Genomic DNA, 54,830 nt, shown 5'->3' with positions numbered 1-54,830 from the left:
GTATGTCGATTCAGGGACTAATCGGTCTGTTTTTCAGAGCCATGGTTTGCCTTTGTAAGTCAAATGAGGTATGCAGTGGTCACCAATGTACGATTTGTGTTGTTTAGTTGCCTTCCCTCTGTTGTGTTGTTGTGAAAAAAAAAAAAAAGGATGCTTTTTGGACTAACTGTCTACACGTACCTCTTACAGCTGTTTCCGTCTCTCATCAGTTGACTGACAGAATTGCTCATTACACCCAGCTCTCAGGTATCATGCAACCAAACACATGAACAAAGTAGTTTATGTTTAGACTCTATACATAAATCTAGTTTGAGATGACGGGAAAGCATTTGTTACGCGTGTCCCTTTTGTAACGTGCACAACCGGCGTTCACATGCGAAACACGTCACACAAACACACACACCAGCAGTACGCGACAGTCGGTCACTACACACTCTTACACTACAGTTTAGATGAGCTGTTCAAATACACAGCGATCTCCTTGTTCACAAGCACCCATCCATTTTCTTCTTTGAAGAGTGCACATTAGGCTGTAAGGGATATGTGTATAATGTATGATGTGATATGAATCCTGACCCTGTTGTCAGTTTGTGAATTAAACAAACTTGCTACTACTTCACAGTGTCGGAGACTTGTGTGTTTTTTTGGGTCGCCCCTCACTGATTTTTTTTTTTTTTTCTCCCGCAGCATCATGAACTCGACACTTTAAAGGTCCCATATTATGCGTTTTCTGGTTTCATATGCTCTTCAGTGTGTTTTCCGGGTGTCTTGTGCATGACTAGGCACATCCATGTGCACAAATTCAAAGTCTGCGTGTACGCGTCTTCTCCTGTATCACATCAAAGTTTCCAGCTATGAATTCCTATAGAGCTGTGTTTGCATTCAATCACTGGCCGCTTCTTGTCAACAGGCAAGGCAGGCAACAGCTTGAGGCCCCTGACTAGTAGGAGGGCCCCAGAGGGCTGGCAAACGTTTGACCAAAGCAGCAACCCAAAATGTGCAAACTTTGAATTGACAGTAGGAAACCTCCCTAAGGGAGCCCCATCTGAACGCATCCACTATCACTGCATTGCTGAGTGCTGGTCGAAGGGCCCCTGAAATAACTTTTGCTTAAAGGGCCCCAACAAACCCTAGAATCACCACTGATTCGGAATTGACCTAATTGGGTTGTGCCGATAGCCTGGTGGTTATGTCACAAGCACCATGTACAGAGGTTTTAATCCTTGTTTGAGTGGCTGCGAATTCGAACCTGACCTCAGCCCTTTGCTCCATGCCCCCCCCCCCCCCCCCCCGCCACACACACACACACACACACACACACACACACACTTCTTTACTCCCCGCATTTCCTGTCTCCCTTCACCTGTCCCATCCAATAAAAGGCAAAAAAAGCCCCCAAAAAATTTATTTAAAAAAAAAAAAAAAGATTGATCTAATTATTTCCATTCCAGCCTTCAGTCGTTCAATGGGCCCGATGATGTGTCCCTTCACACTCATCCGGATGATTGCTTCATATGCTGCTGAACTCTGTGAGTCACGAAAGCATGGCTCCTTTCTTTTATAGCACCTGATCAAATGAGATGACGAAACTGAAACACAGTGGGGTTGGATATCTCTTGTCAGGCATTGCTAATAGATAGATGAAAGCCTGTCCCATACAATTAGTCATGTTGTCCAGTACAAGAGCAGGAGCTGTCTGACACTGTTCATCAAAAATGAAAGCGGAGTAAAACCTTCTACTGTATCCATGTTTATATTTGCAATTGAAATACTGACCAATCTTCAAATACAACAGAATTAATTAAATTTAGGAGTCCGTAACAGTCTTCCTTTGTTTTGTTTTTTTACTGTTCAGATTAAAGATGGATTGGTTATCTAATAAATACTGAAAGGCACATTTTGTGTCTGTTGTACAGAGCCTTTCTAGCTGTTTGTCCCTGTTTCTGTCTCTGTCAAATAACTTTCTGCCTGGAGGTTGAAATCGTTGATCCAAGAATGTGAATAAATCCTTCTGCAACTTGAAAATGAATGTCTTCTCTTTCTCTTCTCCTTGGTATTTTTCCTGTGGGCACTTTTCTACCTGGGCATGTTAACAAATGAACCACACCCTCTGTATAACACTCCTGTTACTTGCCTTTTCATGCAGACGACTGAAGTTTGTGTAGTTGTAAATGTTACATTACACAAAGTCAAACTATTTCCATGCTCTGCAGAAAGAGAATTAAACCAGTGACTATCTGTGCGACAAATAGATTCAAGGGACAAGCTGTTCGTAAATACAATTACCTGACATTCAAGTTGTGTTAAAGGTTGTTTTAGAAAGTCAATGTCACCACTGTATTTCAATCGAATAAAAACTGCCTCTGCCGTTACTGTCCCTCCTTTGTGTAGCATCTTCTCTGACCTTTAAAACAATATATTATTTTTCAAATCTATCTTTTTGGCCTTTTAGTGCAGATGAGTCGGATTCAGTTGAGGCGCCTGCCTGTGTCTTTTATAGAGCTGTAGATTAAATTCATTTGTCATCTGCTGACTGCTGCCTTCAGCTGAAAAGTCACAAACTGTAAACAAAAAGCCTGCCTTTAACAAATACTAATAATCCAATTAGAAATACGTCCCATCTTTGTGATTACATTTTAAAGCAAGTAACTGTACAGTGGGTAATCAACAGAGGGCGCTGTTGCATTATTTCCCATACACCTTAGTAGGGCTTCTTTTAGTATGCTGTTGAACCTAATGGATGATTTTTTTTTTTTTAAATCCCCCCCCCCCTCCTCAGTGTTAGGTGTATATATATTTGTTATGTTATATTATATGTTTATTTGATTATTATAATGTATCAACAAGTATGGAGCACTTTCGTTTAGGTTTTACATGGTGGCATGTGTCTTAACATTGTTTTGTACGTTTGGACGGTTGAAATTGTAACACTAATAATGCATTATATTTTCCTATTTGATTCTGTCAAATACTAAAATATAATGCATTCATGTGGATGGCCTGAAGTTAGTGGAGTAACTTTTAGCTGATGCAGTGTGTCAAAGAGCCATTTTTGGTCCATCCTTAATTGTTCTTTATCATCCCTAATTATCACCCTAATCCTTTTATCATTCTAATATTTTGCTATCAAGTTAGGATTTTGTGAAGTTGCAGAAGATGGGAAGAGGGACCAGTAAAGTATATAGAAGTAGCCTTGGACCAAACCCTTTACAAGGATTCAGGAATATTGTGAAAGAATCTTTTGAAGCGCTTCTTCTTTCAGTTTAATTTCGCCCTTACACGTTACCTCAGGGTGGGATGGGGAGGGGGTTCCGGGTTGCATCATGCCTGGGAACTTTGCTCCAATGAGGGGCCCGCTTTGTGCTCCGTGCACGAGAGGCAGACAGAGAGATAGAGGGAGACAGAGAGAGAGAGAGAGAGGGTTGCAGCGTTGCAAACACACTGCAAGCAACATCACCTGCGGAGAGAAACGCCGCTTGTTACGCTGGATATCCCTCGTGGCTTGGGGGGCCAAAACCCATCTACGTTGTTGTGTGCTAAATCCTTACCCCCGTCTCTAGGTGGATTTTAGGGCGAAAAAGGAGGCAACTCTAATGTGTCCCTGTTTGAGGACGGGACCTTTTTGAAGCTCAAAGCAACAACAATGGACCTCGTTTCATTTGGGAACTCACTCCTGGAGCCGAGCTGTACACTCTCATGGGATTGTAGCGTTCATAAGCCGGACAACCTTTGTCTGTTTAGTTGTTAAACAGTGTGAAGTGTCTCGTGGGAAAGGTGCTCGTCGGTCGGTTTGAGGAGCACGTGATGCCCGCGAGGAACAGGTACAACCTGGTGGACGATTTGGCGGACTCGAGGATTCCGCTGCACAACGAGGAGGCGTACCAGCATGGGATTTCTTTCCAAGCCAAGGTGAAACAAACATTTCTGCTTCTTCCTGCTGCCTTTATTTATTTATTTTTATTTTTTTTACCGCAAAACCAGTTGGGAGTTGCATGGTGTTGTTTTGGAGCTGAGTGGCAGGTGCACCTGGACTCTTTCAGCTGGAGTCTGACTGAAGTTTGAAAACATGGCAGCTTCACACTGTTTGTTTTTATATTCCTCCAAGTCCTCAACAAAACCCTAGTAATTCATAGTCTGAAGTGCTCAAATGAACAGAGGTCCTACACAACCTCTGAACATCAATGCACTTTTCCATTTCCTAAAAAAGCCTATGCATGCAAAACGTTAATATTTCATAAGAAAACGTTACTTAGCAATATTGTTTGCTTAATTTGTCTGAACCAAATGCTATTCCTAATGACTATTAGTATTTAAACATGTTGAGATAAAATAGACGGACTGTAAAGCCTCTTAATTACACAGCTGCACATTTGGGTGAACAAAGAACCACAGAGAACTGAATGGAAATGCAAAACAAGTCATGAGGACAATCTTTGAAACACCTTCGGTTCTTTTAAAGAAAAGCAATAGTAACCATTATACAAAAAATAATATAGTATAAGATTAAAACAACATTAAAATATTCACAAAACAAGCAACCCATCATGGAGAATCTTTCCTTTCCATTATCTTTCCTTTCCTTCCACGATGTGCCCTTGTGCACCTGTTGTTGCACAATGCTACTTCGGTTGAGCGAGTATATTCTCCTGGGAGAAGTAAGGCAAAGCTTTCAGGCAGGCTGCCCTGAAGGCAAACACCACGGCTTACCTGTCCCAGCATTGTATTCACAGCAGTAGCATCATGAGCAGCAGAGGAGGTTAAAGAGAAGTGTAAAAGGAGAAGAAAAGAAGCAAGCAAGAGGCCCAAACTCATCAAATCTTAAAGTGATTTGTATTCCAAAACTGTATAGGGCTGCAAAACTTCCATAACATACATAACTCAATACTGGAATTAAAAGAAATTTGAATCACTTGTCTACCAAAATAGGACTAAGTAATTTTCTCTTCATTTTGGACTTTTTAAGAAACAAAAAAGAACCGATAGACTCAGTATAGTGGATGATGCCCATAGACTGTATATGGACGTAGTCGTCATCATCTTGGAAATGCAGTCTCGACTTTTGGTAAGCCTACTGTCAGGCAAAAAGCTTGAGCTGAGGCAGGCTTAAGCCTTCTAACGAACAGCTACAGTGTGCTTGCCTGCATGCTGTCAGATCAGCCATGCCTCTTAAAACTCTTACTACCTATAAAAAAAAGATTTTTTTTTTTTTTGGTACCAGGCTCTAAATTTCTGCTATGAAAATAGACATTTATTATGGGATATGAATGGGACCTCCAGGTCTTTTGGAAAGCCAGTACAAAGTGGACACTCAATGAACTGCAGTCGTTTGCACTTCTGCATTGACTTCATTATTCAGCACCAGAAGGTAGCTTCTTTGTTGATGTGAAAGTACCTTTAACCTTCACTGCACTAGCTGCTGAAAGTCTGCTTAGAATTAAAACGGACAATGATTCATGATTTGATTTATAACCTAAATAATTGTTCTCTCGAAGAGTTTGTATTCTCAATCACTAGATTTTTAGTCTTCTTCAACACAGCTTAATGTTAGGTTTTAAATGACGGCCCCAATTTGTGTAGAATGGACAATACAGCTGGATACACTTCACAGTGCAGCTGCATGTGTTACTACCATGGGAACCTGTCAACCAGGAAAGAAATATAGTTATGCATTTCTGCCTTTTTGGGTAACTATGGTCACTTCCAGCTCTAAAATATTGAATGGCGGCCCACGCTGCAAACTCAATGTTTCAAAACAGACATCCACAAAGCAGTTAATGGTGTCATGATGGCTACACCCACTTCTTTAACGCAGTTTATGACTTGGTCCTTACCTTTGAGTCTATTAATGTTTTACTGGGTTTATTACTTGTAATGATTGAAAATGTGTTATTCGTGTGGGATTTTGTGTTGTAACATTTGTATGTGTGATTGTTTATCACAGTATGTGGGGAGTCTTGACGTGCCCAGACCCAACAGCCGAATGGAGATAGTGGCAGCCATGAGGAGAATCAGGGTAAGGAGAAAACCTGAGTGCTTGTCATGTAGACGGGATGTACACAAACACAAGTCTTTCGCAATGCTGTGGCGATCGTTCCGCGAGGGAGGGAGCTTCAAAAGGCTGCGTTCAGACTGAAAAGTGTATCACTCACAGAACACGATGACGTTTGTACAGATGGAGATTGATGCCTTCACGGTCTGGAAAACAGAATGTGACTTTTTGTAAAGAAACAAAGGGATGAATTTTTGATAAAAGTAGAAGGGATTTGGATAATTGGGATTTGTTGCAGAGTATTAATTCTCCATTCTTTACTGTTTGTGGAAGTGTAAGGACACAGTGAGCTTATATGCTTGTTTGAGAGCCTCATCAGTGCCTTTCATTAAAGTCCAACTTTCAGTAATTATATTTTCTTGAGCTCTCTTATTAAAAATGCAACGAGTTTACCTTTCCCCCCTCTTTTAGTCTTCTTTTCTTCTCTCTCTTCATTATTATTCACACCATCATATCATAGTCAGTCAAAAAAAAAAAAGCTCTATCAGTGGTGTTACTGTGGGGATCATGTAATCATTCTCCCCTCTCGTTGTCCCCAGAAGGTTAGCATTTCCATCAAGAAGCTAACACAGAGCTGTGTGAGACTGGGGCTGGGGCGGTTCTGTAATTTTAGTGTGACTCACTAGACGAGCTCGGTTCAGACACGACAAGGCTCTTAAGTCTGACTGAGTAAACATGCCGAAAAAGAAATGTGAGATTTCATTTTCAGGGCTACTAAAAAACCATAATGTGCATTTTAGCCACTGAAAAATGCATAAGTTCTGAGATAAAAGATTCAAGCTTTTTTTCTTTTGGGGAGTCATTCTATTTCAAGACATTGTTTTGTCTCACCGAGAGTAAAAGATTGGGTTTGTAGGTGGCTGCTTTGTTATGTTTAGTGTGAAGCTGTTTGTAAAAAAAACAACTGCTGCTAGACGGAGACATTTATAAGAATACCAAATGTTGATCCATGGAACAGAGGAAAAATCAAGAGTTTTTCGAGTGTGTGTTGGTGCGGTGTGCACAATTTACTCGCAGAAAATCAATCGAGTTGTAAACTTAATATCACATCGATGCGTTTGAAGCTGAAGCAGAACTTGAAACAGCAGGTGCAGGAATAAGAGAATGATGGTTTTAAATGCTTAATAAAAAAGAGAATGCATCGAAAAGATTTCTGAAACCTTTTTGTTTTTACACCAAGTCAGATCAGAAGTGTTTACCTGCACATTTTTTTAAATATAGGTCCCATTAAAAATGCACACATCGCATCACGTGTGATTATTTATATCATAGTGTTTGCTCAGATTTGGAGGCATACAAGTTGCGTTTGTGTCTGTAAATAGAGTTTCCCCCTGAGAGCCAAAGAAAGCCCTGAATGTTCAGTATGTATAATAGATGAGTTGGTATATTTAGGTTGTAACTCTCAGCCTATTGTATAGACTGTATTTGCTTCTGAATGGTAAATGAGGAAAGCAGAGTGCTACTTTCTAGAGTCCCCTGTGACAGATGTAAACAGGAGAGTTCGCCTGATAGGAAAGACCAGTCTATAAAAAAACACACAACCTCTCTTTCATCAATATGCCATGTGTATTTAATGTTATCTCCACTGACTGAGTATAGAGTGAGGCCACTATTTATAGGCTTGTCTTATTACTGTTGACTGACCGATGGATGACTCGGGCTTAGTTTTTACAGCGTCATGTCTTCTTTGCAGATGAAGCTTTCAAGTGACAATGCATGCGTTGTTTTTCTGAGCTTGAGACTCTGCATGCACAAGAGGCAACCCAAAACGAACAGATAACTTATCCTCATGATCACATCGAGGACCTCCAGGGTTGGAAAAAACCCCCCAACATTTTAAAAGCAGTTTAGAAAATATCTAGCTTCAGTCAGGAAATTGTTTTTTAGAAAAAAAATCAACATAGACCTAGGTTTTTAAAAAAAGTGTCTCCAAGGTTACTTCATTTGCTACTTATAATTTATTTCTTACAGTATGCTATTTTTTTGTTTAATGCTCTGGGCTTGGATGCACCTTTTTTGCCTAATTTTTGTTCTTTTACTTTTGAGGAAAAAAATAGAATTTCTTTTTTCAGACTGCTTTTTTATTTTATTTTTTAAAGTAGTTCCATATTTGTCAAAAAATGGCATTGAGACTTTTAAAGCAAATACTTAGTGAGTATGCAAGTTCCCAAATCTGTAAATAGGGGAAAAAAAGTTACGTTAATTCATTAGAACTGCTTGAATGGTAGCTTTAACAAGAAACACTGTTTGCCCTGTTCAGATAGTTTTTTTTCTGTAAGACACCTGATGAACAGTGCTCTGCAGCCGTCTCATCAGTCGCTCCCTAATCATACATAACTCTTACCCTTCAAAAAAACAACAACTGATGAGTCAAAAAAAATCCCCTCGTACAGTGTCCACATAAAATGTGACCGAAACCAAAAAAGTATTTTAAAGCTCATTGTGGTTTTTTTTAAAGTAGCCATTGGTTAATTAGATTTGTCTGTCCTTTGCTGCATAAGTTTACAAAAGCCAGCCAACATGTCATTGGGCTAGACTCTCTCTCACTGTGCGAAAATAAATATACAAATAAGTATTTTGGAGTACAGATGCCCATGTTTACGACTTCCTGCCAAGCAGTAATATTGCAAGGCCTTCATGACACTCTCCTCTTCACCACAGACACGCACTTTCTCTCATTCAAAACTCCCCAACCTTTTAGTTGAAGGACTGCAAAGAAACTCTGTAGTTCTGTGTGATTTCAAGAGAGTGAGGAATGAAGAGATGGCAGCGAGAGAAAGACTCGAGAGGAAGTCCTGGCATGGGAAAGGGTTGCACGGAGGCTGGCAGAGGCGTTAGTCGTTTCATCTCCCTCGGTTAATCTCTTTAGTCTCAGTTGATGTGAGGAAACAGGAGCAAACATGAGAGGAGAGAGAGAGAGGGACGGCAGACGACCCAGCCTGATCATCTCTGAGCAAACAGTGAGGCTGAGGGAGCAGAGAGGCCGTGTGCTCCCCTTGGAACAAGACCTCCACGGTTTGACAAACACACACACACACCTGCCGCTCCTGCAGCGAGAAAGTGAAAGGACCCAATTTAGTACCCTGTGGATCTATTCAGCGTTTTGTTTTTGTTAAACCTTCTTCCTTTATGGCTGACTGCTCCTACTGTGCTGCTGTGTAAGAATTTGTTTCATTCAGTTTGACCAGTGGTATAGAAACCACCCCCAGTGCGTTCACACACGCTTTTTGCTCTGTATAACTGTGTGCCAGCGTGTTCGTGTCTGAGAGCTCTCCGCTGCTCCAGAATAGCAAGACCCTTTGAGATGTCCACATTTCTGCATTCGATTAATGAAGCTGAAAGACAAAAACTGTAGCGCGGCATCCCACATGGAGAGGGTTGGTGTTGTTGTCTGCGGGGACATGTGTAGACACTGGAAATTACTCGCACTATTTACAGACGGGCTGCTGTGTCTCTTAAAAAAGACACACACACACCCTTGTCCCACCCCTCACTCTCCTTTAAAATAGACTGCCTCTCAATAGAGCCCATCTCTGCCCATCTACTCAGTGTGGACGGGAATAGATTTTTTTTTTTTCTGAGGGCAGGCTATGCATGCTTCCCTTTTGAATTTTGATCGGCTCTAATGGGATTTTAAGCCTCCCTCACATGTCCGTCAGGATGCAGCCTGCTTCTTCTGCCAGACTGCCAAGAGTCTTGCTCAGAAATGACATGGCGCCCCCCCTTTCTCTCTGTGTATTCGTCCCCATGTCTGTCATGAGCATCTCATGAGAAGATCTCTTGTTTTCCGTGTGCGAGGGAAGCAAGTGTTATGAAATTATTTATTTGTTTCCTTGTACCTTAATTTGAGTCAGGGTCAGATGAGTCCTTGTCAGTCCTCTGAGAGCACGCTGAGCTGTCTTGTCTCAGTCAAGAGCAGATGTTAGGCTGACAACATGTCGTGGGTAAAATACCTTTTAGAGAGTGAAATAAAAATGTTTACTCTTTACTTGGTGTCCTTAAGTGTCTTTAGACCTTCCTCAAACTGTGGATAAAAAACTGAAGCAATGAGAGCAGCATAAGGTGAATAATTCTTTATTGCAGGGTAAGGCTGTGCTCAAATAATCAATTTGGCAATTTATCGCCATGTGCTTCTTACAAATACATGTATTGATGCAGATGTTACAGAATTGATGTGGCTTCAAAGCTGTGATGATAGTTTTGAAAGACAATTGATCTAGGGTGCTGTTGACATTATCTCCATTGACACAGCTCTGAGATAATGAGAAATATTTCATTTTCAATATTTATTTGTTTGTTGTCTGCATAAGTTTTACCACACAGAGAAAAATGCTCTGTTTCAAATTTTCGCAGTTTGTGACATCACAAGTTGGATTCTAGTAAGAAAAACTTTTGCACAGGTCCACCATGTGTATTGTCTCTCAGAGGAGTGATGTCTACCAGGTAACTTGGGGGGGGGGTTCTCATTGTATATAAAAGAGACACACACAAAAATCTGAGAGAGCAGGTTTCTACAGGGTCACAAACCTCCTCTGCTGCTTTATTCATGTTACATTTTGGACCAAAGCACAGCACAGATGTTTTATTTAGAGCACAGAGGACTGTGTGAAAAGGTTGAGAAAGGGGTATAATATGTCCCCTTTAAGGAGTATGTTTTTTTGTTTATCAATATTTCTGTAGTAATTTAAAAAATGAAATATATTTTCCAATAATATCATAATTCCAGGCAAATATTGCAATAGCCTTGCTGTGTAGTTTTCCATCAAACTTAGTTGCCACAGAGCGTCCTTTTGTGGCCCGTCGTATCGGAACCTGAACGGCCCCACAAATATTGGCAAAGCCTCTTCTGGATGTCTAGTTGTTCAACAAAAGGGCCAGATTGCAATTTTACAACTCATTAAGCAAAGCTCAGCCAACATTGTTTCAAGGTACTCGCCCTTGTTAATAACCGTCTTATGTTTCTTCTCTATGTTCATCATGTGACCACCTGTCAATAACTTACAATATTGTGGCAGTACTCAACTCACTCTGCAGCGAAACAGAGACATTTGTCATCCATCCCGGTCAGTTCATTCTTCATGGTCAGACATTGGCAGACAGCCACAACTAATGCTTCACCATGCCCCAAGGCTGCAGAACAAACAAAACGTGCACAGATTAGTGTTAACATCCTGTATGACTGGGTATGATTGTGAATCACATAATGAGACATTTCAGTCCAAATTATCAGTTGAAAAGAGTAAGACGTAAACACAGACGTTCAAAGAGGATCTAACAACATGAGGCTGATGAAAAGTGAACTGCAGTCAGGATCCATCACAAACAAATCTTTAGAATTGGAGATACAGTTTTGCCTAAAAAAACCCCCCAAAAAACCCACATGTCACAGGAAACTAGGAGAGAAATGAGAGCACAGCTTAACTCCAGGGGGTTACAGATCTATAGCAGAGCGGGGGCATATGAATCTGTGTTGTTTGTGTGCACACTCATTTGTATATGAGGGATATGCTGCATTTAGGGAAGCATGACACATATTAAGGGTCATTGTATTCACTTTGTAGCCTATTCATGCTAGCTTAACAGCAGATGTACAATAGCATAGTAAGTGACCTATATGTGAACTGGATTAGATGTGATGTCAGCTTTCAAAGGGGGCAGCCAGCCTTTGTTTACACCACCCCCCCACACACACACACACCCCACACACCCAAAAAATAAGAACTGGTGGCCTATTCTTGTTTATGAACAGTCATTTGAAAATGAGTCACAATATGTCATCACTTGTGTACTTCTCCATGATCTGTGCTGTTTAGAAAGTGTCATAGTGCAATTATTCACCCAGGCAACTTCCAAAAAGATCAGGCAGAAGGATCATGTTGAAAAAAAGTGACGCTTCCGAGGCTTGTTGGCAACCCAGCCAGGATCATGCTAGCTCTGGTGTGTCAAAATAGCGCCATAAACTTCTCTTTGGTTTTCTCAACATTGTGCTGTTTAGCAGACATGGTATTTAGTTTGTTTCCGTGTTACATCCTTTAATGTATTAAACAGTTCTGTTGAAGAGAAGGAGCAGCTGTCTTAGCTAACAAGCTACTGTAGCTAGCTACCGACGAACTGACACTTGGACAGCTTTGTTGCTAAACAGGACAATGAACTTAAAGATGCAACTTATGCACCTTTTTTTTTTTTTTTAAATCAGTTCAATAAAACATTTGTTTACACAGATACGTTTGTAACAGTTTAATTGCAAATATTTGACTCTTCAACCACGTTCTGCTTTTTTCAACTTTTGGATTCCCAAGCCCAAAGTTTCAACTACAGCTGATAGATGAGCTTGTTTACAACTCTTTTGAAATGGTTTCAGTCATTTTTAAAGGAATAAATGACACGACACTTGCTGATTCAAGCTTCTTTCATGACTTACATTGATCACACTACTTCACTAATCACAAACTGTGATAAGCATTTTTGCTCTATTCAGACTTAAAACTGCTGTGAATGGGTTTTGTGCTGCTTATGAAAAGGTCTGAAATAGATACTGATGCCTCTTTAAAAGCTTCAAATGCAAACCAGACAATCAGCAGCCATTTAGACAATTTCTATTGAGTTGTTTTAAATGTCAGTAACCACTGCCACAGGGTAGGTGTAAAAAAAACTTTTATTTACATTTGTTTAAAGCAATGATCCACCATGGGGGATATGTGTGCCTGTTAAAAGACAGCAGGGGGAGATTTTTCATCAGAACAATTACTGTATGTTGGACAAACCAGCATTTACCAATTTGTCCACAGTGAATGCCAAAACAGCAAACAAAAAAGTTTCAATTAACTGAATTAATCAAAAACATAATCAGGCCCTATATTATTTTGAATAGAATAACATGTTTAAGTTCATTTTAAATCTGATGCGTCATAGTGACAGGCCCAAGAAACATCCCATTTCTAAACTCTTCATTCAGAGATTGGAAATGATTTTTACAGTTTAAAGGTACATTCACTCATGTCATTTTTATGTGCACTTTAGTTAATATCAGGTTATGTAAGCTGCATCGTTTTTTTTTTTGCTCAACCTTTTTTTTTTGCGCACACTTGTGTGCTGTTGAATAAATATACAGCAGGGACAGCAGGTCTTTGCTCACATGGGTGGACAGGCAGGTGGTGAGTGCTCCCTGCCTCCACTACCAGCATCATGTCGCACACACAAACACACAGGCTTCTGCTTTCATTTCCCGCCCTGAAGCTATGCCATGTCTTTCAGCACTACAATTAGTCAAGCTTTATATTCTGTGATCCTCTCTACCCACGCTCTCCCAAAACAAGCACTGAGCTAAGAAAAAGACATCACTAAAGCCATGAACTCAGTCCTGCTGCTTTGCCCGAAGGCACATTTCCTGCATATTGAGTTTCTGACCATTGCTCTCTGCGGCCTCAGACCACAGAGATAGTTGTGGGTTTATATCCTGTCTTTATTTCATACATGTGTGTGTGTCATTTGAAGAACTTCCAGATTAAAAACATGATCTATGAATAAAAAACAGATACATACCTGTAGGACTCACTATTTGTGACCAAAAACAGGCAGAAAATAACATAAAATCTAGATGGAAGAGATGGTATTTTACATCAGGTCAACTGTATAAGAGCATTTTTTATTTATTAAGCCTTTTCAGGGGTACAGCAATATGTCAGCAAGTTAAAGCTTATCATATACCGTAAATTCCGGACTACAAGCCGCTACTTTTTTCTCACACTTCGAGCACTGCGGCTTCTACTCCGGTGCGGCTAATGCATGGATTTTTTATGGGGGACAATGAGCTTCTGCCGCAAAAACATTTCACTTCGTCACGTCGGATCTTAATATCAGTCATTTTGCGCTTCATGCACGCACCCTCATGATGGAAAACACACGGAGAAATACATATGATGCAGCTTTCAAGTTAAAGGCGATCGACCTGGCTGTCAAAGAAGCTAACAGAGCTGCTGCACGTTAAGATGACACTGACAGCGACAACAGAGACTGAGGAAGTGAGTCATGAAGTCATTCTGAGGCAGTGAATGGATGGACCTTTTCTTGTGAAATATATTACGGTCATCTTTTTCATCAGCCGTGTTACAGACACCGTCGGCTAGGCTTCGTATTGTAACGTTCATGTTGTAAAGTCAGTAGTTGATAATGTGTTCATAATTCCGATTATGTGGAGAGTCAGTGAATGCACCAGCGAGAACGTGTTGAGTGGCTGTATGAGAGAACGCTGGGGGAGAGAGTTGGATTGTTGCGGCAAGTTATGGTTTTGTTCTCCGCTGTAAACGGCGTGGTCACGGCCGACAGTGATCGGGTTATTAAAAGTTATTATTTGAACGCTCTCGTCGTCCTTTAACGTCCGTACGGACGCTACAGTATTTGCGGATGTTACCGGTAGCCTACGTCTGTGTAAATAGCTCTTGTTATAGCGTGGACACCTGCGGCTTATAATCAAGTGCGGCTTATATATGTACAAATACATTTATTTACTTATTTTTAGCCGGTGCGGCTTATATCCAGGTGCGCTCAATAGTACGGAATTTACGGTAGTTTTATTTTTGAGTACAGGTCCAAACTCGTAGTCAGAAACTCATCAGGTCTGAAACCCTCGCTGTTACTGTTGGCCCCTTTTAAAGCTTCCTGTCCTCAATCCCAAGCACAAACAAAGCTAAAGTCAACAGACCAGGGGCTGGACGTGTGGGCGATAGGGTGGGTACTGTTAGTACTGTGTGTTTGTGGGTGTATCCTGGTGTCCATTTGTGGATTTCCAAAGAATACAATATGAAAGGTGGAAGGCAAGAAAAGTCCTTTTTATGTGTAAAATGATGGGACAGAGGAATAGGAGCCTTTGCAATATGTTGCAATGGGGGGAGAAAAAAAAAACGTATGTACCCATTTTGGAACAAGTTCTGAATGTAGCTACTTTTAAATCTGTTAAGAGTCAAGCCTACCAGATTTTGAGATGTTTCTTCAGCCAATCAAAATCAACTTCAATTTATGACATGAAAAGCCTGAAATGAACCTACTACACAATGATGTATTTATCTAAACTATAGGAGATTACTGTGCACCGAAACAGACAATAACTTCCTTATTCATATGTCACATCAACTGGGAAGCTGAAAGGTGTTTTTGTATTTGTTAGTTATGAAATCACAATATTTGTCCATATTTAGCCATAAACTCTTTCCCATATTATGTTAAAAGTTGTGTCAGGAGCTTCCGTGCCTGCAGGAGCTCTTTCTTAGCATGAGTAAGCAGATAAACTAGGCCTATTGTGTTATGGTATCATTGTTGGATAATGATTGAGAAAAGTGCTGCAGGCTTTTGAGCTGGCAAATAGGCTGCCCTACTTCTAAATGATATTCGGAGTTGTGTCTGTGTGTGTGTGTGTGTGTGTGTGTGCGTGCGCGCTTGGTGATTGTGTATAGGTGTGTGCGTGCACATTCATCTCACTCTCATCTTGTTCCAGCGTGCTACATGAAAAAGTCTCGCTTGTTTCAAGGTCTCCTCCCTGCACTCCGACTCTCTTTTTGTCTCACCACCTTCATGTCTCGTTCCTTGTAGCGACATCTGCACCGCGTTCCTCTGCTCTTGTCTGTGTGTTCGTTTAAACACGCAGGAGGAAGACGGGGTTTAAAAAGCTCTGTCAAGTTGACGTTAAACCGTTACTCACTTTCCTGCTGTCAACATCAGACATTTTTAGCTGCAACGTTTCCTGAGTTTTTGGTACGGTCTAATAGCTTTTTTAATGAAGGAGCATCATGCTTTTCAAATCAAGACACGCTAAAGTTATTGTGAAAGCGTGGATTCCGATTTACTGGAAGGGTCATGTGACAAAAAGGGAATTGCGTATGAAGGTTTTCAAACAAAATCTTTGGTTGCAATGTGAGTTTGGCACGTTTATGTTTGCCAAACAGAAATATGGGGAACACATCCACAATGCTGCATGATATGAGGAAAAACTATGCGGTTTGTGGTTACATTGTTCATTATTGCACCAAAATATGAAGCATGATAAATATACAAACATCAAGGAATGCAACCTCGCTTTAATACACAGTTTATTGGTCTATCTGTGGGTTGTCATAAATAATATCTGTGCTGGCAACTTGCCCCCCTCCTAACTATATAATGAAATAATACGGGGTTTTTTTCTCCACCACTAAATTGATCAAACCAATCTGATGGTCACTGCGCTTATTGTAAGATTGAGCTTCTCATTCTGTTAAAGAATACCCATATCCTGAATGTATTGTGTTTCACTTTATTTCTTTGTTTCAAAGAGATCCAGATGCTATGCATGCTGTGACTTTTGTGGCTTGTGAGAGTAGAAAGTGCTGAATATTTGGCTGTGTTTAGGCCGCTGTTTGCTAATCGTAGCATTTTAGCATGGTGTCTCACCAGATTCGAAGCGTCTTCCAGCAGTGCTACTTGATGAAAGACTTTAGCAAAATAAATCTATGGAGAACTATAAATCACTGGCAAGCAACGGGAGCTTACTCTCAGGAGAGGTAAAAGGTCAAACCTGAGTCTCAGATGGAAGACACTGAGTGCAGCAAGCTGAGAACCAGTAAAAAAAAAAATGCCCCAGCGAACCACTTGATAAAGTAAACATCAGGTTATTGACCTGTTCAGGGTTCTTTTATATTGATCCAGAGCTCCTAAACTGATTCAATTGTATCTATATCGTTAAGATGGGTCTCTGATTCAGATTGTGGAATCTTTACACCCGTAGAGTTTAGAGGATTCTTGTTGTCTTGGGTCTCTAGGATTATGTTTTCCACTATAGACCATTGGAAAATCAACAGTCGAGCCCTGGTAAACTCTAATTGGATAAATGATGTGTGCAAACTGCTGCTGCTCATCTTAAAGACCCAGGACTGCCATCCACACACCCACTAACAAGATCATGTATTCTCCATCGTCCAGATGACAAGGCAAATGTGACTGTCACTCAGATTACCAACAACTGATTCCTATGGAGGACCATATCCCCGCCTGTCACACTGTGTCCCTTCATTAATGCTTGTCATTTAGCCAGTTAAGGTTTTCTGATAAATGTTTTGGTTATTAATAAAACTGGAAGGAATTGTGCTGTGTGATTTACAATTTGGACTGTTTATATAACACCCGGCTCTACAGAGAAAGTTTGGGAAACAGTTTTTGCTGCAATCATTGTTATCGCCACATACATCAACCCATCAGGGCAGAAAAGCTGAATGAGTAATGAGAGCGGAGACAACCCATAAGCCGTCTAATCATATGCACTGGAGGCATTAGCATATTTTCGGAACAGAATCTCAATTTCCCAAACTCTGCTTTTTTTTTTTTTTTCAAGCTATCTTCAGCGCTCTTTGAATTATTTCATCCCAATTGGATGTCATCTTTTTTTTTTCTCTTTGTTTCATGTTCTGATTCAGCCTGAACATTTCTCAGATCTCTCTCTTATCTCTCTGTCAGATTGTCTCTCTTACAACTACACCATAACACCTACTGCTAAACGCTGGATTTTCCCTTCTTAAAAAACAGGAGTTGGACACCTATGTAAGAAACAAACGGCCTGGCATTTTACATTTTTGATCCATCATTTTTAATCAGACAGAAACGTATCAACCATTGCTGAACTGATTGCCATGAAAGATTCTCAATATTCACTTATTGATGTGAAATTTGATTTTGACATTCAAGTCCCCCTTAGGTAGCTTGGTAACCAGTAAAGTCATGTTTTGTTTCATTTGGCAGATGCATCTGCTCCGCTTACTGTTCGGACGAATTTCTATCTCGCCTGATTGGTTGAGCCAGTCACTAACTTTTATCCAATAGTGTCGTATCCTTTAACTGTATCACATTATCTGTTGCTCAGATAAGTTGTAGTCTATAAAGGCATTTTGGTGTTAACCTTATTAATTTCAGATATTGAAAAACACTTCATGCATGACAATGTCCACTTCAGGTTTATTTCTAATAAATATAAGTATTTGTTTACCATCCAAGTGGCATGCAAATGTATTACTTATGGCTAAAAAACAATGGAATGGTATAACATGTCCAATGACCTCAGCAGTGGTTTGTGTTCGGCAATGGTTAGCATGCTACACAGCGAGCTTAAACTGGCAGCCATGGCTCAACGACATGCTGAACAACATGGTGCAGTCTCTTAAGGGAAGTTGTCGATTGATTGTCTTGGTTCTGGGTAATATATCCCAAAGACAATACGGTGATCATTTGGTTATCACGTCATATACCAAACACTGCTCGTCCCCACTAAGTCCTTTGACTCTTCACAAAGGGAAATTCAGTGCTTTTGATTATTTGATTGCCTCTAGTCTATTAAAGTGCACTCCTCAGTGTGACTCGCAGAGCCTCAGTAAGAGGGCCACTAGACTCTGACACGCTTCTTTGATATTTTGAACCACGATTTAAACGACTGTCTTTTGGTGTAATGTATATTTACCTTGACACATGGTAGGAAGCCGTAAGCCAGGAGGGGGGGATAGTGCAGACAGCAGCTAATAGAGTGAAAATGACCATCATCAATCAGTGCCATGTGGTGACACACTTTGCCCGACCCACTGCTGTAAGAGGAGCTGTCTCAGTCCTCTCAGACAGGGATTTAAGCTACTCATGACTGAGCTTTATGAAAGCTCACACACACACTCTTGAAGCTTCTTCTGGGGAGCTTTTTGGCCGTGTTTGCATGTGAGGCACAGATGGTGCCTCTGATTCACACCCCATGTTTACCCCCTTAAACAGGGTTAACGTGCTTAATCAGGCAGTTTCATTTGGCCTTAAACCTCTCATTGTCTTACTAAATAGTTCATCACCTACTTTATTATTTATCAGCCTGTTTTTCTTTTATTGTGGATATTCTTCATATCAGTTTAAGGCTACTCTGTGTTCTGTCATCGCACATTTATGTTTCCCATTTTCACTTAATTTACTAAATAGCTGGATTAAGACCTGTTTTTTTCATTTGTACGACTCACGTTAAATTTGGGGTCGTATTTCAGGCTGATTGCAGTGTACACGCATACACGTGAAAACCTTGTTCCCTAGATTCAAAGAAGCTTTTTGCAGGACAGTCTACATTCCTGGATATTCCCAAGGTAAGTTATGGTTAACGGATATATAAACAGAGAAAAAGATCTTTAATATTAAGATGGGTCTCTGATTCAGATTGTGGAATCTTTACACCCGTAGAGTTTAGAGGATTCTTGTTGTCTTGGGTCTCTAGGATTATGTTTTCCACAATAGACCATTGGGGAATCAACAGTCGAGCCCTGGTAAACTCTAATTGGATAAATGATGTGTGCAAACTGCTGCTGCTCATCTTAAAGACCCAGGACTGCCATCCACACACCCACTAACAAGATCATGTATTCTCCATCGTCCAGATGACAAGGCAAATGTGACTGTCACTCAGATTACCAACAACTGATTCCTATGGAGGACCATATCCCCGCCTGTCACACTGTGTCCCTTCATTAATGCTTGTCTTTTAGCCAGTTAAGGTTCCTAAAGACATCATTTTGTTTATTGATAAAACTGGAATTGAATGTAAAACTAAATGTCTGACCACTGAAATATGTGTTATCCGATTCCTTCATTTATTGCCAGAATAATCCGAAGATTACTGCTGTAGCCATTCTCTTGATATCATTGAATTCCCCTGAGAAAATGACTGAAACAAGCGTTGAAAGAAGTCACCAAATAGGTCTCTGCTTATTAACTTGTTAATTAATTGGTGTCTTTCCAGCTATTAAGTACTTTTACATGTTCAATGATTTATTAAAGAACTACTGAAACATGTTTTTACCCAAACCTTCCTTCAGTGCAGAGCCTCTGCTGCTCAATATAACAGCACAAACTATGTTTTTACATTGAATGCATATCGGTTCTTGTTGCCCCCCCCCTCCTCACTGGGTGCTGGGATTTTAAGGCCTGTGATCTGACAGCGTTCGTCCGGGTAATCCTATTACTTCGGCTGCTGCTTTGCCAGACTACTGCATCGGACAGAGTCGCACTCAGCATCTCTGTATCACAATCGTTCCTGTGCCGTTTACTGCAGGATGCTCTGTTAGCCCAGATCTTAACCAATAACCTGCCTGTATGTCTGTGAATTGACCGTTTTGTTTCACCTGTTAGAAAATACCAGAACACTCGAGATATTCTAACAGAAGCCAAAAAGACTTCTTTTATATCCTCGGTTGGAATCCAAAATAATACACCGTCAGCCGCGCATGTGGAGCCAGGGAAGCACTTTAGGAAATGACCTGAAACTATTTACAAGCTCCAAAGAGAATTTGCATGTTTGACTGCAGCAGGCTGAGAGTGTACATTTCCTGTCTTTTATTATGACAGCGTAAGTTGTTCATGTCAAGAAGTATCGTCGTTTGTACTATGAGACGATGTTTATTATGTTTGGCGACTGAATCTCAAAAGTCCAGCAGAGATAAGAGACAACGCCATTTTTTATCACAGCACACAAGATAAAATCACAAACTCCAAACTCCAATTCCAAATTAATTTTCACAGATCTACAAACCCTTAATCAATTGTTGAACATTTTTATCTGATTAATTACATTTTTTTAAATCAAAGATTCCCTTTAAAGTCTCCACTTTAAAAAATAAGATGAACGTTTATTTAACAAATTAAGAATTGGTAGAACTATTCCAACTTCTTCTTTGACTTTGAAAAAAACCCCTGCAACTATAGACATCCATTAATCTCTTGTTTTATAAGTTAAATTACAAAACCTCCACTACTCTGCTAAAAGTCAATTCCAAACCTACACTCTCATCTACACTGATTGTGCAGGATAGTTCGAGGCTATATCACCGTCTCACTGGTTCTGAGACTCGTGGTACAACGTCTTCTTATAGAGCGGATAAAACCTTCGAAATGTAAACGGCAAAATCAACATGTCCACCTGCTCGCTGGGAGCAATCTCGACAACTACCTGCTGAATTGGCACACTGGGTCACAGGACATCATGCAAGGACGTATGTGTGAAAGAGTTGCAGTGGAGCTACTCGTCTCTCAGATTTGCATTTCAAGGGGAATCTGCCACAGTCTCTTAATGCAGTGACTTGAAGGAGGATTAGGATGTGTCACTGTGTAGAGTCTGCAGGTGTAGCTCTGATTTACCTCCATTTTTTAAGACTTTTAGACATTTCTTTTTAAACTGTGAGTTACATCACTGGAGTTCTGTAACGTATGTGATCATAGCTGTAAGAACATGGTGGAGCATGAATTCTAGTTTAGCATTCTCCCTGTGTGAACATGTATGATGTGGTAAGTGTGTATCCTTGTGCACCCTCTGCCTGTATCTCATTGAGAAAGTGTGCTTGGCATGCTCAGGTTGTTCTCTTCGTATTTCCTCCCCGTCTCATGTGACTAACCCTGAGTAGCTACCGTCAGCGCTCTGGGACTGGCTGTCCTCTCACTGTGCCTGTCAGCGAGTCACTCAGCCGTGGGTCCATTCTCACTGCAAGGGCGCCAACACTCGCGGAGTGTCTGTCTGGGCCCACACTGGGGCTTAGCTGTTTCCTCTGACAAGCCCCCTTTGAGTGGACTTGATTCCTCTCCAAAGGTGCGGGTTGGCTCAGCACATATCAAGTGTAATGTCTTCACCCGTGGCGAATTTTCTCGATGACCTTGAAGGCATAATGGTTATGAATCAGTTTTAGCACATCTGTTCAGGGGCTCTGCTTCATTCCTTCAGACCATTACTAACACAGTTATGGAGGACTGATCAGCTTTGTCTGTCAGGCACTATAAACACAATCGCAGAGTAATGAAAGTCATCTATCTTTAAAGTCACAGCTGCAGCTTCCAGATGGATCTGGTACATGGCCACTGCCAGCTGTGGATGCTTAACTGTGATCCAAGATTTGATCTGGAAAAAAAACAGTGGTTCCAATACTGATACTAGTACGACAAATGCTGCTGATAGTGCATAAAATGTGATAAGTAATTACGCAATTTAATAAAATTAATTATTGGCCTCCAAAAACCTTCTCATTTCTCATTCTCTGACTGAGAGTGCATCTTAAATGTGCACATCCCTTGGACTGATAAAGCATCTTGGCATTTTACTGTTTAATAAAAAGTAAATGTATTCCAGAAACTAAAACCTGTTTAATGCAAAAGTTTTCCTGAAGACAATTGGACACTAGCTTGCTTCTGATCGCAGTCAGGGGTATCACAGTGTTGCAGTTTTTGAATAACATTGTTAGATCCCACCACCGACTTTCAAAACAATGGACTATTTTTGTGTTAATCTATTACAAACCCCAATTAAAAAATAAGAAGAGATGGGGGGAAGTTCAAGGGGAATGAATAATTGTGAAAAAACACACTCAACTGAATAAAGCCCTTAAATCATTACTCAAGTGAGAAAGAAATGTTTCACTATAAAATAAGTTATTATGCACCCTAAGTTCCAATTTTGAATGAAACATGAAACTCTATTGCACTGTCATGCAGGGGCCTCTCTTTAACAGCCCTTTAGGCGAGCTGTTTCCTGTTAGCGCCCTTTCTCCCACAGGAGCAGACCGCTGCTGCTCAGTGGAGGCTGCCAACACGCTGGCGTCCAATCCATAATATCTGCACTCAGGCGAAAAACTACTCACGCAGGCACAGACGGGCACCAGCAGGCATCTCAATGCAAGCAGAAACACGTCATTTTTTAATTATATCTACCCGTCTTCTTCTTGTATCTTGTTCTTCCTTTCATTATTTTTACACATAACAACACTGCTGCCTGCACAAACACAAACTCTCCTCCCTCTCTGATGTAGGCCAAGGTCATCGTCTGCAGCGACTCTTGAGGTGATTGGCCCCCTTATCACACTCCTGCTGACTAATGATGTGGTGTGCCAGTTCACTCCAGAGGTTCGGCCTCTTCTTCAGCGTCATGGGAGTCACTCCGTCCTCCCTGTTTTGCCGCGAGGCTCAGAGGCCTGTCTGAAAACACCTCACAGGAAGAGGGACAAGCTGGGCAACAGTAATTAAAGCTATGTTAAATTAACAGGATATCGTGCAGAGCTGCTGCTTCACTGCCAAAACTTATTTCCTCCAAAAAAAAGAGTTGAGTTAAAATAAAATCAAAGTGCTCATTTAACTTCTCACTGTTTCCAGCTACTTGGATTTCTAAGAATTGTTTTTGATGTTAAAGGCCATGCTGTCAGGCAGCTGTTGTGTTTCCCAGCTCAGTTGTGCTCCCAACAGTCTCGTCTTTGTGTACCAAATTGTGAAAAAGCAGGGAAATTCCTTGGGAGACCCCAAATCCTGAGAATTGTAATGAAGGGGTTGCTAAGTTACCATCTATAGAGGCTATTGTGTACCCCTGTATGGATTCAGTGGTACTACAGGGAGCATCAACAACCCACAATGCACCCCACATTCCACTGCTTTTCACAATGAAGGAGGGAAGTGAGGGGGGATTGCCCAAATTTTCCTATTCCACGATATGGCTGACAAAACCTGTATTTGCTCATTTCTTTACTCTAAAACTTTGTATCAACAGAGAGAGGGAATACATTATGTTCCAATGTTGGCTTTAATGTAACTAAAAAACCTCAACAGAAGGATTTTCATTAAGATGTTGGAGGCCTTTTGGAGCCTTGAAGGAGGTTAATTTACAACATCTGCAGCAGAGTTACTTCTTAATAATGTCTGGGAGCTAAGTTCCCAACAGGAAAGAGGCCATCAACATCATAACACTAGAGTTTACTCTTGTGTATCCTGTCCTCCGGGACGTCCTCTACAGTTAGTGTTCGACTTAAGCCTCCTTATCCCTCATGCTTTGTGGGCAAGGATAGATTCTGATCTGTATCTCAGGATCTGTTTGGGAAAATCAATATCAGTCTCATCTGGGCTTAGCATAAAAAACTAGCCGCAAGAAGAAGAAGCTTGTCTGGTTTTGTCCAGATAAAAACTTTTAAAATCTCACGTTTCCACGTCAAACCTCAACTTCATATTTTCAAGCTCTGTTCATTGTACAGACGCAATAATAATAGGTACGCCATTGTGATTGGTTAGTTTTAAAGGTTCAGGTCGGTATTTGTGGTATCATTGGACAGAGCTACAGGATGCTAAGAGCTTCCACTTCTTTTTAGTCCCAATGCTACACTAAGCTAACTGTCTTCTAGCATTGATAATGTATTGTATTTCTTTATGCACACTCATCAAAACAGTATTTGGAGTGCAGTGTAGTTACAGTCATGACACAGCTATGAGACTACACTGCACTACTAGATTTACAAAATGTTCATTAAAGTGAAATAAGCTTTACTCAAGAGCTGAAGTAAAGCTCCTGTGAGAAGTTTGATTTTGCTAATCCTGATCTCTCTATTTGACTTCCAATGCAAACCAGCCAATCAGAGAGAATAATAAGACTTGAAGATGTTACTAAATGTAAAACAACATGGGCCAATCAAATTGCAAAAAAAAGAAGGGGTAGTTGTTAGTTAGCAAAGTATGAACATGAATATGAAATTGATAAAGTGGCGAGAACAAAAGTAAAAGCTTTTCATCCTCTGTGGAACATGAATTTCATGTGTCCAGTAGTTTAACTTTGATATCACTGAAATGTCGACCTTAATGAAGTGAAAAAAGGAGAAAGTCAGTTTAAGTCATCCACTGATAACCATGACTAACTATGAGGAAATGATATTGGGTCTATTTAACATAAAGGTTGAACAGATTTATAGGCTGTGACTTTAGGTTCTTAATGACTTTAGAGTATAAAGGAGTTAAAGCGAGCTTTGGTCACAGTTTGTTACACTGATTGCTCTGAAAATGTCTCGCTGTGTCCTCTGCCTCGGGTTTCTCTGATAGTATTAATACGAGTGAAAGGCCTAGTGTCTCTTCTGATTTGAACTTTTAAAACATTTGGTCTGTTTTGAAGCAGCAGAATTGATTAATCTTGGTATAGCTGAGCTTTCCCTTTTTCATTTCATGCACATAGTAACAGCCATCACTATTCTATGTGACACTTTTATAATAGATTGCAGAGGACCTCTGACTGAAATTTGTTCTGCTGTCTGGAAAGACTGACGAGTCTGTCAGCTGTAATTCAAACATCCCGACTGAGAAAGATTTGAAATAAACACCCTCACTCTGAATCCGGAGTGTAACTGTAGCACTGCAACACTCAGACTGATGCTTCATTTTAAAGTGTAAAGAGACATCTTTGAGAAGTACACGTTAGCCACATGTAACGCGTCTGAAAGACTTTGAACCTGACACGTTGACACTCTGTGGAATCTGAATCAGGAGCTTTAAATTGTTTCTCTGCTGGTTAACGGGAAAACCAAACCAAGTGCATTAAAAGCTTAAATATTTCAAGCCACTTAGCACTAAAGCAAGGAAAATATAAAAATTTCATACTTTAAATGAAGTTGTAAAATCCCATTTTTACTACACCAGAATGCCATTATTCATAAACTGTGAATAATAGAAGAGCAGTGTGTTATTTCCTTCCACACAGATATGTTTGAGGACATAGGAAGGTGTTTGAGATAAGAAGGTACGTGTTAGGGCATGTTGTCCTGCTCTCCAAAACGTACTCATTTTTGGAATCTTCAGTTAGCTAACGTTGTTAGCTTGCCAGCTAACATTCTCTCAATATTGAGATAAGAGTTTATAGTCTTCCTGAACTGTATGGATATGGACATTGATTGGTTTATGGGCTTCTTTTTCTTTCTTTTTTTACGCCTTCATCTTGCATTCTGGGAACTGCCGTAAGGTTTTTTTCTATAGCTAGAAGAAGTGGCATGTTGGCAAGCAAGCAGAGCTTTAGTTTTGTGAGGGTTAACTAAAGCTATATTGTTAGCTAGCTGATAGACTGCTGGTTATCACAAGGATTTCCAACAAGTTAAGATTTCACTTGTCAGGGTAGCTGACTGGAGTTTTTTTCCCCCAGTTATATCCAAAAAGCTTCAAGTGCTTGTGGAGTGTAGTTTCAATCCTTCTGCCTGCTCACACCGAGCTCTGGTAGAAGAAGAGCTAGAGGCGCTCAACATCTTCACTTCATGGAAAAGCCAACAACAATCCTGACTTCCATGTGTTGTCCGTCACTAATACATTTACGCAACAAGGAGCGTGGTGAAATATGGTGTAGCAGGCAGATAAGGACATCACAACTTAGGGCTGAAACATTTAAACTACAAATGTTCTCGCTGAGCTGGAGCTCAGTCTTCTTGGCTGATCATCCAAAACTGCCTTTGTCCTTATTATTATTATGATTAAGTTTAACCTATGTTTAATCTTAACTGGTATGTTGAATAACATCTAACAGATAACTAAGTTGTCAAAAATGTTTGATACTTGTTTGGTACTTTTGGTACCCCCGGTTTTAAAAAGATACAATCGTTGTAATTTTTATTATCTCAAGTATGGAAAAGGTTTTAAAGTAACTAAACCTATTTTGTAAGAGATGTGCCTGTAAATGAATTAATCCGTCAAGAAATTGCAGCCAAACTCCTTCAGACTATCTTAAATGCAGAAATACTTTGTCAATGGTTTTCTGGTTTTGTGGCTTTGGTTCAAAATCAAGTTTGATACCCTTTGATTTAAGGGTAAGAGAGCTTTCATGAAAGGGGAAATTAGTTACAGAAACCAGAGCTCTTTTCTTAACCAGCTAAATTAACATGTTTAATTGATCTGTCGAGCTTGGAGCGCTGCATTTAGTTTCTATTTTCTTGGCCTTTTTGCTTTGGTTTGCCTAAGAGCTGCATGTTTGGCAGCTTTGTGCCCTGAATTCATGATTCCTTTCCTCCTTAATTAGTATTTCCTGAATTGCCTTTTGTCTTTTTTGGCCCCAGAGCAGATAATGTTTTCACAACATCAGTGAATTTTGCACAAGGTCCATAAGTCTACTGATCGAGATAAATGGAGTTCAGTAGCTGGGTTTTGGTTCCTTGTTTGGACACTTTCCTTTCATCTCATTCTACTTCACTTTGCAGCCCGAGCATTTCCCCATTCCTCTCTGTCTGTCTCCGTGGTGTGTTTCCTGCACTCGCTCTCTAAACCTATTCTCCATTTAATCAGCTCTCTCAGGACTCGGTTCCGTATAATTAGAGGCTGAATCTTTAATCACCATGGATCCGGGGCAAGGCAGAGCAGGACATTTCAAACAGACACAAGCAGACAATTAGCATGAGAGAAGGTATGGGAAACATGGAAGCCAGTGTGACAAAGTATTGCGTCATTGACGTCATGACATTACTGTCAGTCTTTGCAGACATTCACAGACGAGGACGACACATCCGAGCTGCAAAAGAGCCCAAATATTTTAGAAACGTGTTGAACAATGCTCGGCTGATTAATGGAAGACTGGTGATGAGGGTTTTGTTGCTGCAATAAAAGGTCACAGTTTGCAGGAGGTCCTTACATAAACAGCTGTCTCCTCAGCTCCTCTCCCTCTGTCTCCTCCTATCTGCTCACCTTCTTCTTTTTATATCTTTGTCTTCTTACTCTTGCCTTAGTTGCCTCCATACCAGAATTTATTTCATTATTTTCTTTTTTTTAAAACCACATGCTCCCTTGTCTTTCCTCTGTAAGTGCCCATGGCAGTTGACTTTTGCCATATCATGTTATTTTGGTGGAATGTTTTAAACAGCATCATGGATATTTATCGTTGTTAGAAATCCTGGTTTTAGATTGTCAGTCATCTGTCTCAAAAGTGCATTTAATGGACTGTTTTTAGGTCAGCAAATGAGAAGATGGATACCCATCTCTCTTCTCTATGTTAACTGTAAAGCTACAGTGAGGAGACTGTTAGCTTTGCATAAAGACTGCTTGGAGGAGGAAATAGTTAGCCTTGCTGTCAGAAATAATAACGGGTGATCTTAAAAAGGATCAAACGTCTAGACTTCTTCACCAAGGCAGCTTTTGCCCTCTGTTGCTAGTACTAATGCTAAGCTAACTGCCTCCTTCAATTTTTTAATCAACAGGTATATAAGAATGGTATTAATCCTCTCATCTTTTAGCAAGACAATCAATATGACCTTATTTGAATTTAAATATTCAGAAATTTCTCTATGCTAAGCTAAGCTAACTCAACATTTATCAGATTACTTATCTACATGTAAAATCTAATATTTCAGAAATGTCTGGCGTATTAAAACTGAATTGTTCAACAGTCAAGACAGACAGCTCTTTTTCTCTACAAATGACTTCCCATGTATCTGAGTTTGATTTGGGCACATTATAAATTCATCATTGTCTCAAAAGTCAAACACCAGCAGTTTGTAACACGATAGACAGCTGTGGCCGAACAGTCTCCTCGTACAGATCCTGACAGCTGGGAGCGAATAAGGGTTAAACCCTGTTTCATGTTTTAAAGTGACACTGATGTGAGTCGACAGGTCGGACTTGCTGAGGTCCTCAGCTGAGAACCGGACCAGCTGACAAGGTGGAAACATTTTAGTAACTGAGTGCAGACACAGCTGTTGTGTACTTCTCAAAAACACACTTTTGTCCTGGGCTTTTTGCATTCATGTTTTTGCTTTTTATTTAGCGGTAGTGATTTATATTTTGACCATTTTGGTTTTGAACTCAGAACATAATACGTATCCAGTGTTATTAGCGTTCAGCTGTATATGATCAAATAGGATTTGCATAATTAGCATGGAAGTTGGTTATCAGTAAATTGAAGGAAAAGTTTGGCAGCCTTTGTTGTTTACACATTTTTGTCATCCAACTTTGTCCTGTCTCCCTTCACTCTGATCACAGAGCTTTTTGAGTTCCTTTAGTTGGCTTGTAGACAGAAATTCAGTAGACTCTTATTGTGAGCTGCCAAGATATTAAAGATTCCAATAAATTAAGTATGCTGCAGATGATGTTTTAAGGCTGACGGATTGTTCCATTAAATACCCTTTTTTTTAAAAACAGAAAAAAAATGCAAAGCAGGACATACACTCTCTGCATTAAAGAGGCTGACTGGTGTGTAAATGTGGGTTCTATGTTCTATGCAAACAACTCTGCATATCTGAAACAAGCAACTCCACAGTTTAGTGTTACGTAGTTAATGATAGAAACAAAAGCTACTGTCAATATGACATTCTACAGTTCTGATGAAACCCTTGTTCTTTATTTCCCCAGTATGAATTCAAGGCCAAGAACATCAAGAAGAAGAAGGTCAGCATTGTGGTGTCTGTGGACGGGGTGAAGGTGCTGCTGAGGAAGAAACAGAAGGTAAAAAAAAAAAAGCACCTTCTTTTGCTTATTTATTGTTAGAAACTTTTGTGATGTATGGTGTCTTTTTCGTGCTCCATCTCAATAACTTGTCTTACACGCAGAGAAAAGAGTGGACATGGGACGAGAGCAAGATGCTGATCATGCAAGATCCCATATACAGGTCAGTCGTACCTCTCAAACCTATGAATCATGCATTTCTTAACACTATGGAGAAAAAAAAAAAGATTTCACTTTTTTTCCAATTGCTTTTGTACACCTACATGTAGGGTGAATGAACTGACATATCTTGGCCCCATTCTGTTCCTAAGCCTCTGTATGTTCATGTTGGCTTAAAGTGGACATTCTGTTTGTGTGTCAGTGGAAATTAGATCCTTTAACTCTTCCTCTGTGGAATAAAGCTTGCATTTTCTTTGGATGACATCCCATGTGCTTTAGCATTCAGGGCTAATGGGCATACGTGTAGGGTACTGTATGTGCCAAATGCATTTACAATCATAATTCAGTGCAATGAATAATCTATAGCTTGCACATGTAGTAGTTTGAGCATATGTAAGTGTACTTTTGAATATGTGATTTTTTTTTTCCAGGTGATGCATCCTACTCAAGTTTTTTTTTTTCAATCATCTAGACAGCAGCATTTTTAGTTAGTTTTTTTCTGTTGCCCTGGGATATTGTATTCTATACAGCCTCAGCGTTCCACCAACCTCCCTGTTTGCATAGTGCGTATCCTCAACGGGCCCGTGAAGCTGTCAGTTACTGTTTGACAGCTCCCAGCAATTAAAGCTTAAAGTGTCAAAATGGTGCAACCTGCCAAGTGAAGAGCAAGGCCGTAAAGCACTTTCACTAAGCAAGAAGGCATCCAATGAAGGGAACCATGGGTATTCAACTCAATTATACATGCTGTTGTGTGTGAGTTAGTGACTGTGGAAGCGTTTGTGCAGTTGAGATATACAGTACACTTTGAAGTAACTGATTCTAACTTGTGAATTGTCCTATTTATATTGCCTGGATCCCCACAGGGACGCTCTAGTGTGTAATAGTGGTGCTGGAAAAATGGTCGGAGTGCGTGTGTGTCAGGGCTGTTGTAAAGGACAAAACACATGAACAGAGAGAGAATACAGCAGAGCAGTGGCATTTATTTCTATCCATATTATTCTGTAAATATTTTATGTTTGAATCCTTTTTTCTGCTTTAGGTTGGCACTTTCAAGTCAAATGTCATTGTGGAGGAAGTGATGTTGAACAAAGTGTTGGATCTTTTTCCTTTTTTTTAAGACTTGTTTGACTTGTGTTTATATGTCGTGTTTTACAGGATTTTCTACGTGTCTCATGACTCCCAGGACCTAAAGATTTTTAGCTACATCGCAAGAGATGGGTCCAGTAATTCATTCAGATGTAATGTCTTCAAGTCAAAGAAGAAGGTATAAGCCTGTTTTTTTTTTTCTTTGTAGCTTTTTCTAATAGCTCCCCTGGCTCTGTCCAAAGCTGAAAACAAATCCTGATGCAGTACCAGGACCTAGTCGACTCTCTAATGAACACATCTTTCATCCTTCTTCCATCTTCATGCTAAGCTTATGTAGCTCCCTTCTGTAGCTTCATATTTAATGGGAGGACATCTCACTCCCAAGATGTTAAACTATTCCCTTAACATTTAACTGCGGATACAGAACTGCTAAATATTAAATGTCACGTTTCTGGGGAATAGGCTTCATGCTCAACTTGGCTGCTCTGCTTATGTTTCATCAGCCCTGAGAGTCCCTATTTAAAACAGAAAGAAAAGTGAAAATGAAACGATTATCATGCATACTGGGAGAAACCAATCAGAAGTGTGGAGGGGATATCAATTTGACCAGCTACAGCTGCATCAGTCGTGCTACATTACATCACGTAGATTAGGTTTCTCCCTCTAATCTCGGCGAATAGTAAACGATGACAAACATTGCAGGCTGAAGTCAAAGTCATGGGCTTCATTTTTCACTCCAGATGTTTTCCCTTTTTCTCTTTTTTTTTTTTCTCAGAAACTAATTTCATGTTTTTCGTTAGCTCATTCAAAAAGGTTCTGGTCTAAAACTCAATATCCACTTGCTTTAATATCCATCAGCTGAGCACTGCAGATCTACAGTATAGCCCTGCACTGAATGCAGACTAAATGCCCACATGGACAAAATGACATCACACATTGCAGAGAGCAATGCTTTAAGCTGTATGGCTGCAATTGTTGCAAGTTGCTGCTGTCTTGGCTCACACATCTGTTATTGTCAGTCAGCCGTAATGAGAAATGTTCCATAGAAGTGATATGATTAGTCTCTGAGCCGTGGGTATTCAACTGTGTGCCAACAAAAACTGAGGGCGTGCATGTTTTCAGTCTATCGACGGCAAGTGATCTCACTGATTTACTCTTCCTCAAGCAGACAGGGGAAAGTGAACAGTGAAATCACTCGCTGTGGCGTTTGCATATCATCGAATACTTCTCCTCTACACATTGACCTTTGATCTCACACTCGCGCTTCTCTGTGTGTCCCTCCCCTGTCAGACGCAGGCGATGCGCATTGTGCGGACAGTAGGTCAGGCCTTTGAAGTGTGCCATAAGCTCAGTCTGGAGCATGCTGAGCAGGATGCTGACGGCCAGGCGGACGGAGAAAGTGACAAGTCCACAGAGGAGTCCAGCAGTAATGGTGAGGCCTGGATGAAAGGCTCCTGTGCGTTTCATTTCAAACATTGAACTACAAGAAGATAAAAACCCACGTTTTAGTTATTATATGAATACTGTTAAAAAACAGGGGACTGAATTTTTATATCAAGTAACTTTGTTTGTTAAAGCTAAATCTCAACCTTGCATGTTGAGTGTGATTACACTCCTTTTTAAAGCCACGTTAAAACCATGACCTTTTTCGAGTCCTGCAAATCATGACACTGATCAACAGCAACAACTCAGATTTACACGACAACATGAATCTAATCTTGATCCACGCGTTTACTGAGGTGTCACTCAATGTCAAGACCACTGATGTATAAATGTGTGACGTTCAGGGAGTGTAAAACACTGTGTGTTTAAAGTAGAGAAAACCTTTTGGTTTTGGTGTTCTAAATGTAGACAGCCAATATTTGTTTGAGTTTTGTTTTTAATCCGATATTAAGCTTCAAATTTATGACAGACGCATTTTAAACTAACACTAAAACAAAAGTGTGTCATTACAAATGAAATGATAAGCCACAATATGAATCACACAATGTAATTTTGGTGTTTAAGATAACGTTAAACTCTAAAGTGCTCATAGAAGGTTTTTCTGAATCCAAACACAAACCGGGACAAAACTCAAACAAATGTGTAAACTATCTTTAACCCCAAAGGCCGTGACAGAGTTCTGCTTTTTGTCTCCTTGTGGTTCATAAAGGTCGTAAACTGACAGGAGCAGAACAGGGGGAGGAAGAGGAGCAGAGCAAAAACGAAGTGGCCGATCCCTCAGTTGGCAGCTCACTGTGTGAAAAAGCAGTCAGTGAAATCCTGCAGAGTCTGGCTGAACTGCACGTGGTCAAACCTGGACAGACCATCATAGTAAGACACACATACACACACACACACACACACACACACACACACACACACACACACATACATTGTAGTGCTGAGCTCAAGCAGGTGTTAGTAAGTATTCTGATTGTTCTTGATATACCGTACTTAATAAAATTCTGTCTCAGAGTTTAAAGCCAAATAGCCCTGTGTTTCTAAATGTTTTAATTCAAGTTATGGTAACTAATAATAATAATAAGCATTTCCTGAGAAAACAGCATCATTGATTCAGAGCTCTTTACTCTTTTACTCTGTGCTCAAATCACAACTTGGAACAGCACCCTGCTGCTTCCAGGCCTCAATCAAGGTGATCAGAGACACTTTACGTTGTCTTTGGGTGCTAAGTGCACATGACTTTTTTTTTCCAAAAATAGTAATGCAAAGGTACTTGGAATATTTTTCTCTTATACAAACAACTTTATTTAACATTTGATACATTGTTAATCATTTTGTTCCTTCTCTCAGAAAAACTGAGAAAAACAGAAAAGCTGAGAAAAACAGAGATAAGGATGAATCGTCTGCTAGCAACAGAGAAATTAATCAATATGTATATTAGCAAACATTGGGAATAGCATACCTAAATACTGGTTCATCTCTGATAAGCCAGTATAAGCCCAATGATACTGGTGTACATTACATCAATGGGGCTCTATGTGTGGATGCAGAAAAAAGAAAACACAAATTACATTTACTTGTTGATCTACTTTTCTATTTCTCACAATTAGAAAGATGTGTTTTTTTCTCACTACTTAGCATTCTCTTCTTGGCTGAATTCCTTTCAGGCTCTTTGAACTGATAAAACCCTACATCAACAAAACTGAAGTGAATAGTCACACAGTCACCACTCTCATCATGAACAGTCAATTCTCGTGACAGTTTCTGTTCGGTGACTGCTCCTCTTTTATTCATGACAGAAGCAGTAGGGGATGTGTTCGCAGCAGCATCCACATTCGAGTGATTGCAGGATGCTTTGCCCCAGAACTCTCTTGCCTTGAATCTGGAGCAGGACTTTGCCTCTGCTTTGATTCATTGCTTTAGCTTTAGTGGTGTTCTGATGCTATTATCCAGGCAATCTCCTGCCAAACGGCTCATTGAACTTAGAAAGCACAGTAAAGTGCTTTGTCATCTACTGCAGTACCTGACCAGATCATCAACTGCTGCAATCTTAAGCTGGCAGCAGATACTGTAGGTGTAAATTCACCTGAGACTCTCACACGATCTACAGAGACTACATTTCATTTTCTCTGCACTTAAGAAGTGTATCACAATTTAAAACGTGCATGAAGTTAGGCAACAGTGATTATCTTTCTGAATGTTTTGACAGTGACAGCATGAAAAGATGCACACGTGTTGGCTCTGGTTTGTCATGATATGTTCATTTGGATTCGTCACTAAATACAGTGTGGGAGAGTCAGTGTTTAGAAGGCTGCTAAAAGAGAGAGAGAGAGAGAGAGTGGGATTGGATTGAGGGAACTTGAATATTCCTGCTGGCTCTGAAAGGGGGCCACCTAATCCCAAAAACCCCCAGTCTGTTCTCTTTGATTTTCTGAAAAACGCCACCATAATCCCATTGAGGGGTTCATGAACATCTGCTCCATGGAGATAAGAGAAGAGACGAGGGAAGGAAAAAAGAGAAGAACAGAAAGAGATCACGTACAGAAAAAATAAAGAAGTTCTTATGTAGAAGTTTAAATGTTCTAATTTAGTCATTCATATTAGATGGCAAACTTACACCCAAACCATTTTTTTGTTTTGTTTTACTTTAACCTGTTTATATGTTTTTGTTTTTGTCTTCAAAATGTCAGAATATTGTGTTGTTGTTTTTTTGTTGTTTTTTTTAATGGTTGAGACACGTGTTTCCCAAATGTTATTTAAGAAGTAGACCCAAGGGTGCACTCATTGATGCGGGGGGGAGTTCTAATCCGACCTGTGGCCCCATTCCCTAAATGATCCCCCACCCTCTCCCCCCTGATTACTGAATCTTATCCATTGTCCTAACTATTAGGTAGGAACCAAGAAGTTTATCTGTTTATACAGTCTGACATTATCTAACAAAACTATTGGGCCAGCTGACAGTGATATACAAGGTAGGAATGTTGGTTCCGTACATGTATCCACTTCTAGCAGCAACGTGCTTACATCAAACCGCCTCTTGACCTTTACTGCGGCTTGGAGCAAATCTTATCGCTTACATACACAAAGAATGAACAGACAAAGACTCTCTGTTGTATGTGACAAAGTCAAAACTTCTGCAAGGAATAACTATTCAGGGAAAACTGAAGTTCATGCAAATCTTGTACTCTGTTACCATTAAAATCAGAAGTTTCAAGTTTTCTAAACGCTGCTACAAACTTAGCTACTCAACTTCTACAGGACTTTGTGGCTGCATCCTGATCCAGGCCACGGATGTCATCACATTTTGATTAAACTGACAGAGAAATATTTGCCTTTGCTTTTGACAGGAAATACAGAGACGCAGATGGTGCATTTCACTTATTCGAAAGCAACTATAAGCCAGTCTGAGATGTACTCTTTTCTGGACTTGGTTTGTTTACTCTCTCTTTTTCCCTCCCTCCATCAATATCAACCTTTGTTTTGTTTTTTTGCCTCTGATGTCCCAATGGAACACCAGGCTTAGACAGGAAACGGGGTGTTTTTCCTTCAGGACTTCTCCTGGGAGATAGTAACCTGCTCAACCGCAGTTACGTTGTGCTAGAGCAGGCGTTCAGGGCATAGAGTGAGGACAAAAAGTTCTCCCTTAAATATAGTTTTTTGATGTATATGTTATGAGGAAGAAATCATAGCTTTTGGTACTTAAAAAAAAAAAAAAGTATTTAGGGAAGCTAATAATCTGAAGGAGAAGCCCCTCAAAGATTCAGTGCTGTAATTTGCGGTGTGCAATGTCTCCTCCTAGTGGTGTGATGTGGACATTACAATAGTCTGTGTATTGTGCTGTACCAGAAGTTGTAAATCAGCACCACAGCTGGAGCAATTCTTTGTGATGTACATGTTTAAATTTGGTTTTGCTTATGCATGACTTGAAAGTACCATAGATTATGTCTGAAGCCAATCTAAAATCAAACACACTTTGAATCTGTCTTTGTGATTGCTGATATTCCTGAAGATAGAAACACATAATTGGAAGAGAAATGCTGCTTTAGATGGATGTTTGATCCAGAGATAAGGTCCTCTTAAAGTTAAAGGAGGATGAGCACTGGCAGAGATGAGATCTGATGAAAATAGTGAATATTTTGATGAGTCAAGGGCTCTTGTGAGGTGTTACTGTGGGATCCAGTTACTCCAGATCAGTAGGTCACAGTCCTGGTCTCAGGACTTCAGATGGCTGGGGGGTTTCAGTTCTGCTAGTTTGTTTAATGGTTTCATCTCTGGTGTCCAAGCTCTAGATATAGCGTCTTCTATGAAGTAAAAATCCAATCTTATCTATCGCACAAACTTTGAACTTTAAGGTTTTTATATCGATTTGAGGTTGCACTGCATTGTGTTAACTTCCATTTCGCTGTCATCCGTATCATATATTCTTTGCTCTGTGTGTTTGTCTATGGTCAGGACTTAGATCGACGGTCCCTCTTCACTGTGACATCCCAAGGTGTCACTCCCGGCAGCCCTTGCTCTCCATCTCTCACCCCTCTGGCATCGCAGCATTTCCTGCAGCTTCTTCAGCAGCAGTTACAGCAGCAACAGCAGCACACGCAGGTGGCTGTCGCACAGGTGAGAAACAGACACAGACTGTCATATTCAGCGTGAAGATTGTAGATATAACGACATTAAGAAGAAACTGTAAAGAATCATTTAACCTTCTGTCGTGGTACGCATTCAATACGAGCTCAGATTTGATCAATATCAGAAGTGTTTTTGATTAATTGCTCTGTGAAATCTTAAAAAAAAAAAAAAAAGGTTTGTTTAGCCAAATAGGAAATCTTTATCTTTACCATCAATAATCTCGGTAGAAACTGGTTGGAGCCAGGAAATTTTGTTGCACTTTATTTTTATTTTTTTATTGAAACCAAATCTTTATAATGATTCTGGTTCTGTCAGTCAGTTAATTGTTTCAACTAAAGTAATAGGAAATTGATGAGATTAATGTTATAGTCTCTGGTCTCTTTAATGTTCAATTTTTTTTGTCTTGAGATAACACCTGTTAAGAATTGATGCTATAAATAAAGATTGATTGATTTTATTTAATATCTATGGTGTCTGAAGAGAGGGAATTTAAATAATCCATATGTTAATCACGGTACATCAATAGCTCCTCAGCTGCTTTCAGTTAAAGCCAGCAGCTTGTACCAATTATTTTTCCAGTTTACTCTGACTGAGTTCAATTTCAGTAATTCTACCTGAATCTGACAGATTAATCCTGGCTCATGTTGTTGATTTACCTCATCCAATATGACATGAATTATTAACAATATAATTGGTTGCACAGTTTTACTTTGACCAATGATTTCCACTAGGGGGCAGCACCAACATAGAAATGGAAAGTGCAACAAAACAGAACACAAGCAGTTCAGATATAAAAATGAAGATTCGTACTAAAGCATTGCCAGGTTAATTAAGCATCTTTTTTTGACAACACCTCAGCATATTTACTTAATATTTATTTTCTTTTTTCTTGTGTTTAATTGTACCGCCAGGACAATTGGATGATCTACTTTAAAGGCCATAGCATTTATTATTGTTAGTCTTTGACAAGGGTTTATAGATTTGGACTAGGATGAAATAACTTGATGATTTAGATGAATAAATCAGACACAAGCATTAAAAAAATAGTCTGATAAACATTACCATAACTTCATCTTTTGGAAGAAAACTAAAAAATCTCCTCAGTCAAACAAACTCATCTAGCATTTGCGTCCACTCCAGGTGCAGCTCCTGAAGGATCAGATGGCAGCAGAGACAGCGGCTCGCATGGAGGCTCAGGCCCGCGTCCACCAGCTTCTGCTACAGAACAGGGATCTGCTGCAGCACCTGGCCCTGCTAGTGCAGCAGCTGAAAGAGCTGGAGGCCCACTCTCCTAAAAAGACACAGCCACAACAGGAACCTCTTGCTAACGGACACAGTAAGTGACTGCAGAGGTGATGAGTAGGAACAGTTTAATCCCCTAGATGGACTCATGTCAGGTCGAGTTTGTTCATGCTCTGCACTTCTTGTCATTGCTCACTCCCTTGTTTACGAGGGGAAGGTGTAGTCAGTCACGACACAAACTATGACCCTTCTCTGGCATCCTGCCTGCAAAGATTGTGAGCTGGGCTGATGGGGCAGAAGCACAGCTGCCAGCATTTGAACCCTGCTCTGCAGGTGAAGACTGGTGCTTTTCCCTGTACGCCACCTGGACGTCCTTTTAATTAAGCATTTTGCTTTTATCTCAGATAGAGAAGCAAAATGACGTTGGCCAGGTGCAAGTAGAACCAGTTTAAAGCTTTCTTTTATGTCTAAGATGTCATGTTCAAAGTATCAAAGGAGACCAGATCAGAAGAATATTCGCCCCCATAATGATTTAGAGCATTGTAGATGCAAAAGCTGAAAGGGACTTTTGATTTATCTAGTAATTTGTTCAGAGGATGTAAGTTTTCAAAGGCATCTTGGAATTTTTTTCAATTCAATAATAACCTTTCTAACATGACCAGAATTCCAGTTCTAATTGACAAGACACATTTATCAACTTTACTGCTTTGTTAAAATCCATTTGCATGCCAAATCCTCCAGAAAGGCTCCACAGGCATCCTCACAGTTCTGAGAGGCTGAGACAAGGCTGGCAATGATTCGTATTGAATCACATTTTTAATTAAAAAATGTTGTCATTGAACAGTTATGATGTACCCTCAGTAAGTTTTCCTTTTTAAATCTTTTACTGCAGGCACACAATTTCCTACATGCAGAGATATTTAGATATTTCATTGTGGACATTATTAGGTTCTGAAGTTCAATCCCATAAAAAAGATTTGCATCAAATTCTACATTTTAAGAAGATTATACATTTAGTTTTTGTTAACACACTCCAATAGGTGTTAATTTAGCCGTAGGGGTATTAATCGTTACCCTTTCCCAGATTGACCTGTGTTTCTAACAAATCCCCCGCACCCTCACCTCAGCCACATAACAGCCATCGCTTAATGTTATACAGTCCAGCAGGTCAACCCTACTTCACACTGGAACCTCAATAAGACACATTTATTTCAAATAATACTGTCCTGACAGTGTCAGTCAAATCTGAACATCCATATAAGTGTAAGTTATGAATGTGATTTTAAAAGTTTCCCAATAACTGCCACTGAGCTTGTTTGAAATGTATTTTCTGCTGCAGTTGTGTCGATTTCAGAACAGAATGGGATTATTGATCTCACTTTGAACGGATTGTTGCGATTTAACAAAAGCTTTATAATCAACTTAAGGGCCCCACATTGTGTTGAACATCACGCTAACTCTCGCTAACACAATGTGTAATAATAACGTTTTCCAAAACAAGAGCCTCTTATAAAGGGGTGCAGGGAGGACGTATTTTTGTAGGCCATCCCTGAAGTTAGCATCGCCTGGGCCCATTGATAAAAAGCCTCTTGGGGTTTTTTCCTGGGGTTTTATGATGATTGCAGAAAATAATCTATGTGGCAATAAAAGTTAATGACACTTCCAGGTGCACACAAATGAACACTACTTTTATCATTTCTGAAGACTTATGCTATAAAAAAACTATAAAGCTATAAAAAAACTACAACATGGTCAACTGACTTCAACGTCACCGCCACTAAGCTTCCACCAATAGATGAGGCTACGTGTGATGACGTTTATTTTTACCATCAAACTCTGCAGTCATAGATAGCCAGTTGTTAGCAACAACCTTTTGTAAAAAAGTGAAAACACTTTCAAATTCACAAGTGGGGCTCTTTCAGATATAATGTCCTTGAAAATGTCTAAGAAAAAAAAACGTTAGAATCTCTTAAGCATGTGTTTACCAAAGACCTTATTTCAGGTATCTAACCAAAAACTAATTCAAAAACTATATAGACTTCAAGACAATGAACCTGCGGTAAAATGCTAATTCATTACTGTAGCGCTTAATATACTTAACTGGTGTTTTATTTTTTTATTTTTTGGGGGGGAAAAAAACATTAAACACACTTTCTGTTGTTGGAAGGGGAATTTAATTGTAGTGGTTAAAGAGTCTGCCAAAAATCAATGAATAAACACACATTTGCTGAGCAGAGGCGTGTGTCAGTTTGTGTTTATTCTGTGGACCTACTGAATGTGTTTTCCCGTGTGTCTGAAAATAACACATCATGGTTCATGCTTGAATTAATCATGTTAGTTCCTCTGATAGGATATGCTAATCTTGCTAATCTCAGACATGGCTAGGCTAAGTGGAGCCACTGGAATCGTGCCAAATACCCTTTTCTGTAATGACAGTATGCACCTCTTAGGAAGAAGAAAAAAAAAAGACCAACAAGTTTATCGGTTCTTAATTTTGTGTATTTTTCTTCTTTCAGGTGATCAACAGTCATCCAGCAGCCCTGTCGCTACGTCAGCAAAGTCTCTGTCTCTGAATCTGAAGAATCACTACAGCCAGACTCTGGACCAGCTCATCACTTCCACTCCTGCATGGCCTCTCCAAACCTCACCCCTCTCCCCCTCCACAGTAGACAGTGCCGAGTCCTACTTGAACCTGCTTAACCTGGAGAACAGCACCAAACCGGAAGCCTCAGTCAACGGAGACCTGGACCCCTTCATCCGGGCTAATGTGACGGCAGACAACAAAGAGAGCTCGTGCAACGAGATTGTCCCCTTCACGCTGAGGAACTCTGCCAACATGGATGACAAGTAAGACGTCTCTTTGTGTTTATTACAAGATTAGAAATAATGATTATTAATACTGAAGAAGTTGGTTTATATTGAAGGAATAGTTCTAGCTTTAGTTCTTTGGCTGTTTTAGCCCTAGAACCAAATTCTTAGGAGGGGTGGGGGAACTCACCGAGCCAAATCCATTGTGATTTTCCATGCCATTATGTATCAGAGCTGTGAGGAGTTTGGAAGCTGCTTAAAGGATACTCGAGTGTTTTTTGCTCTTCAGGAAGTGTGCAGCGTATGCATGTGTGGAAATTCGCCCATATCTGGGACCACTAGCACTATTCAAAGTATGTTGAATCACACATAGCTGCTCCAGTAAGCAGTGTATCCACAGGCGTACACCATTATCTGTATTACTTTGATACCAAAGAACATGTAAAAAAACACGATGACGCTAAGGTAAGTTCCCAAGGATTTCTAAAGATGTCTTTCTACCAGAAGGAAAATATTTTCCAAAATGTTGAACTACCCCCGTAATGGTCTATTCCTAATGTTGTACCAGTCAATTTGTGTCTAAGGATACAAGGCCACTCCGTTACACACACACATAGTGACACACACAGACTGTAGCTTTTAGTGTTATTAGCGTAGACGAGCTCAGCTCAGCAGAAACAGCCTCCAGCTAATGAAAGTGTGACACACAGAGAGAGGGGGGAAAAAGAGGTTTGGGGTTAGACAAACAAAGAAAGGATCAGGATTTGAAGTATGGAGAGGGAATCACAGAAGCCTAAAAGAATGATTTTTTTTTCTTTTTTTTTCTTTTTTTAAAGACGGAAATACCAGCTGTAACTTAGTCTCAGAGTCTGTTTTATCAAACAACTTCTTTTTAAGAAGCTGCTAAAACACGTGTCGCGGGAGTAAAGAGAGTAAATGTCGTCATTTTTCTTTGGAATAATTTATAGCAAGTGCTTTTCAAGAATGTTTGAAGCTGTATTTATCCCTTCCTCACAGGGTTTATCTCATGAAGTGCTTTCCCAGACTTTGCTTTCTCCTTAATGTCTGAATGTTATACAGCTTAGAGATACACAAGCAGCTTATACCTTCAATACATGCATACATGTATATGAAGCCAAAGCATGTAATGACTTTTAAATGAGCTTTTTAATGAGCTTTTAATCTCCATCACAAAGACCAGCGACAGCAAATGGGTGAAAAACACTGACTACATGAGATCACGCAGGACAACAAACTCCTCCTCTCTCCGTCAAAGCCTCTCACTTCATTTGTCGCTCTTGTCTTTGCTGTTTTCTTTCTAAGAAAGATCAAAAATCCCGGCGGAGAGTGCTTCAGAGTTTGTTTCAAAACAGATGAGGAGGGAAAATAAGAAGTTAGAATGGACTCTGTGGTGCAGTGGCTTTATTTTGTACGTCTGCTTCTTTTTTTCTTTCTTTTTTACTTTACTATGTGTTTTTCTGCCGCTTAAAACGATACAGTCAGAATCACATCCTGTGGTTTCCTGCAGCACAGACTGCCAGCCAATCACAGCTCTTATCCCTCCACAACCTGAAACTCTACCCAGCTACATATGTCCAAATATGTTTCCCTTTTTTCCCCCCGCTTTTGCATGAGGGGAAGAAATGGAAACACAAAAGAGGGACTTTACCTTCTTGCTTGTTGCTGTTCATTTCCATTTGAACATCCAGATAATGTGCAAGTCTCTTGGATGAAGAGCTTTAAAGCCCCTTTTCTTAATCTTTATTGTCATTACAACAACAACTTTCATTTCCCCTCTTCGTCTCGAGCTTCTCTGTGCCACAACATTTTTCCATTTGCGCTCTCAAAGGCTTAAAAAGGCTTTCCTCCATGACATCATCTTTCCGTACGTACGTAGTTATCATCACATTTTAAAGCTGCTTTTATAAACAAATGTCATAAACATAATTAAAGTCAGAGTATTACTGTAATAACTGATTTTATGATTTTTAAATCGACGCTGACCTTTCAGTGTTTGTACTGACAGTGAAATGAAATGAAACTACATGAAATAATCTCAATAAAGCGTGGGAACGTCAGCTATATTGTCTTGTTTCGAAACTCCTCTGCATTACCTTTGCTGCAGAAGCACTTGTTGTTCTCTGTTCCCAATAGCAAAGCCTTTTATTGCTTCCATTTGCCTTTGTTTTCTGGATTTCCCCTGCGAATCGATGTTTACAGCCCGACTGGCCTCATTTTATGTCCAGCAAACGAGCAGACAGAGACTCCCCTGCCATCTTTTCCCACTGTCTCGCCTCCTCTTCCTTTTCTCCATCCAGCCTTAGCTGACCTCCTCCCAGGTCCACTTCTCCTCATGCAGAACAATATGATCATCATCTTTCACCCGTACTTATTTTATCCTTTAAATCACACATGGCTCATATGCATACCGTTTGTGCTGTAAAGCTGGCTCACCGACTCGAGCACTACAGCAGTGCATATGGTATGTTGGCATTGTACCATACCGATACAATATGTGGTTTAAAGTGTGACTCACACCGCCTAGTAATAACAAAAGAATTGAAAGTAGGATCACAACAGGATATTCTTGTCGACTTACTTTGTGGTCGATATATTTTGACCACTCTTTGAGTCATTAACCTCTTTGTGACGCACAAGAAAACAAGTCAACAGCTGCTCTGTGAGCCTGTAAGATGTCAAAACAGTGCTTTCATCAAAAGGCACATGTGAACGATAACATCTCTTTCAACCTTTGCTATGAAGTATTAACATAAAGTTCATCTGATGGTGATGGGAAGAATATCAATGATGTGGGTATTTTATGTAGACTGTGTATAAAAGTGGACGTAGCTAGAGTGACATCACCCACTGGTTTGTGGACTACCGTCTTGAAAGCCTTGAGCAATTTTAGCCATCTTTGGTTTTTTTTGTTTTGTTTGTTTTTCTTATGTTTTTGGAGTTTTTTGTAGACAAGAGGGTGGGCACGCTTTAGTACAGTCTAGCAAAACTGCACGTTGAAAAACTACAACAAACTCTGTATGTGTGAATGCAAACGGCTGAATCTATCGCTCTGATTTCACACAGAGTTTCTCCTGCCAGACACCTCATACAGTATTTGTTCCACAGCAGGTCCGAGTGAACTGGTGTGAGAACACGGCAGGATTTTATCAGGACAATTTTAACTTTGAGCCAAATGGAGGGGAGTGGTGACGTTACTGTTACTGGAGTCAGTGTATTTACTGTCTGTACACGACAGCTTCAGTCTCTGTACGTCTGTATTACGTTTTCTATATGTTGTTCTCCGCTCTATTGTTGATAGTAGGATTCCATTGAACGACACGCAGCATTGATCTAAAGGCAAATATTCTCAATGTGGCATTGTTTAACCGACTCTTTTGCTCCGTCTGCTCCTTCTGCACTGTTTTTTTTACGTCACGTCTTACCTCAGGAAACCCCCCTCCCATCTGACAGGGATATTCTCCCGCTGTGAGGAGCATATGTGAAGTACTGGGTCAGGAGAATATCCGGAGAGGTTCTCCTGAAATAATCTCGACATTTTCAGGATGGCATATGAAATGTGACATGTGAATATGAAAACAACTTAAGATAATAAAACGTGGTGGTAGTAGTGTTATTTTCCCAATATCAGGGGTAATATAAGTTTTAAGAACCAGAGGGGATTAAATTCAATAGTTTATAAATATCTTTCAAAAGACACAAATCTGGAACCACTTGTTGGCAGTAAAAGATTTAGATTTATTAAGAGGAACCCTGCTATAAACTGCAGCATGCCCACACAGAGCAGATCTCAACAAATATGGTGGCCATAAACATCAAACTCCATATTATTCACCGGTGACTCATGTTTTCCTTTGGCGAAACATGGACTGCTCTCTCTTTCTCTCTCTCTCTCTCTTTCTTTCTCACACAGTCGCTCGCTTTCTGAACTGAATGTTGCATAATCACATTTTCTAACCTATCAGGTAATCTTTCCTTCCCCTCTATCCTTCTTTTTGTTTCCCTCCTCATCATTAACATCCTCATCTGTGTGTCAGAGCTCAACTGGCAGCCTCATTAGCCACTAATTTAATAGCAGAGATGTGATTGGAGCATAATGGATGATTGATTCCAGACGTTATGGTGAAGCTGGTTTTTACATGTTGGGGTTTTTTTAAGAGCTTTTTGACGAGATTAGTTCATGTATTTACTTCATATTTGCTTGTTTTTTGAGTTTGTCACTGTCGTGCAGACTCCCCACATTAAACCACCTACATGCTTAAACAACCCACGTAGACTTCTCGCACACTTTGATGGGTGTTGTTGTGGCTTAATTTATCATTCCTCTCTAAAAAGCTCAGTGTGCGATTTCCCAGTTTCAACATTCAACTTTTTCCTTTTCAGTTGCTTTATTGTGTTTGTCCGCCTGATAAAGGTTGAAGTATTGAGGATTTAACCAGAAGCTGTTCTTTTCAGAGACTTGGCTGAATAGGGTGACAGAAATATTTGACTGACTTCTTTTATTCGTGTCTCCGTGTCGATCTGCAACGCTCCTACTGGTCACTTCTTAAATATTTTTTTCTGTTCATATTATTGAATAGGAATGTAGCATGCTGTTTATGATTCATACACTTCATATTGCAGACACTGTGGGGGATAGTTTAACTTCTAAAAACACTGCTTTAGTCTCTCTATTGATTCTCAGGCAGCTTAAAATTAACCCACTGAAAGAAAGTCTCCACAGTGAATAGTATCTCTAAACCTTAGAGTACTTTCCCTTTGGCTCTGTTTTTTCCATCCCTGAAATTCGAGCTAAATACATTTTACATGTGCATACGGTACATTTCAGTGAAACAGTTCATGAAGTGGTAATGCTTGATAATTTATCACAGTGAACAATGTTGATGTAAGAACCATTATGATTATAGGTTGTTAATTTAGCAGAAGCTCAGAGCTTTTTCAGTCCCGTCAGTGTTGCTCGGGTGGATTGGTGAGTAGATGTATTATGTGGAGAGAGAAAAAAAACACGTGTTAATTTCCTCAGTAGATGTCTGATGACTTGCAGTCGGAGGAAGTAGATGGCTTTGATAGACCTTAAACCCCTTCCAGTTGAATTGGTTTCCCTTCTGGTTCTTTTACAAACGGCGCAGAAGGGCAAATCTTTCCGCGTAGAACGAATATTAGCTCACTTTACTATGACTCCCAAGGTGATTTTTCAACGAAAACATCACCAAATACACTTCAGTTTTATTGGCCTCTATCAATAAAATACCAGATGAAAAACTCACTGTTGGGGGAAAAACAATGTCACAACAACACCGGGTACTCTATCATGGTTTGAGCTCACGAATGTGAAGTCGAAACATTTATCTAAGCTACTACTTGGATTTAATTCTGGCTTACTGAAGGCTCATGGGAGTTGTAGTTTTCATTGCCATGTAGTAAAATGTGTAAAGAAAAAAAAACTGCTCACACTGACTGAAACTAAATGAAAAAAAATGTTTTAGCTTTGTGCTATTTTGAACTTTTGGATACGTCTACAAGGTATGCAAAGGCTTGACACTTCAGGTTGTGGCTTGTAGGGGTGGGACAAAATGTTGATGTCGTCATCCTGACTAGTGTGATACAATTATCCTTCGACTTTTAAAGGCTTAGACTTTCAAAATGACGAAAAAAAAACTTTACTAGTCCCTCACGTAGCTCCCTGATCCTCTAACCTTTGGCTCTCTTTGGTGCAGGTGCGAGGACCCTCTCCTGCTCTTCCTCTTCCTCCTCTAACCTTCCCTCATGTCCCTGTCAGTCTGCTCAAGCAATCAAACTAACCCCCCCCCCCCCCCCCCCCCCCCCCCCCCACACACACACACACACACACACACACACACACAGAAAAATCATCCATAGTCGCATCCCATCCCAACTCTTCGTCCCTCTCCTCCTCGTATGCTGCACCAGCCTGCCTCTTCTCCTTCTCCTCTTCCTCCTCTTCTTCTCCTCCTCCTCTCTGCCCCTTCTCCTCCCTCTATGTGAGTATAACTCATGACTACCAGCATGTGGAACCTGTGTTTTGTGGCACAAGCATGGGGCCGGGGCATGTGGTGGATGAACAGTCGGTGTGGGTGTTTGTCGGGCTTGTGTGTGGGTCTCAACAGTGCTAACGACCGCATAATAACCTCCATTTCCATGCGGATGATTCTGCAAAACTCATAACCACATTAGCATCGAGGCAATCAGCAAGTCACTCACTTCTTATGCATGGTAGCTCAGTCTATGTTTGTACCACACTTTGCTTGTGGTGCGCACTTGTTTTGTCCCACTTAAAATAGAAAACTTGTGCCTATCAAGATGTGGTTATTTTAGTGGAACCTGAACAGTGAAGTTGTCAGAGCAGAGGCAGGAGTACCCCATGATGTACCCGGTTCACACTCACTCAGTCATTTCACAGTTTGTCTTATACTTAACTGTGTGTATGTTTTACCTCACTGAGTCTACACATAGAACATTCTCCCAAATAGAGTTTGTGTTCATCCAAGAATCGTAGAAAAGAGGTGTCACCGAAGTGTCGCCTCGAGGAGAGCAGTATAAGGAAATCGACAATTCTGTTTCCTGTGCAATTAACAAAAACAGTGTTCACATTCAATAAGACAAAAATGTATTGAAAATGAAACCAGATATTATAGAAGACATTAATAGGATAGAATCATGTAAAAAGACGATATGAGCTTTGTGGACGTTTACACTTCATTTATAGCTTCCTAATAAATTATTATTCTTATTAATGTCATTTTCCCCTCAATGTCATTTTCTTGCTCCACTGTACCGCTCTTCTGTTGAACCCTTTGTAAATATATTTATCAGTTGTATATGGTTCCATCAAATCCCTTGTATGTGCAAATGTATTTAATAAACTGAAGCTAGTGTCTGTTTTTAAATCATAACAGAAGAAAGCATTTAGTAATGCCTCATTAGCAGGAAAATGAAGCACACACGAGCTGTCGTAAGAGCAGTCTGACTTCAACGAGCTCCTAATGATTCCCTTTAGTGTGACTACTGTTGTACAGCATCGTGGATTAATGAGCTCTGGGAGATTTGAGTGTCGTGGTATATATTGAAGATGAATGAAGCAAGATGAATGGAGAGACAAAGAGGGTGTAAAAAAAAAAAAAAGAAAGTCACGCGGTGGAAGAACTGAAAGAATATGGCAGTGCAGAAGGAGATCAGTCAGCGAGGTGGAGAGGAGTGTTAGTGTGACAGAAAACTGGAGTGCTGACTCAAAGTTATGGTAACGAGGCAGCCTGCTCCTTGATCCAGCCCCAAATTCAGCTCCGCAGCTCAACAGAGCATGTAATACCACAGAAGAAGATGAAGCAACGGTAGCTGAAGCAAACTCTTTTACACTATGGAAAGAAGAGAACGCAAGTATCCAACTGTTAGCAGCACTATATGTGGACTACTTTATCACTCATTGTCACATTTATGTCATTTCTTGAAATTTAACGAAAACTTGTTTCCTGAAAACAAATGTTTTGTTTGCATAGTTGGGAAGCAGAGACATGATCAAAATCATTATACCTAGATTTACAGCAAAGTCAGTGAAGATGAATGATAGTATTGGTGATAGAACAACGCTTTTCCTACATTTATCCAACACACACTGGAACGTTAGTGGACAAAACCCCTTCGCCGATAAGTTCCTTTATTTTTATGCAGAATCTCTAAATGGACATTATTCCTCTGGGAACCAAACCAGAATTCATGTCACTCCATCCAATTGGTTTTTCAAAATATTTTACGAAAAATGATTACCATTGGCTGCATGTGGTCACTTAAGAAAAGTGGATCTTCAGAGTCCGTCAAGACAGTCGGCGTCTTCCAGTGAGAACCGTGAATCTAAAGACGACATTTCAGAGCTAAACATTTAGATTGATTTTCGTCCACTCTATAGTGGTTCACCCACTAGGAAACCCTATTTGCCATTCATAGAGACATTGCTGTTACCATGGTTCCCCCTTGGTGTCAGAGTTCAACTTGGCTTTAACCCTACAGTGCTGCTTAGGCCATTAGTTATCAGGGAAAACAGTGGATAATCATCTCAGGAGACAGATTCCCTGCACCATTACCACAAAGCTGTCATTACTGTATCAGCCATCCTACACGAACAGAGACAGTAAATACATCAACAAGTCACGTAAGTTCATTACAGAGACCAGGACTCAACCACAGATCGGATCGCATGGGGGAACGAAGTTAGCCAGCCACCAGTACAATACAGTTGGGAGGAGTCAGGGAGGAAGTGAGGCTTGTTAGCAGCTATGTGTCAGGGCTAATTTTCCAGGAGGATGGCTACGATGGTGTGTGCTGTTGTTGTGCGCACTGGTGCTTGTTGAGGCCTTTCTATGGTACAATCAAGGAGGCTGCGATGGAGCTATTTCTGGTGTTGGAAGGGGGGGGGGAGTCTGCAGCTCCTCGCTTCCTTTCTACCCACTCTTTTTTTTATCTTTTGGTTCTCTTTCTTTCCCTGTCCTTCTATTTTCACAACAGGGGAGCTGTGGGATGTAGATAAGTCCCTAGAGAGCTAAAACAACAGGGAGCCAGAGAGAAAAGAGAGATACTACCTTGTGTAGTAACAGCTAAAGTCACAGTATGCTGAGCTAATGGGGTATAATGTGACTGATGGAGAAGAAAACAAGCTTGAGGCACAACATAAATGTTGAATTTAAATGAGAAAATTCAAATTCAATTTAACTGAAGACTTTGGAAGACTTCTCTTAACAGTGTGTTCTCTCCTTGGCAGGTGTAAACAGATGATTCCCAAACTCGACCCACCTCCGCCCTCCTTGAACCGTAAACGTGCCAGCAGGACGTTGTCTCCGGGCTTAGAGGTCTCGACTGCATCGACACCGGGAGATGTCAGCGCCAACGACGCCGCACCCAGCCGCAGCAGCAGCCTGTCCTTCCCTGACATCACCCCCAGCTCCTTGTCCTCTTCCGACTTCCACTCCCTCAGCAATGGAGAGAGCAGCTCCTGCTCAGCCAGCGAGGACTCGGGCGTTCGCTCCGAGACCAAGTCGCTGCTGTCGCAGCTGAGAGATGACGACGACCCATTCGGCGAGCGTGGGACATTTTTGACAGCGTCTAGTGGTTGCGACAGTCCACTGGAGGACAGGTGTGAAGCAGCTTTCCCCTCCTCTGACCCACCAACCCAATTCTCAAATGTAAACACCTGCAGTCACTCACCCTCCTCCTCCTCCTCCTCCCCCATGAATGACACCTGCCTTCACATCAGTTTTTCAGAGGATGAGCTGCTGGACAACAACCAAGAAGACGCTATAATCCCACAGAGGAGTTAGAAGGAGACCAACTGTCCCTCCAATTTTTAATGCAACACTCCCTGTCAGACCCGCCTATGTTTGCACTGGGAACTTTAATTATTCCGTCCACTTGTGATACACTACAAACAGTAGCATATACCAGCTACTGAAATTAATCCACCATGTAAATGATTAGCCAATGGAAAAATTTAGTATTTTTGTAATGAATTTAATGATCAGATTTTACTTTTTAGTGACTAGAATGTCGAGCAGAATACATGTAGCAATTCTTGCACTGTTAAGGTCACATCATTTAGCGTAGAATTGAAAGGCGATGAGGGAACACGTTTTATTTTTGCTAGTAGCCTACGTAAAAATGTGATTTCGTATAATCCTTCTCTGTGGTGCAAAGACCAGGAGATGCACCATAATAATGCAGATGTTAGTGATGTTGAGAAGAGCCTCGTAGTCTGTGGAGCACCTCTGTGGGTGATGGTTGAAAAGAACAAGAAAGTCAGCTAAAGGATAAAGGGATGATAGATAGCTTGTGGCGTGTACACATCCATTTGTGTAGTATATTTCTGTTATCAAGGTCGAGAGGGTTTTAGCACGTTTTTTCAATTTTTTTTGCTGCTTCTGCTTTGGGTTTTTCAGCGCTGGAAAATGAGTGGATGACAGAATGGATTTTTTTGTATTCTTTAGCATTGAGTCTGTTGATGGCTTCCTCAATGAATTACAAATATTTAAATTTTTGACAAATAGGGAAAAAGAAAGCCATTGAAAAAATGACACAAAGAGCTAATGGCCCTTTTGAGCTGTCTGAGTGGGAAGTCTGTTATTAAATCAATGGGGAAGATAAGTGGGGGGATCACAGAGGACCTAAGAGAAAGACATTGTGGTAGAACCCACAAATATCTACTCTGGTTTTGTTTGTTTTTTTGGTAAGGTTAAAAAGAGATGAAGTATGGACATACTGTGTAGCTTTCAGATGCTTAAACATGTACAGGTTTACATGTTTAGATTTTTTGACATGCATGTGATAAGATTGTACTGAGACATGTTTTTTTATATAAATATATATTAAGCGTAACAGTGTAACTTATGACAGGTAGAATTGACTGTAGATGGCCGTGAGAGGAAAAGCAGCAGAGGTGTGTCGAAGGAGGGGGGGGTTAGAGGTGCAGGTGCGGGTGTGAAATGCCTGCAGGTATAACACTTTACAACCCACCGAAAAAGAGGCTTTTCTCAACATCTTGTGAGTCGGGGAGCTAAATAAGCAATAACACGTGGAAGAGAACAAATAAAGAGGAGTAGTTGAAGAATTGAAGTGTGTTGTCTTTCCTTTGTTAACTTATAATATAACCTTTATGTATGTTATCTTTCACACAAAAAATGCATTTGTAGAAATTTTGAAAAAAGACTTTTTTTTATCCACTTCACTGATGACGGCTAGCAGGACTGTGAATACTTAAAGTGATGTTCATGAATGCTGGAAGAACAGACTGGAGTCTAAAAGCCTTTATGGCATTAAAACAGCTGAGCTTAGTTAGATTCAAGATTAGTGTTAAAGCGCAAAGACAAACATATCTCTGGTTAGAATTTTAACAAGCCCTGCCCTTTTATTGAAGAATAATTATTCACTCCTTACATTCCCTTATTGGCTTTAAAAGTTGGTGTTTGTAAAACTCTGTCTGACACTTTCAAGACTTTTCTGTCTTTTGCTGTTTCCTTGTCTGTTGTCCCCCAAGCGTACACAGCCCGCCTCCGCAGTGTACACCGTCGCTCGAAGGCAGGAGCAGGTGACTGACAGGTTTGATGCATTCAGGGCCCCAGTGGGCTCGAGTAATGAGAATGGAGGCAAATGGGAAATTCTCCCGCTCAGAGGTATTAGAGCTGTTATTTTCTTTGCACTGCTCTGATCTCAGGAGAACAAACATCACCTTTGGCACTGGCTAAAAAAACAAGAATTGATGTGTGTTGTGTTTTATTTGAGGCACCTTCATGTCCTCCGTTGTGGCTTGGAGTTCCCCACCTGGCTGATCAATAATGCAGGATGTCTGTGCGGCTCAGGAAAGCAGAAGCGACTCCCTCGTCTCTTGTTCTTTCTCTGCAGAGGCTTGGCCTCCATCTGATCCTGTTCAATACCAGACTGCATCTGATCTGAGATCAATCCAATGTATCTGCAGAGAGCTGGATCACACGCTGACTGTTAACCCCAGGATCAGTGGCTTTACATAGCTTCTTAAAAAAAGATTGTCCCTAATGAGACCACTAATGCTGCTGAAAATCATTAGTCTTTGTACAGACAGGAGAGAACCTGTCTGCGATCAGAGCTCTGTGAATGAGGATGGTAATCACAGAAAAGGGAAGGCACTCATCACATCTCATCTCTAACAGCTGCCAGAGGAAAGATAAGAAAGCAGATTTAGCTTTCTTGTAGCATTAGAGATTTTTTAATTAAATTAAAAAATACCAGGCTATTTCAGTTTAATTCTGAGATTGAGATTGTGGTAGAAATTTGCCACTTATAAAAATAATAAACAGGTCATAATAGCTTACTCTTTATAAACTAGCTCCTTCTGTGGTGGGCAGATTATCACATCAAAGTGCAGTAAGACTTATAGCATCCTTCTGTTGGAGCTAAACATTTAAAATACTTATTTTACTTCACTGAATTTTCACCTATGTGACAGAAACTTATGAGTAAAATGTGGATTTGGTTAACAGTATTTAGAGCATTATATTCAACATAGACCTTTTGAATTACCGGTAGTTGTACAATAAACTTACACTGGAGCTTCGTAGATGTAGTAAAAGAGAACCCCTCTCTGGCCCTGCACAGCTAGAGTCTTTCTTCACTATGTCATGGCCTTAGTCAGAAGATAATCATCTTAGATCTGTAAACATTGGTGTCAGATGGAGCCGGGAAAAGAACGACACTGGAGACAGGCAGAGAGCACATTGCTGTCATGGAGCTGCTTTACCTTTTCATTGACGTAAAAGTCTTTAGATTGAAGTCAAGCTCTTCTATTTGCCATCTGACATTTAGATTTTATAGACATTTCACCTCTTTTCTTTTAAAACAGCAGTGTGTTATTTTTCCTACCCTCTTCTTGCATATACTACCTAAATGCTCACAAAAACACTCAGTTTCCCTCTTCTGTGTTTGTCAATCCTTTTTATTAGCTTGTAACACACACACACACTACCAGGTTAGACGGGCTTTAAGTGTTGTTTGGACTGGTTGTGTTTCATGAAGAGCCTGTGAGGCTGCTCTGATTGAGGGTTTTAGGTGAGTGGTGTCTGAAATCGCTCCCTGGAGGAGACACAATAACCTGAAGGTTAAAACCATTTCTTTTTCCACAGAAATGTTTGCTTCTGCGGTCAATTGAAGGAGAAGACATACTGACGGTGTCCAGTCCACCCACTGCTTTAACAGTCTGCCAAAGAAGTAAGCAATAGACTGAGAGCCAAGAGTTTGTTTGCATTTCAGGATCATGTACAAACCGGCTCTGAATCGCAAAACATAGCCAGTGATGACAAGACTGCAGTTATGTTGTTTTTTTTATTTTAGCAAACAGAGGTTTTCAAAGAAAAAAGAAAAAATACCTAAACCTGTTTAGCCTGTTGAGGCCACAGCTAAGCGTTTCCTTTTTTTAACAGGATGAGGCAAATAGAGAGCACTGAAGAAGATGTGGGTTGTACTGTGCTTTTATTAGTGCTTTTGTTAAAAATGTTGATGTTATTAGGGACCGAAGCACTGACCAGTGCGAAGGACCCTATTGAAACCCTTACGATTATTTTTCTTCTTCTTTTTTTTTTTTGTCCGAGACTTTGCAGCCATTTTTTACAGCTTCAATGTGAATGAAAACTCACCAAAATTTCCAACGTCATGGGGTCTGGCGAAAAATGTGATAGTTTAGTCATTTCGTTAAATAAAAAAAAAAAAAAAGCAAAATGACTCAGTGGCACCCCCTTGCAATTTTCAAGGGCCTCCCCTTTATGCACATTAAGCATGTGAGATCTCACATAAAATCCTCTTACACCCAAGTGACATTCAGAAAACTAAAGTGCAAACGTAGACGACAAACAGGTAGGCCTAATTTAGGAGAAGGTAGCAGGATTAATATGACTCCTCCTGTTAAGAAGCTACAGTCGGAAGATGGTTAGCTTAGCCTTGCGTTCAAAATGTGGACATTTTTGCCAAAAGCAATTCACACTATCTTTTCTTAAACAGTGACATGCCATCACTTGTTCTTTGTATTTAATCAAACTATGGAAACATAATAAAGATTCCGTATTTTCTATTTTCCGGAAAGGAACCAATATATTCCTAAATTGTCCTTTCACTAATAATGTTACAATTATGTCTCGGTGTCAGCAAAGACAAGATGCTGGCCAAGTATGTTCAAAAAATACGTAAGCGTGCACACATTGGAAGAAATCGTAATCAAGTCTTCATGAAATACAAGCACCAATTAAAGGTGTGGACAGAGACTGCAGAGAATTATTGTACTTATATTCTGTGAACACCAATGTAAACATAATGTTGTTGAAAGAAAAATATCCAGATGGTTTCTCAGGGATCTGATAATTGATGGTTTGCACAGAAAGACGGGAATATGAAATTACAGAATAATATTATCTCTGGCAGCTGGACTGTAAAGCGCTGTGGTTTCATATATGCTTTGGGCTGCAGCTTCACATCTCCTTATAGGAGATCAGAGGAAAGAATCAAGTGCAAGAAAGATTACTGGATGTTGTAGAGGAGGTAACATGGGCTAGGGGTTTGACACCCTTTGGACTTTGTGGACATGGAGTGAACATGGTGTAGTGCAGAATAGTAATTCAGTGTTTATATTTTGCACGTGTGTTTAAAAGCC

At 40.2% G+C, this 54,830-nt stretch overlaps 1 protein-coding gene across 1 annotated transcript; it reads left to right on the top strand.

Annotated features, from left to right (window-relative positions):
• Positions 1-3,379: 3,379 nt before the first annotated feature.
• Positions 3,380-51,274, top strand: LOC306836506 (carboxyl-terminal PDZ ligand of neuronal nitric oxide synthase protein). Its single transcript, XM_079363625.1, has 11 exons — positions 3,380-3,909; positions 5,942-6,013; positions 29,186-29,278; positions 29,383-29,441; positions 30,593-30,701; positions 31,814-31,955; positions 32,676-32,836; positions 36,419-36,580; positions 37,733-37,928; positions 40,351-40,681; positions 49,431-51,274. Exons 1-11 carry the CDS (start codon positions 3,805-3,807, stop codon positions 49,984-49,986), a joined length of 1,986 nt encoding a protein of 661 aa, XP_079219751.1. The 5' UTR covers positions 3,380-3,804; the 3' UTR covers positions 49,987-51,274.
• Positions 51,275-54,830: the final 3,556 nt, after the last annotated feature.

Source organism: Symphodus melops, assembly GCF_947650265.1.
Source record: "Symphodus melops genome assembly, chromosome: 16".
NCBI lineage: Eukaryota > Metazoa > Chordata > Actinopteri > Labriformes > Labridae > Symphodus > Symphodus melops.
This window is presented reverse-complemented; position numbering and strand designations above follow the sequence as displayed.

What these genes read in the sequence shown, in the direction of transcription:
- LOC306836506 (XM_079363625.1), top strand. Translation starts at nt 3,805, where the DNA reads ATGCCCGCGAGGAACAGGTACAACCTGGTGGACGATTTGGCGGACTCG. An exon ending in TGCTGAGGAAGAAACAGAAG is followed by an intron (nt 29,279 to 29,382) that starts GTAAAAAAAAAA and finishes TCTTACACGCAG; the next exon opens with AGAAAAGAGTGGACATGGGA. An exon ending in ATGCAAGATCCCATATACAG is followed by an intron (nt 29,442 to 30,592) that starts GTCAGTCGTACC and finishes CGTGTTTTACAG; the next exon opens with GATTTTCTACGTGTCTCATG.